A 63806-nucleotide genomic window follows, 5' to 3' on the forward strand; every position below is an offset into this window, starting at 1 on the left:
GATCCACGGCGGATCCATTTGCTTGCATGCACCTTATAGAATCGAGCGAACCCATAAGATAGGGGAACTCACTGAGATTTAGTAATCTCATCCCAATCCTCTTAATATTTTTCAGAAACAGGTTAGAAGTAGGCGGATTGCTTGAGGGATTGCTTGAAGCCTGTGGACAAGCAGTTGGCAAGAAGACCTCGTTAGACGTTATCTTTCAGCCGTGCATTATTGAAGACAAGCCGATCGTATACATCTTAGTTGGAAACTGTGAATTGTATATATATATATATATGATTTTAATTTCTTTTCTTTACCGCTTATGTATGTTTCTTGTACTATCTATAGCATCACTACATATTATTCTAGACATATATGTGTAATACGGTGGGAGAACTGACTTTTTAAAATGTGCGGATAGCAAGAGTCATCATCGACTTTTATTTTATCCAATTAGAAAGGCAAAAAGAACAGGAAATACCTTTTAAAAGAGATCAAGTTCGGGGGGTAGGTTATACAAAGGGAAGGTGTAAGCACCCTTTGTATCCATGGGCTCTTAATTGCTTAGCTCACTTTGTTTGTTTGTTTGTTTGAAGTGTAGTGTGTGAATAGAAAGGATTTGAATAAGGACTTTAGCTTTTAAATAAGTGTAGCCTTTTCGGAAATTGTTTTGAAAAGGAGGTGTGAAAAGTAATTTGAAAGTTGTTGTGAGCAAGCATTTAAAAGCACCTACCCTAAGTTTAATGTCTTTCTGTTCTTTAAGATTTTTGTTTGAAAGGGCTATCCATATCATAAGAAGGGTAGGTAGTATTTTCATTGGATTTAAACAGGTTCATCGGAGTTATCGTTCGCCATAAGACTGTCCCTACCATAAAGAGGGCAGATAGTCTTTAAGGAAAGATATAATAGTCATTAAGGCAACAATGAGGATACCTTAGCATTCAAAGGGACGATCATCATTTTATTCGAGGCAACATCGAGGGACTAGATATCATATGATGATTTCATTTGTAGGCAACTGGCTAAGGTATTCTCGTATTCGAGGGACTTGACTATTTTTGATCGTAAGGCAACAGGCAACAAGAGGGATTACCTTAAAGGTGTGTGTGTGCAATCAATCATGTGGTTAATTCAGATATTTTATCTTGTAAATTAGTGAGATAAATCCATTTTAACAAGGCTTGCACTCCCTAGGATTACTAACCACAGCAGAAAATAAAACAGAATTAAATGTCCTACGCTATTACAATAAACACCTGTAAGGCAGAAAGAAAAAACCTAAGCTATTACAAGGCTTTGTGGCAGATACATTATAGTGAAGAAATGAGCGCGAAAATAAAGCTTAATTAACTATTACAAGCCACAAGAGCAAACCACAAAAATAAGACAGGATAAACTCGAATAATTGCTGGAAGATTAAAAGGGCAAAATAAAAAGTTTTTTTTAAAAAAAAATTGAAGGGGCAAACCTTAAAAAGGCTGATTAAAAACCAAACAGGAAAAAAACCTAAAAATTAATTATCGGTTAAAAACTCAAATGAAACCCTAATTATTTAACCTAAGCCTAAAATTTTCTATTATTGATTAAACCTAAATTAATTTACTAAACCTAAAACTACATTAGCTAATTAAACCTAAATTAAAAATTATTAATAAAATTTATGATTATTAAGGAAAAAAGATTTTGTGGTTAAAAAAAAAGTTTTCTTTTTAGGGTTTTTTTGAATAAAATATGACAAAACAACTAATTAACAAGTTAAAAAAAATAAAATTTAAAATAACCGGGATTTTGATCCAGTGAGGCAAGGCTGAAGTCCATGGCATATGCGCTCCAATCCTGTGCGTGAGATCATTGAGAGTAAACATCAGATGACTGCCACGTGAGAGTCCATGATAGTCCTTCACATGTGAGGCACATGGGATCCTGCGAGAGAATTCATGAAAAAATAGAAACAAAGGCCAGGGATCGAACCCCCGACCCTTGGGTGAACGGCAGCGCTTCTTAACATTCCAAACAAACACGTTTAGCTGTTAACCAAACGCCAATATTAATATATAAAAGAAACAAATGCATTAATGGAAACTGGCGCGCAAAAATTCGAACAGACCAATGATATGATTACAGCTCATCATCTTCTTCATTGTAATATGCAAATAACCCTTTTACAGCGCTTCTTACACGTTAGCTGTAAAACTCGTAATACACCTGTTAAACATTAAAACCTCATACAAGCATAGAAAATAAAAAGTGAGACCATGGTTACGCTCGTCTCGTCATCACAAACACACCTATACCAAAATCGAACCCTAATTCGAGCTAAAACGTAAAGCCCCAATTTCAAGAGCATGAACCCTAACATGGCCGTAGGCCTCAAACGTCATAAACACAACATCATAAACAATAATATGCATTCGAATCATTCAAAGGATGCGTGAATCATGATATTCGAATTCAAGTTATAAGCCACATACCGTGAGTTGTAAAGAGGTAATTATGGGGGTGTTGAGCTTGAGTAACGATCCAAATAGCTTCCAGGAACACCAAGGAATGTAATTGGATCCTTTAAACTCTCTGAATTGGCCTCTAGCACAGAAATCACAATTGGCTTTTTTCCTTGAGTTTGAGCAATTCGGTTAGGGGTCCTTTGGATGCAAAAACCCCTCCTAATGCTCTGGACGTGTAGTATATTTATAGGTGATCCAATTAGGTTACTAATATTGGACCAAATCTCTTTGAATCATTGATTGCAATCTTGGAAAATTTGATTGGAAATTGTTTCTAAACTTGGCCTTATTTGCTTCAATCAACTCCAATCATCATGTGCACGAAATTGAATTGAAAATATGGCATAAATGATGATTAGATTTGATTCCTATATGCCTTCAAATCAAATATTTGATTTTTACATGATTTACATAAACTATTTATCATTTTTAAATGATTAATAATTCATATAAAATCAAATAAAATTCAAAAATTCGTGGCAATAATATTTGGATTCTTGGATAACTTGAGGATTAAGATTAGGCCAAAAAATATTGGGCTTGTTTGTAAGAAAATCCATTTTGAATCACTTTTGTTTCACATTTTTTCTTCAAAATTGTCCAACTTTGACAAGGCATATCTCCCTCAATTTTTAAGATATGGAAGAGTTCTAGGACTTTTGGGAAAGCCCAAGATGTCCTCTACAAGTCAATTTGGAACATTTTTTTGCATTTGGAGATTTTATCTTGATGATATGGCCTTTGACAAAAAACTGCTTTTGGTTGACTTTCAAAAAGGACCTATAATCTTTTGGACTAAATCTATTAAATGAAGCATTTTTGGCCTTGGCTTTAGAGAGACAAAGTTTTATATAATTAAATTTCCTTCAAAATAGGCCTTGGTTGGGAAATTTATGATGTTCCATGTGAAAGTTATGGCTGGTCAAAGTTCAGTTGACTTTTAAGTCAAAAAAACCCTAATTTAGAAACTTTGAGTTTTGTTGGTTTCTGAACTTTTCTTGATGAATCATGATCAAAACTTGATCAAATGATGAATGTTACTTCAAAATAAGGATGGTGACCAAAAATCAGGAGTTTTGACTGTAATTTTGACCATAGTTGACTTTTAGGTTAAACTGGTCGACTGTTGACCATTTTGAACTGTTGACTGAGCAATCTTATGGATCATAGCTTGAAACTTGGCATGAGGATCCTTGAAACATAGGAAATCCTATGAAGTCCATTGGAGGCCATGATTCATCCCTTTTTATCAAGAAATCCAAAACCATAGTTCAGAAGCCTCTGATTAGGAGAGTGTGTATTCAGTCAAGTCTTGGGCCTTTGATATTTGTATGGGTCTTGTATGAAATCATGGTGGGAAAATTTTGGGGTATGAAAATATGTATGGGGTGTTACAGATAGGGAGTAATAATGATCTTTAATGGAATGCCAATGGATAGTCTGAGAACATAGATGAGGAGTAATAATGATCTTCGATGAAATGCCAATGGATAACATAGATGAATATCATTTACTAAGTAAGTTCTTTTATTTCCACTATCTATTATTAATAAGGTTATTTTAGTAAATGATATTCATTTTATCATTAGAATGAACATAATTAATGATTTTCTTACAAACTATGAAAATTGCAAAGAGGACGACACCTATTGTGAGACGGATGGAGTAATAAAAATGATTAAACCTTATAAATGAATAACTTAATGATATTTGTAGCACGTGAAAAATGTGTTATTTTTCACAATTATTTATGTTACTAATATAGAAATCAATGAGACAAATATTTATAAGATAAAAAACACTAGACAAACATACATAAGTAACATATGAGTTAAATAACATTATAATTATATGTTAATATAAACAATTCATAATTATTTTATGATTACTAAAACTAAAACAATTCATAATTATTTTATGTGAATTTGTGTGATATATTTTATGTGATATATTTTATTTCATTGTACTAATTGTGTGAATTTTATAATAATAAATACTTTATAAATTAAATCAATTACATGAACTTAAACACAAATAATAATAGAATGAACACACTACCTATAGAAACACACAAATATTCATATCAAAATTCGTGCGAACTAACGGGTTATTACGTTTTTTTTACAATTTAGAAACATATGAGTGTAATGGGTCAGTACCCATACGAACGCACGGCTATCCAGATTAGAATTTCTGCGAATCCACAAGTTATTACATGTTTTTTGGAAAATTAAAAATAATAAAAATATTTTAAAAATGTATGAATTCAAACACGAGAAAAATTTATTATTTTTTAACTATTCATAAAAATATATTGAGTAATAATAAAACAACTTTACTATTGGTTTAAATATTTTTGACAATAATTCTAAAACAAAAATAATATATATATATATATATATATATATATATATATATATATATATATATTATATATTATTGATTCAAATATTTTTATATATTGAAAGAATTATAGGCACCGATTTATTATATCTTTTAAAAAATCTCTTTTTATTTTTATTATATTTTTTGAACAAATGAGCGTATCAATTTTCTTTCATATCTTCATATTTATTTTTTCATTTAATTTTTTATTTAGCTATCCTATTTGATTTTCTATGTAAAACAAATGAGGGTACCACACCGGTACCCGTGCGAATGCACATGTATCCCGTTAATATTCAAAATATTGAATATTAACGGGAGCACGGAGTTATTGATTAAAATATTGAATATTAACGGGGGCACGAAGTTACTGATCAAAATTTTGAATATTATCAGAAACTTTAAGTTACTGGTCCAAATTTTGAATAGTAACGGGAACACGGAGTTACTAATCAAAATAATAAATATTAGCGGGAACATGGAGTTATTGATAAAATATTGAATATTAACGAGAATACAAAGTTACTGATAATTTTTTGAATATTAACAGAAACATTAAGTTACTGATAAATTTTTTGAATATTAACGGGAACACGAAGTTATTGATCAAAATAATGAATATTAACAGAAACACGGAGTTACTAATCAAAATAATGAATATTAACGGGAATATGAAGTTACTGATCAAATATTGAATATTAATGGAACAAATTTGAAATATTAACGGAAATACGAAATTACTGATCAAAATAATGAATATTAGCGGGAACATGAAGTTACAGATCAAAATATTAAATATTAACGGGAACATGAAGTTACTGAATAAAAATATTGAATACTAACGAGAACATAAATTACTGATCAAAATATTGAATATCAACAGGGACATGAAGTTACTGTTGGTAAAACAGTAATATTTTAAGTCAAATAATTGATCTTTCTACTTTTTATTGCATACTAACAAAATAACACTTAATTATTCTATTATTTAAAAACAATAATTTCTTAACCCAATGAGCGTACCCGACCGGTACCCGTGCGAACGCACGGGTATCCCGCTAGTTTAATTGACAAGTGTATTCCATTTGTGCCACATGTATTCTATTTGTATCACATTACCTCATAATCCTATGTGTTATCTCCCAAATCTCATTTTTATTTTTCAAAAGGCCAAATACAAAATTCTACTCTATTGAAGGTCATGGATTCGAACCTCCACAAAGACGAATATAGTTGTGCCAAAATAAATTATAGTTTAGTATTTCTTTTATAATAATGACCATGGAAATTAAAGTATTGTAAAAACGACAATAATAATGTTTACCAAAAAAGACTCATTTTTCAACAATATCACGATAAAATCAAATAAAGTTTTTACAATTTCATTAATAAAAATTAAAATAATTAATGAAAAAACTATTACGCTAATATAAAAACTAACATTTTCAATTATTCATGAGATAACTAAAGTTTGACAAAACAACCTACTTTTATAAAGATATTGAAAGATTTATTTGATAATAATTTTAAAAACCAAAACAAAACAAAACAAAAAACCATTTTATAGTTATTTAAGTTTGCAAAACTAAATTACGAATGTCACCCTCAATTTACAAATATGTATTTTCTTTTCAAATAAAAAGTAAAATTATATATGTAATTAATTTATATAACTCACAATACATTATTATAATAAAAATTTAGGATTCCTTTTGTGTCAATAAATTCTTAACCTATTAAAAATTTAATAAAATACTAATAAACTAATTTACAACCTAACCGCGCATCGCAGGGTCTTAGTCTAGTATATTTTAATACACGAGCCACATTTATGATTTTAAGAACCATATTCATATTACATGGAACTTACACATCTACTAAAATACTTGCCTTTATTTTATGGATGACAATTGTACTCATTCTTCGTGGGTACACTAAAAAATTACTCACAACGGGTAGAGTAAAAACCCGTAAGATGGGTACAGACAAAGACACAGACAATTATCCATAAAAATAAGTGGATATAGACACGGGTACAAATATCTTAATACTCAGCCCGTCTCATACCCGCACAATATATATTTATATATTTTTTACTTTTATTGTTATATACACATGTATAATTATTAATTTTATAAAATATATCACTAATAAATATTTTAATAAAAGTTTTTGTTTATTTTTTAACTCAATAATAATATTTTTGAATTCTTTTAAATGTTGTTAGAAACTTAAAAGAACATGATAAATTATAATTGATCGATAATTTTTTATTAGATATGCAGGTAAACGGGTACGGATATAAATATTTATATATCTATAAAATACTAATACAAATACACAAGTTGATGCTCATGCGAAAATGGATTCATATACGTGAATTTTTTTAAACCGCAGACACGGAAACTGATACTAAACTAAAGTATCCTTTCCAGACCGCCCATTGCCCTCCCCACTTTATTTACCTTTATATTCATGTTTGGTTTCTACGTTTGGGTGGCACCGAAAATTGATTTATAATTATGTTTTCCTGCACGTTCCAATTAGAGGCACCTTTCTTGTTTTTAGTATGTGTTGACAAATAATTATATTTCGTTAAGACTCTATTGGAAAATCTGGTCCATGGATAAGGTAAGATTATAGAAAAATATCAACTTGAGCTTTAAAACACATGTTAAAGAGTTAAATATTAAAATTTAATTTTAAAAATTGTATGCTAAATTTTTATGAAATATAAAAAAAAAATTAAACATATATTTTTTAATGGAATTTGTAACCCACGTCACTAAAACACAATTTAACATGAATCAAAGTTTTATATAGCACTTGTCTAAACTTTTTTGCAACGTGTTTATAATATACAAACCATGATCATTATTTTAGGACCTGTATATGCATATTTCATGAATTAGATGCGTTTAAAACTAAATCGGTCTAATTAAAAATTACAAAACTGAATCGAACCAAATCGAAACTGCATTAAGTTGCATTTGATTAAAATATATTTGAGTCATTTTCTAACAGAACTGTACAGTTTTATTTGGTTTGCGGTATGTATTTTGCAAACCAAACCAAATCCATATATATATATATATATATATATATATATATATATATATATATATATATATATATATATATATATATATATATATATATTTATTTTTTTATTAATGTGTATATTTTATTAATGTGCAAACCAAACTGCATTAATGTGTATATTTTATTATATTCTTTGTGTGATATTTATTTTAATTTACACATCAACAAAAAAAATGAAATATTATTTATTTATAAATATTATTTATTTATAAATATTATTTTGATAAAATAAATTTTATAGTATTTTTTGTATGATATTTATTTAAGAATGCAATTTCATGTATATTATTCTTTAGATTTAGGATAAACTTGTAAAACGCAATTTTATGTATAAAATTTTAAATTTATTTTGATAATTTTAAATTTTTTAATGTTAATGTATGAATGATAAAACATAAAATTATATTTTCTTCTATAGTGTATGTTATGGCTCAATAATTTATTTAATAATGCAATCTCATGTATATTATTCTTTAGACTTAGGATAAACTTGCAAGACGCAATTTTATGTATCAAATTTTAAATTTATTTTGACAAATTATAATTTTTTTTATGTTAATGTATGAATGATAAAACACAAAATTATATTTTCCTATATATGATTCAATAAATTTTTTTTTTAAATCAAACCAACCCAAACCGCATTAGTTTGGTTTGGTTCGGTTCGATTTTATTTTCAAAAGTCAACCGAACCAAACTAAACTGCACGTTTTTTCTCTTGTAGTTCAGATGATTTTTAGCGTCAAAACCGATCAAACCGTACCGTGATATCAATCACAATACTTATCTTTTATTGCACATTTGATCTATGTTAGGTTTTAATATTTGATGGCACTGACAATTGAATGTAGAGGTGTATACTTAATTTTGAAGTCTGGTAATTTTTGGGTAGAATTGGTTTTGTCTATAAAAACGATTTCATCTTAAAATTAGAAATCATAATTTTTTTAGTTTAAACAAGATTTTTCACTTAATTTTATTCTTTAATTCAGTATTACGTTTTAAGAAGCTTAAATAGACCTGTTAAAATATTCTTAAATGTATTTGGCCTAGTTCACCAAAACATATATGAATTGAATTTGTTCTAATATGCTCAAAATTTAAATTAAGTTTGTGTAAAAGTAATTGAATTATTTGAGTAAATATTGAAATCACAAAATATTTAAAATTTACGGGATGTAACAAACTAATAGTATTTAAACCTACTTACTTAAATATACATAATCAGAGGTTTCAGTTCTTGACCCGGAGATATGATGCCGAGTTCTTTGCGGCACAACAAGCTGTTGGTGTCCCAGTATAGGTGGAGATATACAGACAACGTGTGCTGAGATGTTATTTCCTATTTTTGTTAGGCACTCAGCTGTTTGTAGACACGAGTTCCTCGTACACATATGTCGTTTACCTGGGGTACTTATCGGATACCGCATGGATCTATGAGTACAACTGAGGAGTGGTAACATTGGCGTACAACTACTATAGACTCGGTGAGGGATGCCTGTGGAAGGCAAGTACTGTGGCAGGCAACTGTTCACTCTTAGTGGTAACAATCTTATATCCTCATATTTTTTCTCAAAGTCGTTCATTCTATTGTTGTAGTAATGTTTGACCCCCGTGTTTTTTATTTTCATTTTACGGTTGGATATTACAGCACTTCCCCATGATCATTGGCTGGGTAGAGGTGCCTGACTACAGTGAGGCCATGTCGCATACTAGTGCATTCGTCTCCCTTAGAGGGAACCAAGTGTCGGATCCTTATAGAAACTACCTTGACCGCATGGCTGCCGAGGACATCCGATACGACTATTACGCTGCTCACCATGAGACGGTTCTGTGGGATGACGTTACCCTATATTTTAGATGGTTGGCTGCGAATTCGACCATCACTGTTCGTTATCTTCCGGAGTGTAACACCCTTCTAAACCCCGCAGAAATTAAATAAATAATCAGAGTAAAAACATATACACAAGGGTGCTACGATTATTTAAAACAGAATAAATCAACTAAGGTCAAAGTCATGCTTCATTAGGAAAACGATTTACCAAAAACATAATCATGTTTCACAACGGAATACAGAACGTCGTTTATACAACCAATAGAATTATAATTCAACACCAAATAAAATAGAGTAATCTCATAAAACTATATAACTATCGTTCCCCAGGGTTACAAGATCAGAGCATGACCGACACGACCCAACATAAACGGATAAACTCTACGAGTCATCCTCACCGAGCACTAATGCCGCTACTTCTCAAATCTGAAAAATGTCAACAAGTAAGGGTGAGTCTCATTCTCAATTAATCAATGTTATGCAATCATAAACAATAAAACATCATAACATATCATTCACCCAATTTGACATATATTCAGATATTCAATTATCTTTCATCTATCACAACAAATACAACACCAAACATAACACAAAAATCAACTTAATCATGTTATGACAAAGATGCATATGACCGACTGACACTATGCATGTGGTACCAATAATCCGTGGAATCAATCCACCTAACCGATCTACGCCTCATCGAGATACGGCCCACCGACACAATTTCCGCACAATGGGAAATATGTCCACCAACGATCCAAACATCACCGGGATCCATCATCAAATGCACATGAATGAATGCACACATATAACATACTTAAAAACATCACTGATCCGATGCACCGCATCGTCTCACCATAACTCACATAGTTATCACCAACAAGTATGTACATGTATCATGCATCATTCAAAACAATCAATCATCATCATACGATCAAAACAATCACCACATGATCAAAATGAACAACGTCATCACCAATAACTCACCAAAACAACACCGAATGATATATTCGGTTTCAACACCATATACAATTATATCAATATAATTCACACCACATATAACGTCAAAATCACCGTTATATCATTACAACCTCACCACATTGTTACATTAACCAAATCATGCACAATCATTAAATTATTAAAACAATCATCCCAGTAATAATAATTACAATTCTTCCATCATCACCCGAAATAATGTCATATTCACACAATTCCACATATGCACAATATTTCATTTCACAAGCAATTAAATCAATTTTAAAAATAAGTCGAGCCACCGCTCAATCACCCATTCCTCATATAAAATATTTAATTAGCTTTACAACGCCCAAAACGGCACCAAGAAATGATACACGGATCAAAAGATATGCAATTTCTAAGTTTGGAAAATTTTCTGCCCAGCAGGGTCCGCTCAGCGGAGCACCAGCGGGACCAGGCAGAAGCGAACTATGTTGGGACCTCCGCTCAGCGGACCCCCTCCCCTCAGCGGACCTGCGATTTTGGCAATTCGCTATTCTGCGATAGACCTGCGATTTCGCACTCCTTTCACCCCAATTGCATTCCCAACATCATCTAAAGGTATAAGAACATAGTAGACATTATCACACATCATCAAGCATCATTAAAACACATTTTCCAATCATAATTTCATGCAATATCATCAATCTCCCCAAATCCAACAATCCCAATCCCAATATACTCAATTGAATCGAATCACATATCAATCTATTCTATTACCTACAATCGCATAATAGAAATTAACCAGAAGAGTCCCCCCTTACCTCGATTCACGGTTGGATTCTATTTCTCTTCGCGTTCTCTATACGTATTCCTCCGTGTTCTTCGTGCCCTAGCTCTCTCCTTCTGCCTCTTCTCAAAACTTTAATCGTGCAGAATGATTCCCTCTTTTCTCTTTTCTCTTTTTACCCCTAAGACCCCTAATATGGTCTTCCCATATTGCCCTCAATTACTCTTCACAATTGACCACTCTTGCCCTTAATATCTCTAACACTGATATTGTTTTATTTTACTAATTAAAATAATTCCACTTATTATTCTAATTATTCTAAAATACACCGAAATTCATCAATATAGTTAAGCATCACGCTAAAATAATTAGTTTAGAATTTGGGGTGTTACAACTCTCCCCCACTTAGAATATTTCCGTCCTCGAAAATTTATCCGATTCAACTACTCCAACTACTTATTCCATCCGACTAATCAACTATCATCTCCGAAAGGCAACCCATGTATGATGCAACAATTCATAACATCAATGGCGAAAACAACACACATGCCACTCAAGTAACACATTTTATAACTTAACATCACAACACAAAGAGTAACCAACTTAGGAATTCTCCGGTTTAAGATATAGAACACAACAACATAAGAGCACACAACTTAAACACGACATCAACGCAACCAACCTACCAACATCACTTTTACTCACGTATGAACAACTGCACTACACCATGCATTCGCTGCGCACTCTGATTATTTGTAAAGTATCCACTCCGCCAAGTTTACTCCAACTTTCAATCACCAAAACCGACATAATAAAGATTTTTGACTTAACTCTTTGAAAGTTCTGTTCCAACAGGTATTCTACTCTCTCGAAGTTACCGAATACTTCAAACTTAGATCCGTAAGACAACACCTCAGAACATTCGACATAAACATACATACTCGTGTTCATTCATCAATGCACAAATACAGAGATGATAAATGCAAATCATAGAGACAGACTCACGACTCTATGCACATGCAATGCGACACTGACTCAATCATCTCAAGTTCACTCAGGAACTTCGTGGAATCATCGTTTGTTACTTAATGTAACTCACCGTCGAGCATACGATGTTCACCCATTACTCACACCCCACACGGGCACACAATGTCTATGGATTGCTCACACCCCACATGGGCACACGATGTTACGACGAATTCTCATTAGAATCACATAACACAAGAATGTACATCATGATGCTTCACGTGCAAAAATAACTCAAGACACTCTTGAAATGCATACATATTCACAATATATATTCATGCATTCATCTCATACTATCACATATAATCCACATACATTCCCATCAGTTACGCCAAACTGCAACGAACTCATTCACAATTAACATGCATTTACCTTTAATTTAGACAATGCATTTATTTGCCAAAAGGCCACAATTCATAATGGATTCCACAATCTAGGATTCACTCCGTAAGGCTCCCCCTAACACATCGTATAACAACGCACATAATTCTTTAAAAACGACCATTGACAAATCAAATAATACTCAAGCGCTCGGCTTGACTTCAACTAATTCAACGTACATACTATACTAGTTGTCATGACACATCTATCCATCAATTATGATTCCGTCTACTATCAACAATAGATTAAGGGTGATCAGTTCCTCAATTTGCCAATAGACAACCGATAACCATAACAGTGGCATAAATAGTCATTACCCAACGACAATAGCGTACTTCAACTTGTGCCCAAAGTCCATATGCATAATGTTCTGCCAATTCTCTAAGGCCTACCAAAGTCTTCTTAGTTTCCTCAATTCCAACCTCGCCAATGATACAAAAACATTCAAAATCCAATACACATTCTTATACACGCTCGTAGCACCACACAATTATCAATTAAACATCCTTCTAACATCGGGAATCATTACTACATCAAGTACCATTCGATTCGGTTCGCTCCAATTGCAACTTTCATCCAAGTTAAGAATTTCAACCACGCTAACCAACCAATTGTCTTTCTTTTATTCTCATAACCTTTATAATCCACCTAGTTTCACACTTGGCCTCATTCAATTCATAACTCAACATTATTATCGCGATCTCTCTTGAGTTCCTTCTCCTCTCAACATTACCATCTCATAACATCGCCACTATAATCATTCTCATTCTACATAAATTACATCTCTATGCATTTCTCTATACCGTCGCATTCTTACAAATACCAATGTTTCATTACTTATCAATATTTTACATTCTTCTTCACCTTTTCAATTTTCAGCAAGAATCACCCAACTTCAAACACAATTTTCTCTTCCAATATAGACCTCTTAAGTACAAAATTATATTCCAAAATGAAGGGAAATTCTTGTAGATTCCAGAACATCAAGAATCGCTCAAATACGAGTTACGAGCAAAAAGTTATCATCCTTTCAATGGGACTGGTTTATAATTCTCATATGCAGAATTTTCAAAAAAGTAAGCATCATACCCAAATGTTAAAACGCACTTTTCTCCCTCTTTACAAACTTCCTAATAACCAATCTTATATGCAGACTGTAGGAAATTTTGTAAGCTTTCCAAAAAGTTCAGAATCGCTTCAATCTGAATCACAAGTAAAAAGTTATGCCCCTTTTACTAACAGCTGCTCCATAATTGCAACGACTATAATCCAACTATACTCAAGACATACCATCTAACTAATTAATCCATCCACTATCATTTACATTGGAATAATTCCTCATTCTCAATCAATTCACCGTCCATAATCTACGCACATCTCAAACTCGACTGATACAAATTCATGAGTCCATACTCTCACCGGTTCGCAACAACATTGCTTCAATAACGTTTGCACTCTTACCATTTAGATCACCTTAAACCAACTTCTACATACTAACAACACGTCCAAGAGACAAACCTTTCGATTATTTCTTCCATTCGTTCAACTCTGACACTAACATCCCGTGCAGTACCAACAAACAAGTCTAGTTCTAAGAACAAGTGTAACCGCAACTTCACCTCTTTCCAACAATATCCTGTCACAATTAAATATGTTACAGCTGCTGCAACCATTTTTATAACAAAGTTCATCTCATTAGCTTTCTGACGCTTCAAACGGAACTCAAATCGGATGTCCAGAACTCCAGTTATGAATTTTCGAAACTCTGCAGCTATTCAGCAATTTTCCTGCGTTTTGCTTACGAAAATCTCACTCCAAAACTCATTCTCTTCAACTCGATCACATTCCAAACAGCCCCTTATCATATCTCTTCACTTCCAAAAATTCTTATAACTTGAGCAACACATTCCATCACCGAAGTGCGATTTCTGAAACATTACGACATCAATCCTCTTTGCAAACTTGCAGCTGAACCTCTTCCGAGATGCAAAGCTACTCAATTGACAACTTCGCAGCCCATCAGCAGAGCTGATACATTGTAACTTCCTAATTTCAAGTCACCTTCGATTAAAAAAAACAACAACTCCAACAACGCTTGCACTGTTGCCAACAACAGCCTACTGAATCAATCATCTTACAACTGAAACATAACCGAGAAGCGAAGCTTCTCCCCCACTTGTTTCAAACCAACTCCCGCAACAAACAAACAAGTACCGACAGTGATTCACTCACATGTTGCGTACCAAGGGATAATACGCAGACAGTATTCAACTGTCGTGCAACTCAACTGACTCGACAATTGGCCGGACGGACCGACCTGCTTTGATACCACTATTGTAACACCCTTCTAAACCCCGCAGAAATTAAATAAATAATCAGAGTAAAAACATATACACAAGGGTGCCACAATTATTTAAAACAGAATAAACCAACTAAGGTCAAAGTCATGCTTCATTAGGAAAGCGATTTACCAAAAACATAATCATGTTTCACAGCGGAATACAGAACGTCGTTAATACAACCAATAGAATTATAATTCAACACCAAATAAAATAGAGTAATCTCATAAAACTATATAACTATCGTTCCCCAGGGTTACAAGATCAGAGCATGACCGACACGACCCAACATAAACGGATAAACTCTACGAGTCATCCTCACCGAGCCCTAATGCCGCTACTACTCAAATCTAAAAAATGTCAACAAGTAAGGGTGAGTCTCATTCTCAATTAATCAATGTCATGCAATCATAAACAATAAAACATCATAACATATCATTCACCCAATTTGACATATATTCAGATATTCAATTATCATTCATCTATCACAACAAATACAACACCAAACATAACACAAAAATCAACTTAATCATGTTATGACAAAGATGCATATGACCGACTGACACTATGCATGTGGTACCAATAATCCATGGAATCAATCCACCTAACCGATCTACGCCTCATCGAGATACGGCCCACCGACACAATTTCTGCACAATGGGAAATATGTCCACCAACGATCCAAACATCACCGGGATCCATCATCAAATGCACATGAATGAATGCACACATATAACATACTTAAAAACATCACTGATCCGATGCACCGCATCGTCTCACCATAAGTCACATAGTTATCACCAACAAGTATGTACATGTATCATGCATCATTCAAAACAATCAATCATCATCATACGATCAAAACAATCACCACATGATCAAAATGAACAACGTCATCACCAATAACTCACCAAAACAACACCGAATGATATATTCGGTTTCAACACCATATACAATTATATCAATATAATTCACAACACATATAACGTCAAAATCACCGTTATATCATTACAACCTCACCACATTGTTACATTAACCAAATCATGCACAATCATTAAATTATTAAAACAATCATCCCAGTAATAATAATTACAATTCTTCCATCATCACCCGAAATAATGTCATATTCACACAATTCCACATATGCACAATATTTCATTTCACAAGCAATTAAATCAATTTTAAAAATAAGTCGAGCCACCGCTCAATCACCCATTCCTCATATAAAATATTTAATTAGCTTTACAACGCCCAAAACGGCACCAAGAAATGATACACGGATCAAAAGATATGCAATTTCTAAGTTTGGAAAATTTTCTGCCCAGCAGGGTCCGCTCAGCGGAGCACCAGCGGGACCAGGCAGAAGCGAACTATGTTGGGACCTCCGCTCAGCGGACCCCCTCCCCTCAGCGGACCTGCGATTTTGGCAATTCGCTATTCTGCGATAGACCTGCGATTTCGCACTCCTTTCACCCCAATTGCATTCCCAACATCATCTAAAGGTATAAGAACATAGTAGACATTATCACACATCATCAAGCATCATTAAAACACATTTTCCAATCATAATTTCATGCAATATCATCAATCTCCCCAAATCCAACAATCTCAATCCCAATATACTCAATTGAATCGAATCACATATCAATCTATTCTATTACCTACAATCGCATAATAGAAATTAACCAGAAGAGTCCCCCCTTACCTCGATTCACGGTTGGATTCTATTTCTCTTCGCGTTCTCTATACGTATTCCTCCGTGTTCTTCGTGCCCTAGCTCTCTCCTTCTGCCTCTTCTCAAAACTTTAATCGTGCAGAATGATTCCCTCTTTTCTCTTTTCTCTTTTTAGCCCTAAGACCCCTAATATGGTCTTCCCATATTGCCCTCAATTACTCTTCACAATTGACCACTCTTGCCCTTAATGTCTCTAACACTGATATTGTTTTATTTTACTAATTAAAATAATTCTACTTATTATTCACTACAACACGGAAGGCCTACGAAAGCGCTTATTTTGGCCTTTAAAAGCGCTTAAAAGCGTTGTGAAAGCCAGCGCTGGCGTAGGTAACAAAAGCGCTTCTGAAAGCGCTCTGGTAGACCCCCCCTTTAAGAGCGCTTTTTCCAGAAAAGCGCTCTGGTATCCCCCCTATGAGAGCGTTTTTCTGGAAAAAGCGCTCTGGTAGCCCCCCCATAAGAGCGTTTTTCCAAAAGCGCTTTCGTATGTTGCGTTTTGTTTTTATTTTTTATGCTTTTTTTTAATCTTTGGCAGCGCTTTTACTAAAAAGCGCTTTCGTAGGTGTTTTTAGTAAACCTATTATTTTTATAAATTCTAATATTTTGAAATATCTCAAATTCTCACAAATATTTTGAGAAATACATTTATTATATTAAACAAATAAAAATTAAAAAAATACTTGAAACATTTTATGAATTGAATCTATAAGTATTGCATATATTTATTATCAAATACAAATAAAACATCACTAATTTTATAAGTGCTCTAGAAGCTAAGTTTACAATCAAATTCTCAAAACACAAAATACAATATATATATATATATATATATATATATATATATATATATATATATATATATATATATATATATACTGATTTGCTCCCTAAGAAAACTAGTTCTCTCCAGCCGAACGTGACTCCTCGATGGCCATAATTGACTTTCCAACAATGCACAATTGTCAATCTTCACCATGTACATCTTCACTAGAGTTCTAATAAGCCTTTTCAAAGCCAATACGGGTAGTAGAGTCATTGTTTTACATTTCAAGAGTAAAAGCATAGAAAACAATACCTTTCTCGCAATTCCCGAATCAAGCATCCATGCAGGAGGAATAAACTATAAGATTCTTGGTCAATTATTAAATGACAAAAAATATCATAACTTGGCTGCCAAAGTTTAAACTCATAATAAGATACACTAAACAACCAAATGAAACAAAACCAAAAACATAAAAAAATGAGATTTTAGCTTAACTTGAGCATAAAAACATATTGAAATTTATACGAGAATGAAGTGTGTCAATCACTCATCAACATAAAGACAATAATATTGAATTTTAACAAAAGAACTTTCAATATAGTAGTTTCTTAAAGCACACATTAATTACCGTGATTATCAAATATAATTATATAGCAGTGAACCAACATATAATTAGCTTTGAACTTTCAATGTGTATCTCAATTGATAAGAAAGTATATTACAATAACAGCTTAAACATCAAGAAAGAATGGAAAATAGACAAAGAAAGAAGTTAAGATTGCTCACCGGAAAGCATTAATGCATCAGTGTGTTTTCTCACTACCTTAAGAAACATTTTCTACTTCAGCTCCGATACTCAATCACGAGTTCAAGTAGCTGAGAGGCCACAATAACAAGTTTATTCCTTTGCTTTTAGACTTGAACAATCCTTTTTTGAGAAGTTGGAACTTGTTACAAAGGTATATGAGCACCCAAATCTCTATGTGCAGCCATAGCTCCATTTGATGCTTGAATGATCTCATCTAGAATGATCATTGTATAAATACTCTATCTTTGAAATGACTGAAATATCAATGTATCACTACAACACAGTTTAGTCTGGACTATCAAAAAAATATGAAACATAGTTATTAAAATCACACTATTGCATCACTATAGCCGCAAAAGGGCTTCACAAAGTACCCTTTGGCTGCATTTTAATGCACCATATCGTGCTTCCGTGCTATTTCTGCTCATAGCTACCAAAAACACAGAAGTCGCCACATAATAGATGGAGCAATACCAGAGGCTTTTTTTTAAGGGATAAAAGGGCATATTTCATCAAGAACTAAAACCAAAAAAACAATTAAGTCATCTCTAGAGATCTATAAGAAACCCTTTGATTTGTTCCACTTTAACAAATCTCAGTTTCACATATATAATAATAAACAATATCAATTTCCACTTAAAAGGAAAACGAGAATCAAATCCAATTCCAACCCAATAAAATTCAAACTATCGACTATAACTCTTCTTCAAAAACAATAATACAATTATAAAATCAAACAATAGTAATAATTATTATTACTATTAAAAAAATGAGTATAAAGAAAATGGGACACACACCTCTTATCATATGGTCTGAACTTTGAACCTAGTATGAGAAGCTGAAGCTTGAAATAAGAATAAGGGTTTCCCCTTTGTTTCTGAGTTCCACATTTGTAAAAAGTAGGAGAAATAAACATGAAATGAGAAACCGAATGTTGAGAATCAAATTGAAAAAAGGCATTTTTTCCATTTTTGAATTGAAGAATCTTACCTTAATTTTTATGATGGAGATGTCAGATCTGAACAACTACAACCAAGTGAGGTTTGGGAATTTCGTGCGTCTGAACAACAACAGTGAAATGAGAGACATCGAACCCTAATAATCAATTAAGGAAAGACGACTAACCCTTAAAATCAGTAAGGGAGAGATGGCGAAAGATGTAAGGTTGATGGTGGCGGAAGCAAAGATAGGGTTAAGAGAAGAAGACAAAGACGAAGAAGGATACCGGAGCAGCGAACAGAGACGAAGAAGGATACGGAGACGGCGACGGCGAACGGTTTGAAGAAGAAGCTCTGAGTTTGTTTTGTTAATTTGGAGAAGAAGCTGAGTTCGTTTCGTGAAAATACGCCCAAATAGAATACTGAATCTGTTCGTTTCTTTTTTTTTTATTTTAATTAAAATGCCTACGAAAGCGCTTCGTAGAAAAGCGCCCTCGTACCCCCCCCCTTTACCAGCGCTTTTAGAAAAGCGCTCTCGTACCCCCCCCCCCCCTTTACCAGCGCTTTTAAGAAGCGCTCTCGTAACCCCCCCTTTAGCAGCGCTTTCAAAAAGCGCTCTCGTACCCCACTCCTTTACCAGCGTTTTTTTCACCTGTTTTATAGTTTTGTTTTTAGCGCAACCCTATAGCAGCGCTTTTCATAAAAGCGCTTTCGTAGATGCGCTGCTAAAAGACAAATTTGGCGTAGTGATTCTAATTATTCTAAAATACACCGAAATTCATCAATACAGTTAAGCATCACGCTAAAATAATTAGTTTAGAATTTGGGGTGTTACACGGAGCGCGTCATGCGGCAGACGATAGCTCGCCACCCTTCTGTCTCCGCTCTTGTCGTGATGACCCGCCGGGAGATACATGAGGTATTTGCAGACTTTGAGCATCACATGATTCTTGAGGAGGCTCGGGCGACCAGATCAGAGTTGCGCCGACGGGAACATCACTTGGTACTTCACGGTGTCATACCCCTACATGATCCCCACTGCAGTGGATTCACCAACCAGAGCAGCCCATCAAAAGATCTTGCAGACTTAAGTCTCAATTGGACCACACTAACAATGTTCTTCCTCGCTGTCGTGAGATACTTAACATGGTGCGGGCAGACATTACTGATGGTTTCTTCCCTTAGGGATCTTCTCACAGACGTATATTGGATGGTATCATTAGGGTGGAAGATGAGACATTTTTGTACTCTTGATATCGTGCCAGGACAGGTGGGGCACTTAATGGTAGAGGCATAGTAACCAGCAGACGACGTGGTGGACAGAGAGGCAGGGTCAGAGGCAGAGGAGAGGATGAGGATGTTGTCTGGCACACACAGTAGTGATACATATGATTTTATTGATGTCTGTATTTTGGTTACATTTATGTACTTTATTTATTATGTATATGACACTATTTGGATGTTTATACGATGTATTATTTTGGTGTACTATATTCCATTACCTTTAAATTGCTTTACTTTGATGTACTATAATTTGATGTTTCATTTTTGTTACAAAAATTGAGTTTTAAAGTAAAATATAGTTGATTTAAAATATAACATAATATTTCGTAGGTACATCTACTGGACACTATGTGAAATTAAATATAAAAATCAATTGCACCTCATTAACTTACTTAATCCATGCACTTAATTATTGTTTTATTTGTAATAATAATTGAAAGGTATTTATAAAAACTTCTAATATTTTCTTTGATTAACCCATTTTTTATTGGTGTGTCCCCATACTATGACAATACTGTTATCATAATTTGTAGAATGTGCCAAAGAATTAATAAGCGATTAAGAGTAACAACGACAGTTGAGAGTTCTATTGATTTTCCAATTAAGCCACCTACCTATATTGCTTTTTCCGCATGAATCAATTACCTATAAGAATTATTTAATTATGATAATGAAAATTCGGTCCATGGCTGGGGTAATATAATAAGAAAATGTTTAAGAACACGTGTTAAAGAATCTAACATTAAGATACTATTACTTTTGAAATTATACATTTAATTCTTTAAAATTTGAAAAATATAAAATCATTTTTTTTAAGATAAAAATTTTAATTTTCAAAAATCATTTTTTTAAGACATATTAACAAGATACAATTTACAAAACTGTTCACGTTACTATTCATTCATGTTACTAATTACTCTTGATGTGATTGCTTTTAATATTTGTGAATGGTAAATTAAGTGCAAGTGTATAAAATAGTGTATGAATAACATAACTTATTTATCCAAACATATATGCCTTTCAATTACCTATAGGTTTATATTTGGTTCTACTAAAATTGATTCTTGTTTGTTATGTACCAGTACAATTATGGTTTTGCACGTTCCAATTAGAGGCAGGCTTATCATTTTTAGCATGTTGAGAAATGAATCTATATGGACCAATTACCTTTAAGACCCATTTATCACAAGAAAAATCCAACCCATGAATAAGGTAAGATTACAGAAAAATATGAACTTGTTTTTTAAGCACGTGTTAAAAAATTAATATTAATAAATAATTTTAAAAATTATTGTTAAATTATATTTAAAAATCTTAAAGTGATAAAGAGAAAAAAAATATTTTGAAATTGCAAAAATTAAAAAAAAAAAAAGAAGTTATAAAAGCATACATGAGATCATCGGATGGCGTCATAATCGCATATTTCGGGTCGGTCTGCGATGGTTCGGATCTTTTAGTCATCCTGTCATATTTTCTCGATTCGTGTATTTTAGTCTTCTTTGTTTTGGTTTATGTATATATTCGTTAATGGGTTTAGTTTTGCGCTTGTTATGGATCCATTGGGTTTCAAGAGTTATAAATATGTATCACTTGCATTCTTGTTATCACAACCTTCAAAACTTTATAGTTAAAGACAAAGATAAGGGTTGAGAATTCTAGTGATAATCTTAGAAAGGTAAGGGTAAATTTCTAAGAGCGTGTTCTTAAAATTTGGGAAACCCTTGGAAATATCTAATGAAGATTGGAAAATATTTCTAAACACTTCGGATTTGTGTGATTCATATATAGATATATAGTTGGACAGATTGAGAAATAGTTAGGTAAAAAATAGGGTTTGTTCTTGAGAACTTGAGCGACTATTTTCTTGTAACTCAGTTGTAATCTTTTGTAACAACTGTAACAACTATTGAAAGTATAGTGAATTAGATACATGCTCTCTCCCCTAGAGTAGATAGTTTGATCGGATTAAATAAACAAGTTATGGTGTTTATTGTCTTTACTTTATCTTATTCTTCCAAGTTAAATTGCTGTTTTATTTCATATAGAGTTAGTTTTCGTGAAGCCCATCTATTTTTGTTGTCATTATTTTTTGTTCCCACAAATAAAATTTCTTGAAGTGATTGAACTTTGAATATTTCTTCTAAAGTGCTTTTAATTATTCTATTAATTTCATAACAAGTGGCTACCACCGTGGGAAAAACGTATTATGTTTACAAGTGAACACTACGGGTTCTAAACAGCAGATCAAGTGGTTATTCGAAGACAACTATTTTAGATTGTGAAAATTGAAGATGCAAGCAATCTCAATTCAAGAGAAGTCTATTGAAGCATAAAAGGGTGAGACATCGATGCATGCATTCCTAACAGAAGCAGAGAAGACTGAAATGGTGGATACGGTTCTAAGGGAAGTTTCCAAGAAGAAGATTGTAACTTCGATGTGGGCAAAACTTGAATCATAGTACATAACAAAGTCTTTGGCTCAAAGGTTGTTTCTGAAACAACAAATATACTCATTTTGAGTGGTAGAGGACAAACATAATCATTACTCCTAGTTTCCTTTTTATTTAAACATAAAACATTTGCTCATAATTAGAGAATACCCTTAATACCACAAGGAGAGTCCTCCCCTCTATCCTCTATATTCTTCTTTCCTATAAAAATTTATAGGGAAATTTCCAAGGAAGGGAATATTTCTTTATCTAGACTCATGATAGGAGGGAAATCCTCTTATTAAATGAACATGTATATAGAGATGGAATACGCTAGAAGTAGCTCTTTTCTTCTAGGTCCTTTGATGATTTTTCCACCATGGAAATCTAAACATTTTTGTCCCTTCTTTTAGTTTGTGGATTTGTCTTTAAATTTGTGCTCTCCAACCTTTGTTTTGTAGGAATAAATCTTGAAAACTTTCCTTTTTAGATTAGATCCTCAATGGAATCTTTCAACTAAATGAACTAATTCATGTTTTGTTTGTTGTTTCTTTGGAAGCAACAATATCCCAGCTTATCTAAACTCACCCAATCTCATAATTTATTTGGGAATTCCATATTTTCTCCCAAACTTTACATCAGTGCATTTAGGGAATATGCATCTTTTAGAAGTGTTCAAAGGGTATATTCCTTGTATCTTGATAGCGGTGTCCCCTTATTGTCTTAACTTGGGCGAACCTCTTTATTCTTTTCCGTGTCAACCTTCCTTAAGTTATAATAAATTTCTTTGTTCTCTTCCAACATTTCTTTATATTGGATAAAAAAATTCACTAGCCCGAGAAAGTCATTGAAGTTATGTTGTTCTCCAATTTCAATGTTCTCACAAATCTTGTTCCCTTTGGATCCCTTGAATCATCAAATACCTCCTAATCTTGTAATTTGCATATTTTATCAATACAACCTCTTGATTGAATCTATCAATATAGATTCTCAATTATTCTTCATTTTTGTGTCTTATAGTCCCTAACAATTTCACAAACTTTGGTTTCCTTCAATAGATTATAAAATGGGTCGTAAATGAGATCTATTTTAGGTGAATTGTGTCTTCTATTCTTGAGTCTTAGGGATGTATAACATCGAAGACATGTTTTTGGGTCTTATTGGGATAAAAATGAATTTTCAAATACCAATTCGTCATCCCTTGATCTATCTTGGAGATTCATGCAAAGGCCACGTATGGTTAGTTTGTAGATTTATCAATTATAATTTGTTGTTGAATAACCTATGTCGTGCTTTAGACAATCAATAGGAGGTCTTTGATCATGTTGTTGGTATCCTAGTTTTCTATTGGAGACTTGGGGTCCTAGACTAACATTTCTTGAGATTAAAACAAGGCAGACACTCCTTCATGAGGATCTAGTGTTACCCTCTTGATCGTGTCAACGAAAGTGAGGTCTGATTACATGTTTCTCATTGTGGTGTATGTCATTTTTTTCTAGTTTCACCATTATATTAGATTATTAAGTGGAAATGTCAAAGTTTGGTTCCAAAAGAGAATGTCAAATGTTCATAGAAGATTTTTTTATTAGTCATGTGTCATTATGATGGTAATGATATTTTGGCTTTTGAGTACTAAGAACCTTCACATATATGCCTGATGGTGAGGGCGTACTTGCAAACACTCCGATGATTCAGTTAGTGATGGCTATAAATGTGATGTTCAACATTAATAATATTCTCTACCCGAGTTTGGATTGTTTTTTATACGTTATAGTAAACCTTTATGATTCAGAGGCCCAAAATCTTTATATGGACATATTTCTCGAAGGGTATCCATATCATGTGATGGGCTTTCAGATCTTATCTTTGTAATATTAAGGTATTCAAATGTCAGCAGTCTTTTATCAGGTGTACTAACAAGGCATGACCATTTCTTGGTTTACTTCAACTCTTACGACTCAATGACTTCGTATTAATATGGTTGGGCCTTGGTATAATCTAGAACAACCTCCATGGACCAAAAACCATGCGCAGGAAAAAAAACCACACCATCACATTGCATAGATGTTTAAATCATCAATTAATAGGTAGTTTTAGACGAAAAAATTATTTAGGAGTTACTAATAAAGAAGAGGAATTTTGGTCGCTTTCCATAGGAGTATAGAAGTTTGTGTTTGAAGAATAATCCAAATATTTATTTTTATGTTAAAGGTCTTTGCACAAATATGGAGAAGGAGCGAGGGAATTCAGCATCTCAACTATAGTTTTTGCATGCATCAAGGAGAGAAATACAATTTTTATCATCCTAGTAGAGTTGCAGGGCATAAAAGACGGGTTCATTATGGTCGCTTCCTACCATTCCTTTTATTTTTTAGAAGGAGGGTTTGCTTATCATCTTACATTTCAATTAAAAAAAGGTATAAGAGGTTGGTTCATTATAGGCATTTTATCTTAGTTGGGCTAGGTACTATATTAGAATTTTCATGTTATAGAAGTTAAAGAGTATAATGATTTTTCTGATGAAATCTAAGATAATTGAACCATAGGTTAGATGGTTTGGTTTATTGGATTTTATGTGGATTTTCTAAATGTTTTAACTATGAAAATTATATTTATATCCTAAGAATGGTATGGAAGATTATAGTTTGATTAAGGGTAAGGTCAAGTGGGAAAAACATGACATTTAAGTTCTTTCGCAGAGGGAATCAACTCCATGAATATTTGACTCCATTGTGATAATTTCTATACAATTTTGTAAATTAAATCACCATTATGTGTGAGTCGATTAAAACAACATCACTTCAAATTTGACTTGGCGAGTCTACTCGCAAATTTGTGTCAACCAACTCACAGAGTGTAAAATGCCCAAAAGTAGTTGTACTGGTCAAAAAGTATAGGTGTTCGTATCCCCCTGCAAGGGCATGGAGACTCAGAGGCCTTAGTAGGTGTATTACGTTGTATGGTGGTTAGGGCTTGCCCATGACAGCGAGAAGACTTGTATGATGGTGTTTTATGGTGGTTTTAGGTGTCTTGCTCATGTGAGGTGAGAGGCTCTATGGATAGTGATATGCTTACGTATAAGCCGATAAGGCATGTTATTTGTGTGTTATGATCAAGCTCGATGCTTTTAGTTTAATGATTTGTATGGCTTAAGATTTATCCATGATCCCCTTGAGGGCAGGAATATTTATAAAGGCCCTTTGGGTCTGGAGTTTGGGTAACCCTGGATGGTGGCAACCGCTCCACCCTAATCAGGAGAAGTTATTAACCACCTTTATTTTTGGAGTAGTGGAGGATTCCTTCTCCCTTGATTTACATCCTTAGACATCATCGGTACCCTTGACGAGTCTTCAAAGTTATATCCTGAGCGGTACAACTTTTTGGGAGAGGGCGCCCTAGTTTAGGAACTTCACAAATATAACATTGCATAGTCCCTCAAGCACAAGGGCTTAGCTAAGAATGAAATTTTTTTAAGACATCGTTTCCATTTAGGATGTTCCTCTAGCCCCACTAATGAGTCCATGGGTTGACGAAATTCTTAAAAAATAAGTGAGTCCATCAGCCTGATACGAGTCCCTTAGCTAAAGGCCACTACATTTATTGTGAGAAAGTCCCTTAGCTTGAGGCGAGTATCTTAGCTAAAGGAAGCTATATTTATAGTTTAATCCCTTAATCGAGGGATGAGTCATCAGCTCGATTAGTTAAAATGTTAGTTAGGAGTGTCACTCTATCACTTATCTTGCTACGCTTACTTTCATTTAATGTGAAAATGATGGCTTATTTATCGAGACTCTAAACTCTAGAGTGTAATTTTTTAAGGGTGTCTAAGAGGGGCTGAAATAGGTGATAAGGTCAACGTTTGGTTTAAGTGGTATGCTACTTTATTTTTCTGGTTTAACGGTATTCATGAAAAAGATAAAGTGTGAAATAAAATAAAAAACACAAGGATGTATCCTGGTTCCCATCACAATTCGAGAGTACTCCAGTCCTCTTTCAACACGAAATAGATTTTACTGTTGTTAGGACTTGTACAATACTAGCACAATCAGCAAGAACAATTCTCTTGTGATCAACCAAGTTGAAATGAGAATAATCCTCTCAAAATCAACTTTTTTGCTTCCAAAAGTCATGGACAACAAGGTATACAAGCCAAACTAGTAGAAAAAGAAAACAATCCTTTCTTTTCCACTCTTTTGTTTCCAACAATCCTGGATAACAAGGAAACACACCTAATATCAAACAATCCATGATACTTAAGAATTTGTAACACAACAATAATTTGTATAAGAAGAAAGTTTATATAATGGCCAAGACTTAACCAAATGACCAAAGTCTTCTTCTCTTTCAAATATGAAATATCAATATCATAAACTCTCTAAGGGCTCAATGATGCTTTTACAATGATATGAAAATTTTCTCAAAAAACTTCTTAGTATAGAAATTTGTAATGAAAATCATGTAGAGACTTTTGTAGAATTTTGATTGAAAGAGGTGATTAAAAACTAATATTTTTTTGCCTTAAATACATCCTAAAAAATTTCTATGGATTAATGCAAAAGTTTGAGACATTTTTATGAAGGTTTGCAGTAGTTTAGAGTGACAATGGTTCATGAAAAAGACATAATTTTGAAGTTTGTACAAGACTTGTTAAGTCGGCTAAACTGATACTTAACTTAACAAGTTCATAACGTTTTTCAAATTTCAAAATTAAATTAGTGCTTCAGACCGGTGAAAATTGTGGCGGTTTTTAGTGTTGTTACGAGGGGTGAAACACTCACAATTTATCAAAAGCATAATCTTTGAGAAATTGAAAAAATTGAAAATTTGTCGAAGTATTTTTAACCAACCTTATGCAACATCTATTGATTTATCCAATTCAATAGATTATATATGAAAGTGATTTGACATGGTTCAAACATGGAAAATATTATATTTAAAAGTGATTTAACATGGTTCAAAAATGAAAAATAATTTTTTCAATGCATGATAAAAAAATATTTTGAGCACTAAAAAATGTATATGATATGGAATTCATATACCTAAGATGATGAATAAAATCTTGTTAACCATGCAACATAGGAACATAAGAAAATATAGATTCTTTAAACTTTGAGTTTTACCTCATGAGCGACTTTATCTTCAATCAAGCATTCATCTTTGGTGAACTTGATTTTGAAGCCCTTGTAAAAAAATTGGCTTATGTTTAGAAGATTATGCTTTAGTCTTTCAACATGAAGTACATCTTCAATGGATGTGAAAGGTGTTGCTCTAACTTTGCCTATGCCAAGAATTTTTCCTTTATCGTTGTCCCTATATGTGGCATAACCCTTGGACTTTAGAACTAGAGATAAAAATTAGTTTACATATCATGTCAAATGCTTAGAATAACCACTATCAAGATATCATATATTTGTATTGATATTTAAGCAAACCTACAAAATAAATTAAGTTTTGTTTGGTACCCAATGTGCCTTGAGTCCTTCATAATTAGTTTCGTTCTTAACCTACAAAGAATTCCCACTTGCCACACTAAATTTTCTTACAGAACAAGCATTAGGTGTATGACCACTTATACCACAACAAGAACATGTAAGAATAAAATTACTTCTATATTTAGCAACATAAGATTTATTTTTAGGAAATCTCTTCTTAGAGTGATGATGAACCTTTTGTGTTTTATTCATTTTCTCTTTGTTGGATTTTTCTTTTTTCATATCTTTCAAGAACTCTTTTCAATTGGACAATTTGAAAAGAAAGTGAATCATAATTTTTTCATGTAAAATTCTGTTTTTCTTTTTCAAGAAAAGTTTGTTTTTCAACTTCAAATCTTTTTCCTTGGTGTCAATCTTTTCTTCAAGAGATAAAATTTGTTTCTTTTGTATTAAAACCGTTTTATATAAAATTTTACATTCATTAAGTAATTCTTCAATATCACCTAGTGCATCATCATTATAAGATGTTTCACTACTAACCTCTTTTTCTTATTCATCATCAGAATGGTGTGATACCATCAATGCAATATTAATACATTCTTCGCTTTCTGAGTTGGAAGATGAACTTACTTCATTTTTTCCCCATGCTACATATGCTTTCTCTGGCCTTTTGTCCTTATTTATTTTAAAGCATGTATTCTTCTTTTTAAGTGCAAGGCATTCACTTTTAACATGTCCTCTTTCTCCATATGCATATCATGTAACCTTCCTTGTTGTGCTTCCCTTTTAATGATCTCGTTTTTCTTTTCGTTTCTTAAAAACTTTTCAAACTTCTTGATAATATCATTATTTTCATCACTAGTGGACTCATACTCTTAATTGTTATCATAATTTTTTAATCTCGTCTTTAAGGCAACGTCTTTTGAATCTTCTACTTGAATTTCATGTTTTTCAAGTCTTCCAAGTATCATCTCATATTCTTGAAGTTTTCCGAACAATTTTGAGTAAGTCATTTTAGATACATTTTTCTTCTCGGATATTTCCGCCACTTTTAGTTGCTATTCCCAGGTTAAAAATCTAAGCACTTTAAGATTAATTTCATCATTAGTAAGAGTCTTACCAAGTGCTTTTGAATGATTTTTCAAATGCACGAATCTTTTCTGTAAGTCGAGGATTGATTCTTCGGGCTGTATTTTGAATAATTCGTACTCTTGACTCAATGTGTTCAATATATATCTTTTAACTTCAGCGGTTCCTTCATGATTTTCTACGAGAGTATCCCATATTTCCTTTGTCGTTGTGTATGCTGAGATACGAAATATATCATCCATGCTAAAAACACCTTGAAGAAGATTTATTTCTTTCTTGTCATAAAGGAATTTTTCTCATCGTATTCATCCCATGAACCTTTAGGCTTTGGGGTGACAACACCATTAACAACACTTGTAGGAACGAAAGGACCATTTACTACTGCTTTTCATACTTCTTTTCATTGATATTCTAAATGTGCTTTCATGCGAATTTTACAAAAACTAAAGTATTCACCACAAAACAATGGAGACTTGTTATTGCTACAATTGTCTTTGAAAACCGAATTTACAGAAGCCAGTCTGGATCTTTTAGGAACATGTCAATTGTAAGTTATAAATGGTGCCTAATAGGGGGGATAGATGTTATGGTCAATTTTCAGTTTAAGTGGTATGTTGCTTTATTTGTCTGGTTTTACGGTGTTTATGAAAAAGATAAAGTGCAGAAAAAACAAAAAAACACAAGGATGTATCCTGGTTCCCCTCACAATCCGAGAGTACTCCAGTCCCCTTTCAACACGAAAGAGATTTTACTATTATTAGAACTTATACAAGACTAACACAATCAACAAGAATAATTCTCTTGTGATCAACCAAGTTAAAATGAGAACAATCCTCTCAAATTCAACTCTCTTGTTTCCAACAAACCTGGACATCAAGGTATACAAACCAAACAAGTATAAAAAGAAAAAATCCTTTCTTTTCCACTCTCTTGTCTCCAACAATCATGGACAACAAGGAAATACACCTAATATCAAACAATCCTTGATACTTAGGAATTTGTAACACAATAATAATTTGTATAAGAAGAAAGTTTGTATATTGTACAAGACTTAGTCAAATGACCAAAGTCATTTTCTCTTTAAAATATGAAATATCAATATCATAAACTCTTTAAGTGCTCAATGATGTTATTACAATGATATGAAAATTTTCTCAAAAAAACATTTTAGTATGGAAATTTGTAATGAAAATTATGTAGAAATTTGATTGAAAAACTAATGTTTTTTTTGCCTTAAATACATTGTATGAAATATCTATATATTAATGTAAAAGTTTCAGATATTTTTATGAAGGTTTGCAATAGTTTAGAAGGAAAATGGATCGTGAAAAAGACATAATTTTGAATTATGTACAAGACCATGTTAAGTCGATTAAACAAATACTTGACTTAGTAAGTACATAACGTTTTTTAAATTTCAAAATTAAAATATTGCTTCCGACCTTTTCAAACTATGGCAGGTTTTAGTGTTGTTACGACAGGTGAAACTACCACAATTTACCAAAAACAGAATGTTTAAAAAATTGAAAAAATTGATAATTTGTCTAAGTATTTGAACCAACCTTATGCAATACCTATTGATTTATCCAAGTCAATAGATTATATTTGAAAGTGATTTAACATGGTTTAAACATGAAAAATATTATATTTGAAAGTGATTTAATATGGTTCAAACATGAAAGATAATTTTTCCAATGCATGATAAAATAATATTTTGAGCACTCAGAAATGTATATGATATGGAATTCATATACCTAACACGATGAACAAAATCTTGTGAACCAAGTAAAATATTCATAGATATTTTCCTCCTTTTTTGATAAGGTAGTGTTGAGTTTGTCTTCATCAAAACATGTTGGAAACTTGTCTTCACATAGAGGTACATGTGAAAAATGTGTCGAGTTTTTTCAAAAACCATAGTGGAGTCCAAAGGATCCTTCATATTTTCCTCTATAAAATATTTTATTTTTCATCTTGTTTTCTTCTTTTACAAGTTTGACCGACTTGATATCTCTTTGCTCTCCTAGTTAGGTAAGTCGTCCACTACTTTCTCTTTGTGAGTTTTTTAGATGGCATTTGTGACTATTATGCCTTGTTTTACACATCAAATGGAGAGGCTCTCCAATGAGCAGAAAAGGAAAAAAATGGGAGAAAATCAAGTCTTCTAACTTGGTACCAACAATCCCCAAAGTCACCCTAAGGGTTTCATCGTCTAGGGGAAGAAGAGGCAGGAAGAGGACAAGGCTTCAGACTCACCTAATGTAAAGGTTCAGATACTGGAGGAGGGTTCTTCCCCCATCGTTGGGAATGTTAGCGCCTAGGCGCCTCTAACGGGCGAGGCTCCCTCACCTCTTACAACTATATAGATCAGTGTGGGTTTTGACTCTCTCTGTTTTAAAAGCTTTCATGTACCTTTCTCTAAGGAATTCCCTGTTGATTACTAGGCCCTTCGTTCCAAACCAACCTCATCTATTATGAACATGAAGGAAAAACTTTTGGTAAGGTAACTCATGCTACAATATGTCGACCGAGAGAGGCGCGACAACGCTGAGAAAAAGTTGGAGACGGAGCTCTAGGCACATGTGCATGCTTATAACGAGAGCCAAAGGTTGATGTAGGTCTTTAAGGAAAAAAAGGAGAAGTAAGAGAAGAAAAAGAAGGATGTGGAAGCCAAGTACAAGGAAATATACACTAAGAAGTAATCCTTTCAAGCATCCCTTGATGTCGTCCTTCTTCTTCAGGAGGACTTGAAGAAGGTAGTGTCATATATAACCTAAAAGGTAGTGTCTACTTCGAGCGCATCAAGGAGCTTATCCTCTTCCTCTACCCCGAACTTAGACTCGAGTCAAATGAATTTTCTGAAATTTGTTAGTGGTGGTGAGCTATGGATGAGGAAACCGTGGCCTCCCCTAAAACGTACTCTCCCATCAAGGACACTCGTGGCCAGGGTGGGGTGATGGACTGTGGTGAGTCTGAAGTCCCTTAGCTAGGGAATGTTGTCGAGGAGCTGGTGACCTAAGAGGAAGAATGATGGTGTGGTTATTTCTCTTCCTCTAGGGCCCTTGGTATTTCACTACCTCATTTGGGTTTTTTTGTTGTATTTCTCTGCCCCATCGGGAGATTTTGCAATTGTATTAAACAGAGACGTCCCTTAGGGTGCATTTACGTTAACTTCCCTCATTATTATCTTCTCTATAACTATATGCATATTTTTAAACCTTTAATGCATTCTTGGAGGCGTCTATTGTCGTGATTGCCTCTATGGGTTGCAAGGGTGCTACTTGTGGATCAAACAAATATGATCACCTCAGAGTGCGACAAGGATCCCACTAAAGTATCTAGCAAACATGGTCGTCTCAACGGGAGACAAGGATTCAACTTAAGGATCCAACAAAATTATCGCCTATATGGGGGGGATGAATGATAGTTATGCCGACGTCTCCATAGGGGACCCCTTCTGGGCCTTCAGCCGTCGATATATTTAGAGGTTGGAGAAAGAGTCTCCTCCCTTTTGCAGTATTCCTTCGGTGGCTTAATTCCCGAACTTATCCACCTGGCCTTCCCTCCTAGAATGCAGATCTTCCTCAACATGAGGCTTTTTGCAGAACACTTCCTGGCGATATCTTGACCACCTTGGATAACCCCCTCTCATCCATTGGGGAGCGAGTACTTAATGCATAAATACAGAGTATGCAGAGTGAAGTCCTGTCGGTTAAAAGCTAGTCGCCCTATAATCATATTATACAAAGAGAGGACATTAATAACCAAATACTTAACCTTTATTTCGCTGGCTTGGTCTTCTTGTCGTACCCCAAATTTTGCACTAGATTTTTTTAATTCATTTGCATAGCCTGGCTTTCATGGTTGGTCTTGCAGACATTCATTTAGGCCCCATTTTTTATTTACCATATCTTTGTTTTTGTTTTGCATTTTAAGTAATCATGTGGTATTGATTCATATTGAGCGTATCATAGTCCATATTTGTCTCTAATTCATTTTTCATCTCTTAATTTTCTATTTTTATTATTCGGTTAAATAATTGATTTTTTGATGATTAAAATTTCATATTTTAATTATTAAAAAACATTTTTATAATTAAATAATAAAATAGAAATTAAAGAGAATAGTCTCCTTTTTTTATATAATAACATGTTTTGTAGCACTTACAATTTACATCAATTTCAAACAAAAAAAATTAAAAAAAAATAGAATTTTATCTATAGGTGCTAAGATTCGAACTAATGACCAAGCATCACTTTTCATCAAGGTTGGAAGTTCGAACTAATAATCAGGCGCCACTTTTCATCAAGGTTAGAAGTTCGAACTGTGGTGAAAAATAGGCTTAAAAATTAAAAAAAAAAATGGCTAATTGAATAAATTCTACCACGGTGGATCTTTTGACCATAGTGAAATAAAATTGGATGCCGTTATAAAAAAATATAAAAAAAATATGATTTTAACAAGTACAAATTAATAAAATCACATATTTATATTTCAAAAGGTATTTGGTAGTAGGGATGACAATATTCTAGAATGAAGTAGGTTTTTTTTCAAGCTTTGAGTTTGCTAAAATATTTAATCCTTAAGTGTGACATAATTTATCATAAGTTTATTTTTAGAATTAAGTCTAACATTTTACAATGTTACAATGTCTGATTGATTGATTAGTCTACTTAAAAACTAATTTCATTTAAATATTTATAAAAAAGTAAACTAATATTTAAATATTGTAATAAAATGAGACTAAATATTTATTTATATTAATTTATTTAAATTTATCTAATAAAATAAATTTTGTGATATTAATTATTTTTTTAAAAAAATTATGAAAAGAACTTATAAAATTCTTAATAAGATTTAAACTTAATAGTTTGAAATCACTATATAATAAAACAGTTTGATATCTTGTACGCTATAAAGTTATTTTCATGTGAAAAAGTTATTACAAAATACTATTATCATCAAATAATTTTACTCCTTTGCGAATTGAAGTCTTATAGGTTAAGGTCCAAACAAATTTTTAGCAGCATAGACACGCCATATATAATAATTGCAAGATACATTAAACTGAATTCTAGCATTTTAAAAAGAGCATTTTAGCTAGAGATAAAACATTCTTATAAATAAAGAATTTTGTTTTTTTTTCTTTTTCAGAAGCACCTATTCTCTTGCTTTTACCATGTGTTAGACAAAAGAGACCTCACACGAACCAATTAACTCAAGGACCTACTTACAACTTTATGTGGAAATTTGGTCCATGGCAGAGGTAAAATTAAAAGAAAAATATTTAAGAATCCATATTAAATGATTAAATATTTAATTATTATTTTTTTAACACTTATATAAAAATTTTATTTTCAAGACAATTCTTTTTATCATTAAACATAGGCTCTAAAAACACAAGTTAACATGATCCAAAATTTATATAATATTTATTCAATCATATTTGAGGATGTTAACATTAATTTTGTCTCCAAAAATTATTTAATTTAAAGTTAGAATTTGTATTTTATGACATCAAAAATTAAGTTTACACTAATTTTTTTTAATTTATTTGAATTTTACATAAATATAATCAAACATAAACCAACTAATTTATATTCGACTCACTTTAAAACAAATTTAAATTTATAAAACTCAATAACAAACATGCACTCTCGTTCCGTTTAAGTTCATTGTATAAATTTTTTATAAAAAAACAAACTGAGACAAACAAGTATTGTATAAGGCGTGTATTTTAAATTTTGGTCTGACTTATAAAAAATGAGAGTAGAACATGCAGATTCGCAGACACTACATCTTTTTAGTCTAAAAATTACAAAAATTTATGTTAATGTCCGCACGCGCAAAAACTCAATAAAAAATAAAACGAGACAGAATAAATATATTAAAAAGTACGAGTTTAATATGTTGCCCCGTCCCTCGTAAAAATGAGAGTAAATTAGACATGCCCAACTTGTCGGAGAATTCATCCTAAGTGAAACTAAAACATCCACATCAATGCTTTCCATTTCATTCTCTATAAATAGTCTTCCTTCACAAAACACATACCAACCTAAACCATCCAAGATTCATTAAAAGAGTTAATAGAGAGAAAGAGACACATATTCTTTACATTATTCCAAAACTTCCAAAAGTTTTTATTTCGATTCAAAAAATGGCCATGCATCGTGAATCTTGGGCTTTTGTCTTTGGCCTTCTAGGTAGATACTATTAGTTGATCATACAGTATATTATTATTTTTTGTCCATAAAATCTTGAAGTTTATGATTTTCATTCATGCAATATTAATTTAAGAAATAAAAATACACTTTAGATGAAATAAAAGCAGTTACTTGTAAGCTAATATTTACCATTGTTTTTACAGGCAACATCATTTCCTTTGCAGTGTTCCTTTCACCATTGTAAGTAACCATTTTTGTTACTTATCTTGTAAATTAATTAATCAAAGCTTTGAAATAACAATTTCTTAAACATATAATTTTTTGTGTGTGCAGACCAACTTTTTACACAATCTTCAAGAAGAAATCTGCTGAAGGATTTCAATCACTTCCTTATATTGTTGCACTTTTCAGTGCAATGCTTTGGATTTACTATGCATTTGTCAAAAGAGAATCTGTTCTTCTTCTAATCACCATCAACACTTTTGGAATTGTTATTGAATCATTTTACCTTATAATCTTCCTTATATATGCCCCAAAGAAATCTAGGGTATACATATATATTTTTTAATTAATTAATCTCATATAATTATTAAAAGAAATTTTACTATATAATATTTAAATTGTTATAATACTTTTTCTTTTTCTTCTAGCTTTCTACCATAAAACTACTTCTCTTGCTGAATGTGTTTGGATTTGGAGCCATGCTTCTATCAACTCTTTATTTCTCAAAGGGTGCAAAACGTCTTGCGATCATTGGATGGATTTCTCTTGTTTTTAACATAAGTGTTTTCGCCGCACCTCTCTTAGTCATTGTAAGAATTAAAATATATAAAATTAATTTTGTTTCGATAATAATTATTAGAAAATCACACAACAAAAATCCAAACTATTAAAAAAAAATTTAATTTAATTATTATGATTGTTTCATGCAGAGCAAAGTCATAAGGACGAGGAGCGTCGAATATATGCCATTTTTCTTGTCTTTAACTTTAACCATCAATGCTGTTATGTGGTTCTTTTATGGCCTTCTCCTCAAGGATTACTATGTTGCTGTAAGTTCATTATTCATATTCACTTTTTTCATTTTTTTTTTTGGAAAAAATGTTCTTTTAACTTGATATTTAATAATGTTGAATTTTATTTATTTATTTAGAATAATAAGTTTGTGTTCCATTAATGTGGAGCACCCCACACACCCCCCACCAGTAATTTAAGTGTTGTATGGACCCCCATAATATAATTAGAAGCCCTTACATATAGGATAAGCTAAGCTATAAATTAATTCATTAATTATTTTCTTCTTTTTGAAAACAATGGTATATTTTGATTAAAACAATATGAGTATACTAAACTAATGTTTGTACTTTTTGATGATGCAGCTACCAAATACACTTGGATTTTTGTTTGGCATAATTCAGATGGTGATATATTTGATATATAGAAATGCAACGCCAGTGAAGGCTCAAGAATTGAGTGGTGGCCATGTCATTGATGTTATGAAGATTGGATCTGAACAAAATTGTGCATGTGGAGGTGCAGTTAGCAAAGTCTGATTTTAACTAAATGTGAAAGAAGAAAAAACAAGAGATCAGATCCATGACCAAAAAATAAAAAAAAATTGAAGAAAAAACTCAACCTAAAGTTTTAGTTTCATATAATATTGTAAAATGCAAGAAGGGTGTTTAGCTTCTTGTAATAAGTGTTTAGTTCTTATTATTAATGAAAAGTTGTGGTTTTTTTAAAAGGTAAATATAGTTATACTTATTAATCATATAGATTGTAGTTTCTATGATTGGGATGCATTTCCTTTGGATTGTCTTAGTAGGAGGTGATTAATGTCTCTTTGTTGTATTTCGGCAAGAGTATCTCTTGTACTTTAATAATGAAATTTTGTTCTAAAAAATATAAAGCAAATATAATTTACGAAAAATCTATCATTTATGTATGTGTGAACTAATTATTTAGACTATTTTTTGGGGGGTTTAGTAAATTTTGGAGTTTCGAGTTAATTTGTTTAAGAATAGTTTAATTTAGATTAACGTGGGTTTTGATTTTTTGAATTCATCTAGTGAGTTTCTGGATTGTAATATAGAGTCCATTCCTTTCATGTATTTTGGGCGACCTACTAACCCTTGTCTTTAGGCCACATGGGATCCACTAGTTGCTCTAATTTATAAGAGGCTTCATTCTTGGAAGTATATGTTTGTTAGCTTGGGGGCAAAATGATTCTTTTCAATTATGTACTTAATGTAATCTGTATCTTTTTCTTTTCTTTCTTGAAAATGCATGTGAAGGTTTGAAAGAAAATAGCTAGGATTCAAAGAAGGTTCCTTTGGAGAGGTGTGAAGGAAGATTCTAAGATTTTTTGGATCAAGTGGGTTGGTGTGTGTAAATCCGAGAGTAAATGTGGCTTGGGGAAAAGAGATCTTTGATTGTTTAACTTGGATCTTTTTCCAAATGGAAGTGGAGAATGATCTCGAAAGCTTTCATCCTTTCGTGTGATATTCTTGCACCTAGATATGGTACTCTAGTTGTTTATTCTTTAATGAGAGGTGAGTCTTTGGGTTTTCGGTCTTCATCCTCTTGGCATAAAGGAGAGTCTATCCTCGGGTCCAAAGAGAATGATTCATCTAACTAGTTTGTGGATGGTATTATAAAGAAAGTGGATTCAAGTTTGCACCCTTCTTTTTGGGAAGACCCTTGGATTGAAAATATCCATATTAAGATTAGTTTTCTTATGATGTTTACCATTTCCAATCATCCATAGGGGCTCGTGGGAAAGATATGGGATTGATGGGTGGGAGCCTTGTTTCGGATTTCAGGTGGAGGAGACCTTTCTTTGAGCACGAGCATCATGTTGCTGCCAATTTTCTTTTTGTTTTCAAAGGCTTGACTCTTACTCATGATAGAAATAAGAGGAGTTGGAAACATGTTAGCAATGGAATTTTCATAATTGCTTCTTCTTATCAAGTCCAAGTAGATCTTGGTAATTCTTTTATTTTCCTTCATTAATTGAAAACTTGACCTTGCCCCTTATATGGGTTAGTTAAGCTCCCTCTAAGGTGGTAGTGTTTTCATGGTAATTTATGCAAGAAAGGTTCCCTTATAGAGATAAATTAGTTAAGCGGGGTGTGATAGTTAACCCTTATGGAGTTTCTTTTCCTATGTGTGGGGTTCGATTGATTCAATATCTCATTTAATTGTCACATGTGTTTTAACTTTGTCAGTATGGTATAAGATCTTTAATTGGTTATGATGGTTGATGGTTCTCCCTAGTGACCATAGATTGTTTTTAGTTTATCCTATATTTAGGTGGTAGGAAGAGGAATATGTATGGTTTTGCAATGATTTGGCATGTTGTTATTTGGTCTATTTGGATAGCTAGAAAATTAATTATATTTTTAGGTTCTTCAACAAACGTGAAAAAGGTGGAGGATAAAAGCATTTTCTGGCATGAAAATGGTTTCTAAATAGATTATCGGTGAACTCGTCTACTTTTTATGATTGACTTCAGAATCCAATCCTCTTCCTTAATCAATAGCGGATCGAGATTTTTGTCTTGGTTTTGGGGTTGTGTTGTCTTATACAAGGCTTCATAAAACCTGCCCATACACAACTTCTTCTTAGCCCTAAGCATCTCAAAATAGCCATCAGATTGAATCCTAGCTTACACATTGTCCAATTTGTAACACCCGAGGCCAAAGAGGGCAGAGGGTGGTGGCACTGCATGTAACACTTGTGGCAGAAGATGGCGAGGAGTGGTCGCCACATCCGAATGAGAGGGATCCTGAGGTTGTGCAGGGAAGAGACTGCATGGTTAAAGGAATGCTTATAAGGATTTATTCGTACTACATATACCAACAAGATGCATCTTCTTTTCGGTAACCCCGTTCTATAAGAATTCCACAGGTAAACGTGCTTGACTTGGAGCAATTTCAGGATGGTTGACCTTTTGGGAAGTTTCTCGGAAAGCATGTGAATGAGGATAAATCATACTAAAAATACATGTGTCGGTTTGTAGGGTCAGTCGGTAATCCTGAAAGCAGTTTGTGGCGTTACAAATGGTATCAGAGTCAGACCACTCTCAATACAATGTGGCTTGAGGGTGAACCATGCGGAAGCTATTGAGCATGTAACACTAGAGGCCAAAGAGGGTAGAGGGTGGTTGCACCACATATAACACTTGTGACCGAAGATGGCGAGGAGTGGTCGCCGCATCAGAATGAGATGGATCTTGAGGTTGTGCAGGGAAGAGACTGCATGGTTAAAGGAAGGCTTATAAGGAGGGCATGTAACACCCGAGACCAAAGAGGGAAAAGGGTGGTTGCACCGCATATAACACTTTTGGCCGAAGAAGGCGAGGAGTGGTCGCCACATCTGAATGAGAGGGATTACGAGGCTGTGCAGGAAAGAGACTGCATGGTTAAAGGAAGGCTTATAAGGATTTATGTGTACTACCTATACCAACAAGATGCATCTTCTTTTCTATAGCCTAACCATAAGAACTCCACAGTTAAGCGTGCTTGACTTGGAGTAGTATTAGGATGGATGACCTTTTGGGAAGTTTCTCAGAACGTGTGTGAGTGAGGTCAAAGCATGCTTAAAATACTCGTGTTAGTTTGTGGCTTATAAGGATTTATTTGTACTACCTATACCAACAAGATGCGTCTTCTTTTCGATAGCCTGATTATAAGAACTCCAGAGTTAAGCGTGTTTGACTTGGAGTAGTATTGGGATGAGTGACCTTTTGGGAAGTTTCCCAGAACGGGTGTGAGTGAGGCCAAAGCATGCTGAAAAGATTCGTGTTGGTTTGTGGGGTCAGTTGGTAATCCTGAAAGTAGTGTGGGGCTTTACACAACTTCTCCTCAGCTTCACAATCCAAATCGTATGAACATTTCCAAAAGTTAATTTGTTCCAATTCTTTAGGTTATTCTTGAGTAACTTGCGCTTTTCAGAGAGAACAAATATAGGACATCCTAAAAATTTGATTTTCCAATAATTGTTTGCAACTCTAAGTAAAGAGGGTGAGTAATCCACATTTTTTGGAATTTAAATTGATAAGCAATAGATACAAGAGAAACATTAAAATAAGGCATCAAAGGATAATGGTCAGATCTTACTTTAGTTATAGTGCAACAGAATGTTTGATTGTAGAGAGAAATTCATTCTACGTTGCAACGAACTCTATCCAACCATTTGAGAGTGTTAGAGTTTCCCACTATACCATTATACCAGATGTAGAAGGCACCAATGTAGGAAGATGCAAAAGTTCATTCATGATGGACGACTCTTGGAACTCATGAATAGGAAGTATGACAGACAAGGAAAAACCAAGGTGTTCACGAACTCCTATCACAATGTTAAATTCACCAATTAGGCTCCATGGAATTTTGTGATTAGATATGATAGAGGTTAACTCATTTAATAAGAATCTTCTTCTGATATAGTTGGTGGAGGCATAAATGGAAATCAACCCAAACATTTTATTATCAATAGTAGAAGAGAAGGTTATGTGTTGGTCCCTAACAGATATGATAAAAAGATCAAAAGATCACTTGCAAAAATACCAAAGATTGGGGAGATTATTGGGTCTGCAATTTATTGAAATAAGTTTCAAGCCAAGCCTAATAAACCAGTTTTGAGGGAAATGATCATAACTCTTCCAAGGCTATGAGACAAAAAGAAAACCAGGTCTATTTTTAAATTCATTTTTCTAAGCGCCAATTTGGTAAGGTTATTGACCAAACCCCTTGAATACCATTATATACAAATCATTTCAAAGGTGTTGGCTGGACAACCTTTGATCTGGTTATATATCTATTTCCAAATTACACCTTTTCTTCCTATTTTTACCTCTCACAAGTGTGAAACCAAGAGGCACATGGGTATTAAAGGAACTTTTGGTTTTTATTAATTTTGTAACTGATGAGTTTACAATAGAATCACTTTCATCCCTAATTATTTGGGTTGCATCAACAAATTCCTTTTAAAAGGGGCTATCATCACATTCCTCTCCAGTAACCACATCAAGGAGAGCATTGAGTTTGTTTTGAAATTTTAGAGACTTAACCACTCCTTGTTTTAGGATCAGAGTCACCATATATGGTACTTTTATTGTTGATAGAGTTAATACTAATTTACTACCTAATAAATCACCATGTCAAATGCTTCAAAGTTCTTTACTTGATATAAGCAATAAAAATATTTGGTTTACTTAGTTATGCCTCCACCTTACAAAATCATAAAACTAAACTTGCTTGCAGAGCAAGTAAATCCTTATTTTTAGGATATATTAATGATTTAAAGGGGTTAGTCTTATTAGACCTTCATTAACAAGAAATATTTATATCTAAAAATTTTACTTTTCATGAACATATATCGCCATATCAAATTCAAAATCCATTTGAAATGCATAATTGGGAACACTTTAATGACTTGTATAACCAACCAGAGTCCAACTCACCAAATTGCATTTTACCTTAATCACCAGTTTGAACATTTACCCCTACTAGTTTCATTGATTGCACGACTCCTACTATTGATAATGTCCAACCAAACGTTCTACCACTTCCTCATTGTGCATCATCAAAAGTAAGGCATCAACCATCACTCAAAGACTACATATGTGCTTCATTCAATGACACCAAATCAATCCTCTTCAGATACTTTTTATCCTTTATACGATTTTATTTCTTATTATAAATTGTGTCCTTCTCAATTCCACTTTATCGTCTCATTGACCACACACATAAAACTTAAATTATATAATGAGGCTAGTAAGTTTGATTGTTGAAATCAAGATATGAAATTTGAGCTTGATGCTCTTGATAAATTTGGTACTTGATAACTTATTGATCTTCCATCCAATACTAAACTAATAGGATAAAAATGGATCTATAAGATCAAGAAAAAACCAAAAGAAAGTATAGAGAAATTCAAGGCAATGTTAGCTGCCAAAGGCTACAATCAAATAGAAGGTTTGGATTACTCGGATACTGATTCACCAGTATCTAAGCTCGCTTAAGTCAAGCTTGTTTTAGAAATTTCATTTATCCATATATTGTTTCTACATCAACTTGATGTAGATAATGCATTCTTGCATGGTGAGGTACATGAAGACGTGTACATGGTTATTCCACTTGGTGTCAACCCTTCTAAACCAAATCAAGTATGTAAATTTATTAAGTCTATTTATGGTCTTAAACAAACCAACAAGTAAATGCATGAGAAATGGGCATGTCTCATTACTCACCATGGCTATAAACAATCTACTTTAGATCACTCATTATTTGTTAAAAAAAATTCATTATTTAAATTTTGCTTGTCTATGTTGATGATGCAATTTTAGTAGGTAATTTCATATTTGATTTCCATCATTTGAAATATGATTTACATAAATCTTTCAAAATCAAAGATCTTGGTCTTATTAAATATTTATTAGGTTTAGAGGTAACACACTCTAAACAAGGCAAGTTTTTATGTCAAAGAAAATATTGCATTGACCTTTAAGCTAACTCAATATTACTTGGTTCAAAGTCTATCACTACACCTCATGACTCATCTCTTAAATTATGAAAAGACAACATTGATCCATTTGAAGACATACCATCACATAGAAGGCTAATTAGTGGACTTATTTACCTTGACACCACCATACTAGATATAACATACATCACACAACAACTGGGCCAATTCACTTACTCAGTCACTAATTCACTTACTAGGATTTTTAGAATGTTGATTGTTGAGTTTTGAGATGTCTAAAGCATTTACATGGTCAATGCTTATTCTTTCCAAGAGATTCACAAATTCACCTACTAGGATTTTTAGAATCTGGTTGTGATGGTTGTATTGATACCATCAAATCAATTTTGAGGTATTGTTTCTTCATTGGTTCATCTCTCGTCTCATGGAGAACTAATAAATGAATAACTATGTCTATATCATCTTCTGAGGAAGAGTATAGATATTTAGTTGTTGCAACATATGAGATTCAATTGATTATATACTTATTGTGTGATTTTCAAGTTAAATACTCAAAACCTTATGTTTTATATTGTGACAACTAGAGTGCTTTACACATAATTGATGATCACGTCTTCTATGAAAAGACTAAGCACCTAGAAATAAACTCCCATTATGTTAAAGAGAAATTCCAAACTAGAGTAACGAAGGACATTTGTTGGGTGAGAATACGGTGTAAGAAAATAGTATAGAGGGGGATGAATAGATATTTTAAAATAGGACAACTGATTTTTCGAAAACGAATTATTGCAGGTTTTTTAGAGTATGCGCTCAGAAGTTTTTAAAGCGAAATAGAGAGAATTATAGTTGAATAGAAATTAATACACGTAAGCACGTAATTAATGTACATCATTCACAAATTGAATTAATAGTGATACACAAGGTATTCAGTCGATACCACTAGTATAATTTACGAGAAATGATTATACATTGATTCAATTAGTGAATTCTAAATCAACTAGTTTCTCAAATTTTAATCAGAACTAAAGCTCGATTAGGCCCCAATTCCAACAAAACCTAATCTTAAGCAATAAATTGATATACACAATATTTACACGATAATGAAATATATATACATATTTACATACAAGTTGAGGGTTATTTACTATATTCAAACAAAATAAGTCGATAAGTGCCACAAAACTATATACATTATAACTACAATTTGGCACTTATCACCTATCCTACAGATTCTCATTCTGCTGCTGCTGCAAGGCTTCAACCACAACCAACAAATGGGCCATGTCTGGTGGCGGATCATCGCTTGTGGGTGACGCCCCGGACATGTCTGAGAACGAAAGGAAAAGGGAACTATTGTGTGGTATGGGAAAATTTTACCTATGCCCCATAGTGGATGCCAAATGTTCTTACAAAAAACACAAAGGTTGACTTTTCCAATAAAGGCAGAGAGAGCCTCAAAAGTATGGTAATGGTGTCTGTTTTGCGTGATTTTCATATATATTTCTCCTTCTCGCAAGTGCCTTTTATAGGCTTTGTAAGGCTCTTCATTGTCTCATTAAGGATGTTCCCTTATGCCTCCTTAAAGCTCTGTAATGTTCATCGCTGCTATAATCATAGGTAATAAATCTCTTGTAACGTTTATTTCCTCATCAAGAATGGTAGTTACAACTCTCATGTTTCTTCAATTTGGTTCTATATCTAGCTTCCGGCTACCGGCCATCTATCTAGGATTATATGCTTGTTCCATCCGTCCACGAATTATACCCTGGCTCCCCAACTACCAGCTCATTATAGTCGGCTTCATGCACGGTCAAGGCATAAGTTAACTAGTCTGATCCGGCCACCACCATCAGTCTTACACACCTATCTACACCCCATCCTCCATCCGAGTTTATACCCCCAGCTTAGGTAAAATTTATTCCAGGAGGATGTACAGTTAGAAATAGTTGTCTTATTAACTTATATGTATATCAACTTATCCTAATCCACCAACACGAATAAGTATCTATTAACTATTTTTTTCTGCAATGGGAAAATGTTATGTATATATCATAGAAAAGAAGGGGAAATTTTAAAATGATTCAACAATGTGTATGCTGGTTTCGAACACATGAAGGAAATCATTTCAGCTAATAAAGGGGATTGAGAAATGCACTACAAGACATTTAAATACACATCGTGCATTTCATAAAATTTTATAAAAACTCAACTTTGTCTCTTATGAAAAGGAAGATTTTGGTCAAATTCTGTATAAAATATTTCTTTCAAAGTGAATGTTTATTAAAAACTTTAGATTTATATGCAATTTATTTTATTTATTGCGTTCTTACACGAGGGTTTACATGCTATTTATTTTGCTTCAAAAGAAGTTGTGTATAAACTTTCTTCCAAAGTGTAGTTCATAGAACACTAATAGATCCAATTAATATCAAGTTTATGATAGTTAGAAGTTTCCTAGACACGCCCTTTACACTACTGAACACTATATTGCAATCATAGAACATATTAAGAATCTACTTACATATCTGAAACTTTGCCAATTTGCTGCAGCAGACACTCACGAAGCAATGGCACTGATACTATAGGAACAAAATAGTTTCACACCAACTACAATAAGAGATGATTTATAAAGAAGAATAAGACACAATATTTACATGCTAAGCCTTCAACAAATAATCCAAACATCATTGGGCAAAAGTAAAAGACTTTTATTCAGTGGAAGAAATTAGAGAAGCTCTTTTTAAGTGTAAAGAGAGTTCAATTACACTCTCTCTTGTACATAGAATTACCTCAGAGGAGTAACTACATAAGAATATACATAAAGGATTTCTAGAATGCGTTTCCAAAGAACTATTTTCTATATAAAATATTCCTATAGACCTTAAATGCGTTTCCAAAGAACTCTCTTACACAAGGGATGTACCCTTAACAAATTCTGTGAAAGCCAAAGCAGCTAAACCTAACATAGCGATTCTTCCGTTCCAAAGCTCTGCGTCTGAGGACATGATACTTTTAGATTTAGACTCAACACTAACACCTTGCAAAAATGGAATCAATGAAGCAAGTGTCAACAACACACTTGTCCCCAAGAACCATGGGACTCCACCACCAGATAACTGTTCACCCAAACCCTGCCCTTTTGCTATCTCCACCCCCATTGCTGCTACAAAACCAATCATAGCCAACCTTCCATTGATCCTTTCAGGTGCTGGCCCGCTAAATGCCATCAAATCCGAAAATTTGGTGCTCATCTGCCATAATATCATCATTCTTACATGTTAAAGGGGTCATTTTAATTTAAACAAAAATCTAAGCTTCATAATACTAAGCTAAGAGATAAAACAAAGTAGTAATTATGTTCTACTATGGTCACCTTTGGTGGACGAGTATAGGCTGGTTGTGGTGTTGGTGTTGGTGTTGGTGTTGGTGCAATTGGTGTAGTTGGGTCTACAGGCACCTTTGATTGCTCTTTCGGCTCTCCCTAAATAATTTAACGAGTAATTAGCAAACAATCCATATTAAATCATAAACATAAACAAATACTGTTGCCAGAAACCATGATTACCTCAGCCATGGACCGAACTTTGAGGCTAGCATTCCTTCTCAAGCCTGGCATGTGCACGGAAGGGATGCTGTTAAATTGGTTAACTCTAGGCCTGCTTGAGATGCTCATAGAGCTTGACATGATTGACTGACAAGATGAAACAGCCATTGATGGTTCCTTATTTTTACAAAAACTATTCTGAGGACAGGATAACTCTGTGATTCTCACTAAACTCTTTTAATATGGCTTTAATGGTTAAGGTTGGTAGGTATAGCATTGAAGAAGGTTGTTTATATAGAATCCAATGAAGAACATTGTGAGGAATATTCAAGTTCCACGTAATGTGTATATGGGTCCTAAAAGTGATTGATTCACGTGGGCTCATTAATGCTCATATGGTAAAAACAACAGACGTGGCTCAAGTTATGACCAGAAAGTACTAAGCTTGGAATGCGCAGACTGCAGAACATCAATTGTTGTTGTTACTTATTACTGCTGATTATAACTTGGGTATATTCTAAAGCATTATATTTCTCTCTAAATGAGATAAGATAAAAAGGGATTTTACTAACCCGGGTTTCACGGTTTTTTATTAAGGTCAGGATATTTTTACTGCGAAGTGCATAGGAACTTTCATTCTGTTTATTGTGTAGCTGAGAAACTGATTTTTAAGTCTTTAAATTGTTACCAAAGTCCATAACAATTGAAGATCTTAAATTGCAGTGTTTTATAACTGGGATTTATGAGGACAAATACTAATTTTCAGCTAATCAATTGAGCTAATGAGGCAGGACAGCATAATTGCATGACTGCTTTGCCAATTGCACTTTTTCTCGAGGAAGCTCTTTTAATGCCTGGTGACAGAGAAAAGACTCCTCCATAAGTTTATTTTTTCCTCCTCATAGTGTAAGATATAATGTAAGTACATGTCATTATTCACATCTAAAGATTATTTATGTGACTCAGTTGTGAACATATATTTAATCAAATTATTACAATTTGCAAATCATACAAATGCTTATGTATTTTCAACACTCAGACTTAAATTTAAAAAGATTTATTAGTTATTGGATAATATGTTAACCTTACCAACCATGAATTCATTATCATGATTGTGACCGCAGAGATCTCATCTGATGTATCGAAGAAGGTAACTCCTCCAATGAATACTTCCTTAATAGTTAAGCAGTCATCTTCATGCGAGAGGGGAGCATTATAAATTCCAAATAAACCTCCACATCCAAAATCCCAACCTAGACACCAGCATTCCACAAAATGAAAAGACAGAATGGCTTATCTTATCACTATCCATAAATATTAAACCCAATAATGGAGAAAAGTGAAAAAAGAGGCTGAAAGATAATCCCATCTCTAATTTCATATGCAGCAACAAGAAAGACTTGAGACTGCAGAGATTACTCGCAATGGAATTCTAAATTTGTAACTTGATAGTGGAATCAGAAACAGCAAGATATGACATATTGTCAGGTTCAACTGAAACATTGAATGCAGAGGTTAAAGAACTAATGCACTTCAACTACCATCATATACTCGTGGCCTAACTTCTGAATCTAAAGTGATCTAAATAGGAAAGGTAATTCAACATTATCACTGTGTGTTTGAAAACAAATCCCCAAATTTTAAGCTATCTATTATACGAAGAATCAGCAATAGCATGTCCAAGATGGAGTTTTTTTTTTCGTGTGCGACTAAAATGGATGTATGGCATTTCATCAAAATTAATAGGAGCAATCCACGATGGTAAATCAATATAAACATCAAAAGAAGCATCAGGGGCGGAGATGAAATTTGGAGAACAGACTGATTGTAGCTTTAGAAACAGAAAAAAATTTAGCATTTGATTTTAAATTGCAACTTCCCAACTTATATGTAATGCAAGCATTAGAATCTTATGATTGAGCTGATGAAAGTTTACCTCTACATTAGAGACTACACAATAATTTAAAACCATGATTATCAAAGTTATTTTATTATAATCGCAAACATTGTTATTTGATGGTTTACATCTAAATTACAAAATACATATCAGAATTAAACAAGTCTAATCCTTTGGCTCTCTCAATCTAACTGGCACTAACCACTGTGGCGCGTTTGCGAAGCCATTCCAACATATCACCAAACACCAACTCCACACTCTCTTCAGGTTCTCCAATCAACTGGTGCCACATTCCATCGTATATCTTCAGCGTCTTATCTTTACTCGCAGCGCGTGCGTACAACTCCTCCACACAAGATGCATCGCAAACGACGTCGTCTCTCCCGTGCACAACCAGAAACGGCACATCCACTTCCTCATACCTTCCCTGCAGCTCACGACAGATCCTCAACAATTCATACGCCGTCGAGGCGCGTGGACGCGCCACTGTCCTCTTAGGACTCGCAATCGCAAGCTTCCTCTTCCACTCCACCTTGAAGGAGACATCCGGAATTGAGCCGCGCGTGGGGACCACGCGCCACGTCGGGATGAGTGTTGCCGCGAGTGAGAGAAAGTGTTCGAGTGGCCATGGTGGTTTGAACTTGTCGCTGATTCCACACATGGCGCCGTTGAGGATGAGGCCGTTCCACGGTAATCCGGTTTTGCGGAGAGTGATGTAAAGCGCGATAGCTCCACCAAGAGATTCCGAGTAGAGAAAGGAAGGTAGTGAAGGATCGAAGCGAGAGCGGAAGGATTCGAAGAAGGTGATGCAGTCATCGACGACGGGATTGATGTCAGGGATATGAGCGATTAAACCGTCGGAGAAACCATGGCCTTGGTGGTCGATAGCACAAGTGGCAAAACCGGCTTTAGCGAAGTAGACAGCGGTTAGTTGGATAAGCCAGCTGGACTCGCCGGTGAAGCCGTGGACGAGAGCGAGGGTGCCGATGAGGTTTGTTGGAGGGAGAGGGATCCACCACTGAGTGAAGAGTTTGAGGCCTCTAGGGTTTGTGACATACTCGGAGGAGTGAGTCACTGAGTGGCGAGTGTAGAACTCGTCCGGAGTGAGGGTGCCGAAAGGGCTGTGGTCGTTTGCTTCTGCTACTGGGTGCACCATTCTGGCGATTCAACTCACTGAAATTGAAATGTGCAGTGTCGGTTATGTGTGGATTTTTGAGTTATAAGAAGTGTGTCCCAACTACTTCTATATCTGTTTTTCCCTCTCATTTACTTCTCTACTTGTTTTTAGCATTTTTATTTGTTAAAAACACTTATTTTTCTTCTACTAAGAAAATAAGAGTCTGTTTGGTACAACCCAAAAAAGAGCTTTTAGCTTTTAGCTTTTAGCTTTTTAGCTAACATTAATGAAAAAGCACTGTTTGGTAATGCTATTTTAGCTTTTAGCTTGTAGCTTTTTTACTAGCTTTTAGCTTTTTTATCAAAAGCTATTTGAAGTAGCTTTTGAGTTTGTAGCTTTTAGCTTGTGACTTTTTTTTCCATTTATACCCTTATTACTTTAATAAAATATTATTATTCTTATTAATTAAAATGATCGTTTATGTCATTTTGTATCTATCAGCTAATGAAACAGCTAATTTACCAAACACTCATGTTAGCTTATCAGCTATCAGTCACCAGCTAAAAGCTACCAGTCACCAGCTAAAAGCTATCAGCTATCAGCTACCAGCTAGTTTTACCAAACAGAGCCTAAAACTTGTCTTTTTAGTATTTTTCTTTATTAAAATGATTTATGAAATAAGATAAAATTTTAATATATTGCACATTAAAAAGATTTAATTAAAATTTATGATCTTTAATGTTTTGATGATTCGGATGAGCCATAACTATTTGGTAATGTCAAATTAAAAGTAAGCATCTCTTTTACAAAATTTCTATAATTTTTTTAAAAACATAATTATTATTTCCTCCGCTACATAATGAGTGATTTAATGGAGCATTTAACATATAAAAAGATGTATAAAAATAAAAAAAAAAGAATAAGTGCATTTAAATTGATCATTAGTTTTATGACACTATTTTATTTCCAATAAGTCACTCATTATGAACAAGAGGAAGTACTTTTTTTATATAAAAGGGAAAAGACGTATGACTTTATAAAAATGTATTTCAATAATTATATTGAAAATCGAAATTAAATGAATTGAAAGAAAAAAAAATAGATAGTTTATTAGACAAAAAATTATTAATAAAATTATTGAAGACAAATATTTTAGGACAGTGACTTATAATTTAAGAAAGAGAGGTATTCATGTTTTGTCTCAAATAAAAAAACTCATTTTTTATTATTGAAAGATCCAATGTTTTGACTTACCACCGTTCTATCTATCAATCATCGTCGTCATTGTCACCCAAATTGCCACTACTCATTAATTTATCTTCATTATTCTACTTTTTTTTTTCTTTCATCTTCATTATTGTGAGGTCGGGTTCATATAATGTGGACAACAAATACTTCTTATCCGCGTTGAAATTCTTCATTAATTGCCACTACTTATTAATTTATCTTCATTATTCTACTTTTTAAAAAATTCTCATTCTTAATTTTGTTAAACATATTGTAATTTTTAATTCTTTAATGATTTGCAAACGACTTCTTATCCGCGTTGAAATTCTTTTTATTGTTAGAAACAACAACGACTTCTTATTTTTGATCTTGTCTTCGAGATTTTTTTTCATTTTGGAGACAAGTAAAAAGTTGGTTTCTTGTTAGAGGTCTATTTTTTTGTTTGCCCTGGACCTCTAAGAAGTCGGGACCAACCCTGATCTTGTTGTCCATCAATATGGAAGTTGTATGTAGTGGCTCCAAGTTCATCACTTAGGGTTGTTTGGATCCCAAACTCAGCTAAGATGTATGAGAAAGTTATGAGAAAATTAGTAGTTCCTTCAACAATGGCTTGTGTTGATATTGATGGTATTTATGTTGGTTTTCATATCTCAATTATATATCTACAACATTGAGGACAATGTTGATTTTCAAGGGGTAGGTAATGATAGGATTATGGAGATAATTTTAGTCAATTTAAATGTTTAAGTTAGAAGTTTAATTTAATTTAGTTGGGCTTTTATTATTTAGTTGGGCTTTTTAGTCTTTGACTCTTTTACTCTATTATTCACTACTAGCTCTATAGATGTACTCTCATGGAGAGATTTGAGATAATCAATCAAATGAAAAAAATGTTATCTTTTATTTCAATTCTTTTAGATAGTTTTATTGTTTTTCCTCTTTCATTTTAGAAACCCTAGTTCTATAGCCTTGGTAGGAAAATCTTCTTATCATACACACATTCAATATTTATATGAGATTCGTTCTATAGTATTTATATATTTTAAGGGGTAATTTCAAACAAAACTAATCTATACTATAAGAAAAAAAAATTCTGAAAATCACAATAATACCTTTTTGTTAGCAAAATTAGCATTTTGGAGGGAAAAAATATCTTTTTTTTTTGTTTTTTTCCCACCAAATGGATATTTGGTTAGAAATCAACAAAATTATCTACATAAAACAAAATAAACGGGTTCTATTTTTTTGTCGGCCTATTTCCATCTAACTTGAAATTCAATTTCGTTGCAATTTAAAGCTTCATTTCCCTGCCACCACTTTTCCTTCTCTTCCCCAAAATTTCTGAAAATCCTATTTGCTTTTTGCAGAAGTCTGCTCTTCTGCAGACATTAACACAACATCATCTCTTATCATTTCCATTTTTCTGTTCCTTCTCACATAATCCTATCATCTATCTCAACTTGTTTTATCACTCTCCAGATCTGCTTGGCTTCTCCAGCCAATAACTTTTCAAATTTCCAAATTTCTAGGTCTAGTCTTTTAACTTTTAGGGTTAAATAAGAAGAAATTGAAAAGAAGAAAATGGAAGTGTGAGAGAAAGTTCAGTTTTAGTTAGATCGTGTAGAAGAAGAAACCAAACATATTGCTACAATTCATGAGATATATGTAATTTATATTTCACTTTTATTCTCTTCCGATTTATTCTTCAGTTTCATTCAATCTTGAATTTTGGAAACCTTTTTTGATATTATCTCCATCTACTTTTTTATTTTGTTTTTTTATAAATTTTTTGAATATATTTAGCTGACCAAATCATAATACTAAAATTTAATGATAAAATACGAGGAAGTATTTGTTTTTGCAAAAACACAAATGACTTTGGCTTTTTTTCTTCAATAAAATTGTTAATCAATCAGGATTTGTTATAACAAATAGATTAATTGAGGTTTGAAGATTATCTAGAGAACTTGATGTTGGGTTTGGGTTCCCTTCCTATGTAGAGAAAAGCTCAAATATCAATAGCCTGTTTGTCTCACTTATTTAATTGGAGAGTGCCAATTTAGGGTCAAGAGATATAGAGAGAAAATAAGGATTCAAAAGAGAGAAATTCATTCCGGTTTTTCTGCACCAGCCTCACTAAATCGACAATCTCCGATTTGTTCACCGTTGGATCAAGCTGAAATCTCGTGGGCATGTTCGCAACTCATGAATCTAACTTTTCACCGTTCAGAATTTGAAAACAATGTCTAAGGTGAGAGATATGTACATCGCATTGGAGCTGCAAATTTGAGTTATTTTTTCAACTTTTTTATTCTTATTTGTAAGTTAATTGTTCTTTATGATTTGGGGTTGTTAGCACCTGTTTGTGAATCACTTTAAGACTCCCGTGTACCCTCAATTGATTATAGTTGAGCTATTTCTTTGGTCTGGACGACTCGTGGTTTTTACTCTCAAATTGAAGGGTTTTCCACGTTATAAATATCGGTGTTATTTTGTGCGTTTGTTTTTGTCGTCTTATATTTGTTGCTGATCCTCAAGGTTCCCTCAAGTGTGGAGAATTTTATATACGTTGCGTATTGGTTTATTGTTATGTCTTAATTTCCCATCAGAGTGGTATCAGAGCTCTTGGTTAATGTCTATTTTACTTGTTTGAATGATGGAGTCAAATACAAAGATGAAGATGGTATTGTTGAATGTTTCTAATTACCACTTATGGAAGGGTAAGATGAAAGACTTACTATTTATGAAGAAATTTCATTTACCGGTTTTTTGTTCCGCAAATTCGGATTCTGTATCTAGTGAAGAATGTGAGTTTGAACATCAACATGTATGTGGTTTTATCCGATAATATGTAGAAGATAATGTTTATAATCATATTGCTAGTGGGACACATGCAAAAACTTTGTGGGAAAAGATAGAGTCCTTGTGTGGCTCTAAATTAGGGAATAATAAATTGTTTTTATTGAATAGCTTCATAAGTTTGAAGTATAAGACTGGGACTTTTATTTCAAATCACTTGAGTGAATTTCAAGGGCTCCTTGATCAGATGTCAGGAATGAGTATTAAATTTTATGATGAACTTTTGGACTATTTCTATTGCTATGTTTACCAGAATCTTGGGAGACGTTTCGGGTTTCTATTACAAGTTATGCTCCTAGAGGTGCTGTTTGTTTAGAAACGGCTAAGTAGTATTCTTAATGAGGAGATGAGAAGGAAGGCACGGGGTTCTTCATCTCAATCTGAGGTACTTGTCACTGAAAATAGGGAGAAGTCAGAAAAAAGAATTGAAGTGTCATTATTGTTACAAGAAATTGAAGTGTCATTATTGTTACAAAACATGACACATATAGAAGTATTGTTATTAGTGGAAAAGGGATAACAAAGGCAAGAAAGGCAAGACATCTTACGAGTCTCTAGCCACCAGTCATCAGCTTCGACTGCCAGCATTTGAGTACCATAACATACCTTCTGCGCTGGAGTGTAGTTCATCACACGGAAAATCCTTTTTATCTCCTTAAGCCAAGCCAATGCTCCATCGGGATCATACTTGCCCTTGAAGGTAGGAGGATTCTCCCTCTGAAAATTCGCCAAACTTCGGGATTCATCATACACACCATCGTTAGGCTGATTCTGCATAGCCTGAGCCATCGCTTCCAAAGCAGCAGCAATCATAGCGTCATTCCTTCCAGCCATCTTCTGCTTCATACCACACAACAAACAACAGTTAAAAACTAAATTGATAATACTCGATTGTCAAACGACACTACTGACTCGATAACTTGGTCAGACCGACCTGCTCTAATACCACTAATGTAACACCCCAGTTTACCTCGTCCAATATTAATAAAATCAGAGTATAAAAATCTCATTCAAAATAATCCATCAAAACCAGAATGTCACATTTCTCCTTAATACCGACACGTGCTCATAATTTAATAACAGAAACATAACACATTTCAAATGAATGAACCAATCAAAACGATATAGTCTTCAAAAACATCCTTTATTACACAGCAGAAATCATTAAGAATATTAAAAACCAACAACAACTTAGTTCGACGATAGTCAACATCATTACTTCATAAAACTTCAACAATCAAATTAAAATTCAACAATTAAAAATAATAGCCTTCATCCCCCTCTAGTTTTACGTATCAGAGCGATGACACCAACTCAAACTACTTGAAGGTAACCATCCTTCACTCCTGATCACCTGCACGATACCAACATAGGGGTAACATTCAAACAGAAGAGGTGAGATATCATAACAATATAAAGAAGTGTATGATAACAAGTGTATGAGAATAAAGTCATACGCAGTTCACCACTTCGTAAAACATCAATATCATCTATCAACGAATAACACACAATTATTCAATCAACAAGCAGCTCATCATCACATCATTAGTTATACAATTTCATCACCAATCAGATCATCATCATCTATCATCAGGTAAAATGCAATGAGACCAACGACCATGCAAATGCACATGGTACCAACAGGACCGTGAGTCCCAATCTCAATTGCCAATAAATAGAGGCTCTCTTATATGCGAGTATGTTTGTCAATGATAGATTAAAAGTTTTTTTTGTTGAATCATTTGGAACATATCATTCAATAACTCATGAGCTGCTTCAAGACCTAAATTAGCCTGTAAGAGCTAGAAGTCGAGGAATGCTTTGTGCCCGGTGGCCATCGGGAGGCGTTTCTTGTCAAGTAGATGGTCCACCTACGTGGAACTGTGGGACATTCACTTCAGGTGGGGGATTGAAAAGTTCCTTATATCATCTCCAATTGTGTAGAATTTAGCCGCAAAGAGGGAGGAGTCTACAGAAGACGATTTCCAGCTACATCAACGGTTGTCGCAGCTTGCCATTAGACGTCAAAACGATTGGCTTTTGATAGTGTCATTGCTTGATGAATTCTGTTACAAATTTGGTGAGATTCACCTCGAGATATGTATTTGAGTTCAGGAGATCGTGATAACCGTAGGAATTTGATATCGCTTCCCACATGCGACACCAATGTTCGATTCAAGAATGAATTGATGACTGAAAAGATATAATTGATTGTTATGTCGGGGTGGAAGTGAATTATGATGCAGTGGATGAAGTCAACATGCAAGGTTAGCACTCCAATCCTCAAGTCAGTGAGGGAAAATGAATAGTGAACTTTCAAATGGAATTGAAATCGTATCTGACATGACGCGCTAACTATCCTTTTATAGGGGATTTTTTTGCGTCTGAGATACGAAAGTTAGTGTGGAATGTGGATGGTTGCATGATAGACATGGCCATTTAGAATGGGTTTCCAGATGGGGTGGTGTGAAACAGTTTAACATTATACCTTTTGTCTTTGTCATGCTTTGTATTCTTTTAATATTGGGGCTCACGTTCTACCGGGCATTGAAAACGACCTGAAATATAAACATTTGGTGAGGATGTCATTTATAGGATTTGGGGGTTAAGGTTTTCTAGAAAAATTTTGGAAATATTTTGGAGAAGTTAGAGACACTAAACATGTAGAAAATTTTGAGTGGTGATAATGAATTTTAAATGATTTTCACAAAAAACGATAATAATTAAATTAACCTTGAGCCACAAATTAGTAAATACAAATAAGAAAAGAAATGTATTGATGGAGAGGCTACGAATGAAAATCCAAAATGAAAGGTTACAAGTTGTAAATGAAGAGAAAGAATGTGCAATGGAAAAAGAACCAGATCATAAGAGTGTGGTGGGAGGTAGTAATATTAAGATGAAGGTGAAGGATAGAAAAACACTTAGAAAGGGGGGGATTGAATAAGTGTGACTTTAAATCTTGGACGATAAAAATAAATTGCACAATTATTTTTATCCTGGTTCGCTGTTAACGAAGCTACTCCAGTCCACCCCCGCAGAGATGATTTACCTCAACCTGAGGATTTAATCCACTAATCGCACGGATTACAATGGTTTTCCACTTAGTCCGCAACTAAGTCTTCCAGAGTCTTCTGATCACACACTGATCACTCCAGGAACAACTGCTTAGATACCCTCTAAGACTTTTCTAGAGTCTACTGATCAACACGATCACTCTAGGCTTAGTTCACTCCTAAGACTTCCCTAGAGTATTCTGATCAACACGATCACTCTAGTTACAAATTGCTCAGCCAACTGCTAAGACTTCCTAGAGTATACTGATCACACGATCACTCTAGTTCCTTACAACTTAATGTAATCTATTTAAGAGTTTACAAATGCTTCTTAAAAGCGATAATCACAACTGTGATATTTCTCTTAACGTTTAAGCTTAATCTCACTAAGATATTACAACAGCAATGTAGTGAGCTTTGATGAAGATGAAGATTCTGAGTTTAAATTTGAACAGCGTTTCAGCAAGTTTGATATAAGTTGTTTTGGTGCAGAATCGTTAACCTTGCTTCTCATCAGAACTTCATATTTATAGGCGTTGAGAAGATGACCGTTGAATGCATTTAATGCTTTGCGTGTTCCGTACAGCATCGCATTTAATGTTATACGCTTTTGTCAACTACCTCGAGCCTTGTTCACGCTGTGTCTACTGACGTAGCCTTTAGTAGCTTTTAACGTTCCTTTTGTCAGTCAGCGTAGTCTGCCACCTGTACTTCCTTCTGATCTGATGTTTGTGAATACGACGTTTGAATATCATCAGAGTCAAAACAGCTTGGTGCATAGCATCTTCTGATCTTCTGACCTTGAAGTGCTTCTGAGCGTGATACCATCTTCTGATCTTCAGTGCTTCTGATCTCATGTTCTTCTGATGCTTCCATAGACCCATGTTCTGATTCTGCTTCGACCATCTTCTGATGTCTTGCCAGACCATGTTCTGATGTTGCATGCTGAACCATTTGAGATACAACTTCTGAGCGCTGAATTATGCGTACTCTTTATATATTTCCTGAAAGGGAAATTGCAATGGATTAGAGTACCATATTATCTTAAGCAAAATTCATATTATTGTTATCATCAAAACTAAGATAATTGATAAGAACAAATCTTGTTCTAACAATCTCCCCCTTTTTGATGATGACAAAAACATATATAAATGATATGAATTTGCGATCAGAAAGAGTAGACGGCAAAAGACAAATTACACAGCTATAGCATAAGCATATGAATATGTCTCCCCCTGAGATTAACAATCTCCCCCTGAGATAAATAATCTCCCCCTGAAATAAATACTCGAAGAACTTTGATAAAAGACTTCCCTGATTATTTCGGTAGAGACGATCATATAAGCTTCTGCCTTCAGAGAATTCATAGCTTCTGATTCCTGTTTCCATCGTGGACAGCTTTAGAACTTGAATTTCTTTGATCTTCAGAACATTCACAGCTTCTGACTTCTGCTTCCATTCAGGACAGCTTCAGAACTTGAATTTTCTGGATCTTTTAGAACATTCACATCTTCTGATTTCTGCTTCCCTCGGATAGCTTCAGAACTTTGAATGTCTACCAACATCACTTCATGCTAGATTTGTATCAGAACATTGTTGAATGTACCAGAGCATCATCAGAGCATCTCTACATCCTGAAATGTTACAGAACAAAAACTAAACGATAAAAGTCAGCATGAACGAGTTAGAACATAAAATGTATGTTTGAACACATTATATGTATCAGAGCCATATAGGCTGAAATAATGTATCAGAGCAAATAATGTATCAGAGCCATAACATTATATGTATCAGAGCAAATAGAATTTTGTCAGAACAGGATAGACAATGATATTCAAATTCTATTATCAGTGCTTCTGATTCATTCTTCTTTCTTGCTTCTAATCTCTGAAGCTTGACAGCACTCAGCTTGCTTCAGTTTCCATGGTTTTGCTTCTAGTGTTTGCTTCTGAAGATTCACTTCACTTCTCTGTACCTGCAAAACACTCAAACCATATAGAACTTGCAGTTCTTGTTAGTGAATGTGTGGGAGCCTTTACCCAGCAACTGATAGATTAATCAAATCATTTATCATTTATCTTCTCCCCCTTTTTGTCATAACATCAAAAAGAAAATTTAAAAAGATTCAGATGTATAAAACGACAAATAGAATCACTGGAATGTAAATCAAAGAAACTTTTTCATTGATAATCAAAAAGGTTTACAAGACAGGAATGCAGGAAAACAGATGCAACAAGAAAAGGAAACTACAAAGACCAAATCCTAAGATCCTAGCCTACGCAAAATCCGCGCCAGAACATCATGAATCCCGTCAGTGCTTGTAGCTTGCCTTGTCATGAAGGAACGAAACTCAGCATTGGCTGCTTCTTGCGCGTCCAAACGAGAAGCCAGCATAGCTTGATTCTGATGAAGAGTTTCCAAGGTCTCCATCAGAGCTGAGGTTTCACCAGAAGAAGAAGCACCAGTATTTCTGCCCAGAGGGACAGCAATCTCAGCAGGGTGATCTTCTGGAAGATCTTCAGCTTGTGCATCTCCCATTTCCTCATCTGAGTCTGACTCAGAAGGAGCCTTGGCATATTCTGGTTCAGGCAGCTCAGAAGTTCCATCTTCCAATGCTTGAAGAATAGCTGCTAGGTTTGTTGGAGGAGTAGGACTAGCAACTTCAGCACGATAAACCACTACTGGAAAGACCATGAGAGGTGCTTTTTCAGAAGGGTTCATTCTGAACCAGTTGAACAGCCACTGAAAGTCTCCAGTCAGCACAGGAAACCAGAGCACAGAAGACCGGGGTTTCCACACCACGATATCTCTGCAGAGATTTTCTTCTTCCAACTCATCTGCAGGTATCTTCTCTTCAAGAACGCTTCTGTTCCTGATGAGACAGTGGTGGCTGCTCTCACCAACTTCCAACCGGAGACCACGAACACCAGGAGCTTCAGACATAATCCTTCTCTGAGTGTCTGTAGCTTTATCCAGAAAATCCTGACGAAAGGTATTCCAGAGGTTGTTTGTAGCATACTCATCCAGATGATTAAGGTGAGCAGCACCTAGAATCTCCAACCACCCATTTACATCAGCATGTAAAAGCTCCAGATATGTTTGAGTGGTAGGGGTTGGAGGGTTGACAGTGAACCTTGAGTCGGGAAGAACAACACTATAGGGATTAGGTGTTCTGGTGGGAAAAGGGTATGAGAGGGATGAAGAAATATCTGATGGAGGGGTTAAAGGAGAGGAGATATCAGATGGTGAAGAAGGTGGTTCCGAGAGGATGAATGAGGAGGAAGAGGTGGTGGAGGTCTTTGAAGAGGGAGGTGATTGACGTGAACCGTCAAGGGGTTGATACACTTTGAGAGGGTCATAGGAGATCCTAACTCTTTTAGGTTTGGTTTCTGGTTCAGCAGATGCCTTTCTCTTTTGTTTCCTATCATTGTCTTGATTCCCAGAGCTTGACGATGGATTCATGATGAATTTTCAGATATTGGAAACTGCTAGGATTTATGATATGAAAAGAGAGAGATGAAAAAGAAACCGAATGCAGAGAGAGAGAAATATGAGAGGGAAAAGAAACGTTTGAAGAGTATAAAAAAAAACTGAAAGAGAGTAAATGATGAAAAGCATTTAATGTTACGTGACATGAGGAGAGATAATAATGACAAAAGACGTGATTTGCACAGTTACCTAAGTAGACGTCCCCTCAACTGCACGCACGCTTGTCCAGGAATAGTGAACACGTGTTTACCATCTGGATAGCCAGTTACAGCTGTTTTGCTTTTAGAGAGATTCTGAATCAACTTAGACACTGAAACGTTAGTAATAACTGAATCACAGTTTCTAATTGATTTCTATCAGAACTTCTTAAAAAAAATTTCATATCAAAGGATACTCATACGTAAGAATTTCTCATCTTCTCATTCTGAGCTTGTTTCTGAAGACCCAATTTGTGCCGATTATATTGAATCCATCTGGTCTAGGAACAAGATCCCAAACATCATTCCTTGTAAACTGATTCAGTTCTTCTTGCATAGCAATTATCCAGTCTGGATCTTCTAGAGCATGATCAACAGAAGTTGGCTCGATCAAAGATACAAGACCTAATTGACAGTCTGCATTGTTCTTAAGGAATGCTCTTGTTCTGATTGGATCATCCTTCTTTCCAAGAATGACATCTTCTGAATGACCAGAGATGAGTCTGGATGATCTTCTGACAGATGGTTCTTCAGAAATACTTAGATCCTCCAGAGAAGCTGATACTTGATCTTCTGGTTCTTTGCTTCTGAGGAGCTCTGCTTCTGATGCGTTGCTTCTTGGCTCAACAACTTCTGATATATCAATATCACAATCTGCAAAATTATCAAACTGCTTTGGTTTTTCAGAACCAAGCTTATCATCAAACCTGATATTGATTGATTCTTCTACAATCAATGTTTCAGTATTGTATACTCTGTAGCCTTTTGAGCGTTCAGAATATCCAAGAAGGAAACACTTTTGAGCTTTGGAATCAAACTTACCAAGATGATCTTTAGTGTTCAGAATAAAGCATACACATCCAAAAGGATGGAAATATGAAATGTTGGGCTTTCTATTCTTCCACAATTCATAAGGAGTCTTATTTAGAATAGGTCTGATAGAGATTCTATTCTGAATATAGCATGCAGTGTTTATTGCTTCTGCCCAGAAATGCTTAGCCATATTGGTTTCATTGATCATGGTTCTGGCCATTTCTTGCAGAGTCCTATTCTTTCGCTCTACAACTCCATTTTGTTGTGGAGTTCTAGGACAAGAGAAATCATGGGCAATACCATTCTCTTTGAAGAATTCTTCAAAGGATCCGTTCTCAAATTCACCACCATGATCACTTCTGACCTTTATGATTTTACACTCTTTTTCAGATTGAATCTGAATGCAGAAATCAAAGAACACTGAATGAGTCTCATCCTTGTGTTTTAAGAATTTTACCCAAGTCCAGCGGCTATAATCATCTACGATGACTAATCCATATTTCTTTCCTCTGACAGATGCTGTTTTGACTGGTCCAAACAGATCAATGTGCAAGAGTTCTAATGGCCTTGAGGTAGAAACAACATTCTTAGACTTGAATGCAGGTTTGGAGAACTTGCCCTTCTGACATGCTTCACAAAGAGCATCTGATTTGAATTTCAGATTAGGGAGTCCTCTGACCAGATTCAGTTTGTTAATCTGAGAAATCTTTCTCAAACTAGCATGACCTAATCTTCTGTGCCAGACCCACTGCTCTTCAGAAACAGACATAAGACAGGTCACCTTCTGACTCATAAGATCTTGCAGATCTGTCTTATAAATGTTGTTCTTCCTCTTGCCTGTAAATAGGATTGAGCCATCCTTCTGATTTACAGCCTTGCAAGACTTTTGATTAAAGATTATATCATAACCATTGTCACTCAATTGACTGATAGATAAGAGGTTATGAGTTAATCCTTCTACAAGAAGTACATTAGAAATGGAAGGAGAGTTACCAGACTTTATAGTTCCAGAGCCAATTATCTTGCCCTTCTGATCTCCTCCAAACTTGACTTCTCCTCCTGACTTAAGCACCAGGTCTTGGAACATAGACCTTCTTCCTGTCATGTGTCGCGAGCATCCAGAGTCCAGGTACCATGACATGTTGTGCTTTGTCCTTCTTGCAGCCAAGGATATCTGCAATAGGAATAATCTTATCCTTAGGTACCCACATTTTCTTGGGTCCTTTCTTGTTAGATTTTCTCAAGTTCTGATTGAACTTGGGTTTAACATTATAAGCAATAGGAGGAACAGCATGATAATTTTTAATGTGAGTTTCATGATATTTCCTAGGTTGTGTCACATGCTTCTTGGTGTGTGTTATGTGAAAACTTTGAGCATGTGAAGTGTGCCTAATATCATGAGAGTGGCCATACTTGAACTGATCATACAATGGCTTGTATGTAATTTTCATTTCATCAACAGGTTCAAGTTTGTATGGGGTTTCACCCTCAAAACCAATGCCAACTCTTTTGTTTCCAGATACGGCATATATCATAGAAGCTAGCTGACTTCTGCCAATACTTCTAGATAAGAACTTCCTGAAACTTAAATCATATTCTTTCAGAATATGGTTTAGACTAGGAGTGGATTTTTCTGAATCAGAAGGAGATCCAACATTATTGGATAATTTTAAAAGTTTTTCTTTTAATTCAGAATTCTCCAACTCAAGCTTCTTTGTTTCAAATTCAAATTGCTTTTTCAGCTTTTTGTATTTGAGACTAATCTGAGACTTGAGTTCCAGAAGTTCAGTTAGACCGGAAACTAACTCATCTCTAGTAAGTTCAGAAAATACCTCTTCAGAATCTGATTCTGATGTAGATTCTGATCCGTCATCTTCTGTCGCCATCAGCGCACAGTTGGCCTGCTCATCTTCTGAATCATCTTCTGACTCATCCCAGGTTGCCATAAGGCCTTTCTTCTTATGAAACTTTTTCTTGGGACTTTCCTTCTGAAGATTTGGACATTCATTCTTGTAGTGTCCAGGCTCATTGCATTCATAGCACATGACCTTCTTCTTGTCAAATCTTCTTTCATCAGAAGATTCTCCACATTCAAATTTCCTTGAACTTCTGAAGCCTCTGAACTTCCTTTGCTTGGTCTTCCAGAGTTGATTTAGCCTTCTGGAGATCAGGGA

The 63806-nt window shown here is 34.0% G+C and overlaps 3 protein-coding genes across 3 annotated transcripts; 1 reads left to right on the forward strand and 2 right to left on the reverse strand.

Moving 5' to 3' along the window:
* The first annotated feature begins 35854 nt into the window (after positions 1-35854).
* On the forward strand, positions 35855-37623 carry LOC131612003 (bidirectional sugar transporter SWEET13-like). The gene is made up of 6 exons (XM_058883819.1): positions 35855-35987; positions 36152-36188; positions 36282-36495; positions 36599-36760; positions 36881-37000; positions 37328-37623. Exons 1-6 carry the CDS (start codon positions 35942-35944, stop codon positions 37499-37501), a joined length of 753 nt encoding a protein of 250 aa, XP_058739802.1. The 5' UTR covers positions 35855-35941; the 3' UTR covers positions 37502-37623.
* Positions 37624-46120: 8497 nt separating this feature from the next.
* LOC131643498 (early light-induced protein, chloroplastic-like) lies at positions 46121-47289 on the reverse strand. The gene is made up of 3 exons (XM_058913730.1): positions 46999-47289; positions 46807-46914; positions 46121-46684 (listed from the first exon to the last, which is right to left on the reverse strand). Exons 1-3 carry the CDS (start codon positions 47143-47145, stop codon positions 46340-46342), a joined length of 600 nt encoding a protein of 199 aa, XP_058769713.1. The 5' UTR covers positions 47146-47289; the 3' UTR covers positions 46121-46339.
* Positions 47290-48935: 1646 nt separating this feature from the next.
* On the reverse strand, positions 48936-50125 carry LOC131643497 (caffeoylshikimate esterase-like). The gene has a single exon (XM_058913729.1). It carries the CDS (start codon positions 50028-50030, stop codon positions 49062-49064), a length of 969 nt encoding a protein of 322 aa, XP_058769712.1. The 5' UTR covers positions 50031-50125; the 3' UTR covers positions 48936-49061.
* Between the last annotated feature and the right edge of the window lie 13681 nt (positions 50126-63806).

This window comes from Vicia villosa, linkage group LG1 (assembly GCF_029867415.1).
Source record: "Vicia villosa cultivar HV-30 ecotype Madison, WI linkage group LG1, Vvil1.0, whole genome shotgun sequence".
NCBI lineage: Eukaryota > Viridiplantae > Streptophyta > Magnoliopsida > Fabales > Fabaceae > Vicia > Vicia villosa.

Excerpts from the sequence above, each read along its gene's own strand:
- LOC131612003 (XM_058883819.1), top strand. The coding sequence starts at position 35,942 with ATGGCCATGCATCGTGAATCTTGGGCTTTTGTCTTTGGCCTTCTAG. Across the intron at positions 35,988-36,151 it reads TTTTGTCTTTGGCCTTCTAG|GCAACATCATTTCCTTTGCA; the intron begins GTAGATACTATT and ends TTGTTTTTACAG. Across the intron at positions 36,761-36,880 it reads CCGCACCTCTCTTAGTCATT|AGCAAAGTCATAAGGACGAG; the intron begins GTAAGAATTAAA and ends TGTTTCATGCAG.
- LOC131643498 (XM_058913730.1), bottom strand. The coding sequence starts at position 47,145 with ATGGCTGTTTCATCTTGTCAGTCAATCATGTCAAGCTCTATGAGCATC. Across the intron at positions 46,915-46,998 it reads AAGTTCGGTCCATGGCTGAG|GGAGAGCCGAAAGAGCAATC; the intron begins GTAATCATGGTT and ends TAAATTATTTAG. Across the intron at positions 46,685-46,806 it reads CCTATACTCGTCCACCAAAG|ATGAGCACCAAATTTTCGGA; the intron begins GTGACCATAGTA and ends ATATTATGGCAG.
- LOC131643497 (XM_058913729.1), bottom strand. The coding sequence starts at position 50,030 with ATGGTGCACCCAGTAGCAGAAGCAAACGACCACAGCCCTTTCGGCACC.